Source organism: Hordeum vulgare, chromosome 3H (genome assembly GCF_904849725.1).
Source record: "Hordeum vulgare subsp. vulgare chromosome 3H, MorexV3_pseudomolecules_assembly, whole genome shotgun sequence".
NCBI classification, from domain to species: domain Eukaryota; kingdom Viridiplantae; phylum Streptophyta; class Magnoliopsida; order Poales; family Poaceae; genus Hordeum; species Hordeum vulgare.
In genome coordinates this window covers 554990447-555062535 of record NC_058520.1, presented here as the reverse complement: position 1 = coordinate 555062535, position 72089 = coordinate 554990447, and the positions used below count along the sequence as shown (strand labels likewise).

The following is a 72089-nucleotide window of genomic DNA, read 5'->3' as shown; positions in this document are numbered from 1 at the left end:
ACGGGATCACATCATTGGGAGAATGATGTGATGGACAAGACCCAATCCTAAGCATAGCACTAGATCGTATTGTTCGTATGCTAAAGCTTTTCTAATGTCAAGTATATTTTCCTTCGACCGTGAGATTGTGCAACTCCCGGATACCGTAGGAGTGCTTTGGGTGTATCAAACGTCACAACGTAACTGGGTGACTATAAAGGTGCACTACGGGTACCTCCGAAAATGTCTGTTGGGTTGGTACGAATCGAGATCGGGATTTGTCACTCCGTGTGACGGAGAGGTATCTCTGGGCCCACTCGGTAGAACATCATCATGAGCTCAATGTGACTAAGGAGTTAGTCACACGATGAAGTGCTACGGAATGAGTAAAGAGACTTACAGGTAACGAGATTGAACAAGGTATAGGTATACCGACGATCGAATCTCGGGCAAGTTCTATACCGACAGACAAAGGAAATCGTATACGGGATTGATTGAATCCTTGACATCGTGGCTCATCCGATGAGATCATCGTTGAGCAAGTGGGATCCACCATGGGTATCCAGACCCCGCTGATGGTTATTGGCCAGAGAGGTGTCTCGGTCATGTATGCCTGTCTCCCGAACCCGTAGGGTCTACACACTTAAGGTTCGATGACGCTAGGGTTATAGGGAATTGTTATACGAGGTTACCGAAAGTTGTTCGGAGTCCCGGATGAGATCCCGGACGTCACGAGGAGCTCCAGAATGGTCCGGAGGTAAAGATTGATATATAGGACAGATGGTTTCGGACACCGGAAGTGTTTCGGGCATCACCGGTAACGTACCGGGACCACCGGGACCACCGGAGGTGGCCCCGGGGGTCCACCGAAGGGGGGCAACGACCCCGGGAGCTGTTGGGGAATGTCGCATGGGAAACAAAAAATTTCCTACGCGCACGAAGTCCTATCAGGGTGATGTCCATCTACGAGAGGGGATTTCCGATCTACGTACCCTTGTAGATCGCACAGCAGAAGCGTTAAGAAACACGGTTGATGTAGTGGAACGTCCTCACGTCCCTCGATTCGCCCCGCGAACCGTCCCACGAACCATCCCACGATCCGTCCCACGATCCGCTCCGATCTAGTGCCGAACGGACAGCACCTCCGCGTTCAGCACACGTACAGCTCGACGATGATCTCGGCCTTCTTGATCCAACAAGAGAGACGGAGAGGTAGATGAGTTCTCTGGTAGCGTGACGGCGCTCCGGAGGTTGGTGGTGATCTAATCTCAGCAGGGCTCCGCCCGAGCTCCGCAGAAACACGATCTATAGGTAAAACCGTGGAGATATGTGGTCGGGCTGCCGTGGCAAAGTTGTCTCAAATCAGACCTAAAACCTCCGTATATATAGGGGGAAGAGGGGGAGCCTTGCCTTGGGGTCCAAGGACCCCCAAGGACTTCGGCCGAGCCAAGGGGGGCAACCCTCCCCTTCCAAACCGAGTCCAACTAGGTTTGGAAGGAGGAGTCCTTCCCCCTTTTCCCACCTCCTCTTTTTTTTCTTTTCTCTTTGATTTTCTTCCTATGGCGCATAGGGCCTTCTTGGGATGTCCCACCAGCCCACTAAGGGCTAGTGCGCCACCCCCAAGGCCTATGGGCTTCCCCGGGGTGGGTTGCCCCCCCCCCCCCCGGTGAACACCCGGAACCCATTCGTCATTCCCGGTACATTCCCGGTAACTCTGAAAACCTTCCGGTAATCAAATGAGGTCATCCTATATATCAATCTTTGTTTCCGGACAATTCCGGAAACCCTCGTGACGTCTATGATCTCATCCGGGACTCCGAACATCATTCGGTAACCAACCATATAACTCAAATACGCATAAAACAGCGTCGAACCTTAAGTGTGCAAACCCTGCGGGTTCGAGAACTATGTAGACATGACCCGAGAGACTCCTCGGTCAATATCCAATAGCGGGACCTGGATGCCCATATTGGATCCTACATATTCTACGAAGATCTTATCGTTTGAACCTCAGTGCCAAGGATTCATATAATCCCGTATGTCATTCCCTTTGTCGTTCGGTACGTTACTTGCCCGAGATTCGATCGTGAGTATCCGCATACCTATTTCAATCTCGTTTACCGGCAAGTCTCTTTACTCGTCCCGTAATACAAGATCCCGCAACTTACACTAAGTCACATTGCTTGCAAGGCTTGTGTGTGATGTTGTATTACCGAGTGGGCCCCGAGATACCTCTCCGTCATACGGAGTGACAAATCCCAGTCTCGATCCATACTAACTCAACGAACACCTTCGGAGATACCTGTAGAGCATCTTTATAGTCACCCAGTTACGTTGCGATGTTTGATACACACAAAGTATACCTCCCGTGTCAGTGAGTTATATGATCTCATGGTCATAGGAACAAATACTTGACACGCAGAAAACAGTAGAAACAAAATGACACGATCAACATGGTACGTCTATTAGTTTGGGTCTAGTCCATCACATGATTCTCCTAATGATGTGATCCCGTTATCAAGTGACAACACTTGCCTATGGTCAGGAAACCTTGACCATCTTTGATCAACGAGCTAGTCAACTAGAGGCTTACTAGGGACAGTGTTTTGTTTATGTATCCACACAAGTATTGTGTTTCCAATCAATACAATTATAGCATGGATAATAAAATATTATCATGAACAAAGAAATATAATAATAACTAATTTATTATTGCCTCTAGGGCATATTTCCAACAGTCTCCCACTTGCACTAGAGTCAATAATCTAGCTCACATCACCATGTGATTCCAACGAATCCAACACCCATATAGTTATGGGGTCTGATCACGTCTTGCTCGTGAGAGAGGTTTTAGTCAACAGTTCTGAAACTTTCAGATTCGTGCATTCTTTACAAATCTTTATGTCATCTTATAGATGCTGCTACTACGTGTTATTCGGAAATACTCCAAATATCTACTCTACTATACGAATCTGTTTCACTACTCATAGTTATTCGGATTAGTGTCAAAGCTTGCATCGACGTAACCCTTTACGACAAACTCTTCAACCAGCTCCATAATCGAGAAAATTTCCTTAGTCCATGAGTTACTAAGGATAAATTTTGACCGCTGCTAGTGATTCAATCATGCATCACTTTCTGTACCTCTCAACACACTTGCTGCAAGGCACACATCAGGTGCGGTACTCAGCATGGCATATTTAGAGTCTACGGCTAAGGCATAGAAGACGACCTTCGTCTATTCTCTTTATTCTGTCGTGGTCGGGTTTTGAGTCTTACTCAAATTCACACCTTACAACGCAACCAAGAACTCCTTCTTTGCTGATCTATTTTGAACTCCTTCAAAACTTGTCAAGGCATGCATCTTGTTGAAACTTCCATTAAGCGCTTTCGATCTATCTCCATAGATCTTTGATGCTCAACGTTCAAGTAGCTCAATCCAGGTATTCCTTTGAAAACTCTTTTCAAACAACCTTGTATGCTTTACAGAAATTCTACATTACTTCTGATCCACAATATGTCAACCACATATACTTATCAGAAATTCTATAGTGCTCCCACTCACTTCTTTGGAAATACAAGTTTCTCATAAACCTTGTACAAACCCAAAATCCTTGATCATCTCATCAAAGTGTATATTCCAACTCCGAGATGCTTGCACCAGTCCATTTAAGGATCGCTGGAGCTTGCATACTTGCTAGTATCTTTAGGATCGACAAAACCTCATGGTTGTATCTCATACAATGTTTGCTCAAGGAAACCGTCGAGGAAACAATGTTTTGACATCCTACGTGCAATATTTCATAAATAATGCAGCAACTACTAGCATAATTCTAACAGACTTTTAGCATCGCTACAAGTGAGAAAGTCTCATCATAGTCAACTGTTTGATCTTGTCGGAAATATCTTTGCGACAAGTCGAGCTTTTCTTAATAGTGACTTATCACTATCATCGTCTATCTTCCTTTTAAAGATCCATCTTTACTCAATAGTCCTATGACCATCAAGTAGTTCTTCCAAAGTCTACACTTTGTTTTCATACATGGATCCTCTCTCGGATTTCATGGCTTCCATCCATTTGTCAGAATCTGGGCCCACCATTGCTTTATCCATAACTCGTAGGTTCACTGTTGCTTAACAACATGACCTCCAAGACAGGGTTACCGTACCACTCTGTAGTAGTACGCGACCTTGTCAACCTACGAGGCTTGTAGTAACTTGATCCGATGCTCAATGATCACCATCATCAGCTTCAACTTCAATTGGTGTAGGCGCCACAGGAACAACTTCTTGTGCCCTGCTACACACTAGTCGAAGTGATGGTTCAATAACCTCATCACGTTCTATCACCCTCCCACTCAATTCTTTCGAGAGAAACCTTTCCTCGAGAAAGGATCCGTTTCTAGAAACAAACACTTTGCTTTCGGATCTGAGATAGGAGATGTACCCAACTATTTTGGATATCCTATGAAGATGCATTTATCCGCTCTGGGTTCGAGCTTATCAGACTGAACCTTTTTCACATAAGTGTCGAAGCCCCAAACTTTCAAGAAACGACAGTTTAGATTTCTCTAAACCTGAGTCTATACTGTGTCATCTCAACGGAAATACGCGGTGCCCTATTTAAAGTGAATGCAGTTGTCTCTAATGCATAACCCATAACCGATAGTGGTAATTCGATAAGAGACATCATAGCACGCACCATACCAAATAGTGCGTGGCTATGATGTTCAGACACATCATCACACTATGATGTTCCAGGTGGCATGAACTGCGAAACAATTTCCACATTGTCTTAACTGCGTACCAAAACTCGTAACTCAGATATTCATTTCTATGATCATATCGTAGACAGTTTATCCTCTTGTCACGACGAACTTCACTCTGAAACAGAATTGAACTTTTCAATATTTCAGACTTGTGATTCATTAAGTAAATACTCTTGTATCTACTTAAATCGTCATTGAAGTAAGAACATAATGATATCCACTGCGTGCCTCAGCACCCATTGGACTGCATACATCAAAATGTATCACTTCCAACAAGTTACTATCTTGTTTCATCTCAATGAAAACAAGGCCTTGCTCATCTGGTATGATTAGCATGTCACTAGTGATTCAAAATCAAGTGAATATAAAGATCCATCAACATGGAGCCTCTTCATGCAATTTATACCAACATGACTCAAGCGGCAGTGCCACAAGTAAGTGGTACTATCATCATTACCTCGTATCTTTTGGCACCAATATCATGAACATGTGTAACACTACGATCGAGATTCAATAAACCATTGAAGGTGATTATTCAAGAAAATATAGTAACCATTATTCTCTTTAAATGAATAATCGTATTGCAATAAACACGATCCAATCATGTTCATGCTTAACGCAAGCACCAAATAACAATTATTTAGGTTTAACACCAATCCCGATGGTAGAGGGAGCGTGCGACGTTTGATCATATCAACCTTGGAAACACTTCCAACACGTATCGTCACCTCGCCTTTAGCTAGTCTCCGTTTATGTCGTAGCTTTCATTTCGTGTTACTAATCACTTAGCAACCGAACCGGTATCCAATACCCTCATGCTACTAGGAGTACTAGTAAAGTATACATCAACATCATGTATATCAAATATACTTCTTTCGACTTTTGCCAGCCTTCTTATCTACCAAGTATCTAGAGTTGCTCCGCCTCAGTGACTGTTCCCCTCATTACAGAAGCACTTAGTCTTGGGTTTGGGTTTAATCTTGGGTCTCTTCATTAGTGCAGCAACTGTTTTGCCGTTTCACGAAGTATCCCTTCTAGCCCTTGCCTTTGTTGAAACTTAGTGGTTTTACAAACCATCAACTATTGATGCTCCTTCTTGATTTCTACTTTCGCAGGGTCAAACACCGCGAATCGCTCAAGGATCATTGTATCTATCCTTGATATGTTATAGTTCATCACGAAGCTCTCACAGCTTGGTGGCAGTGACTTTGGAGAACCATCACTATCTCATCTGGAAGATTAACTCCCACTTGATTCAAGTGATTGTCGTACTCAGACAATCTGAGCACACGCTCAACGATTGAGCTTTTCTCCTTTACTTTGTGGACAAAGAATCTTGTCGGAGGTCTCGTTCCTCTCAACAAGGGCACGAGCATGAAATCACAATTTCATCTCTTTAGAACATCACTTATGTTCCGTGACGTTTCAAAACGTCTTCGGTGCCTTGCTTCTAAGCCATTAAGTATTTTGCACTGAACTATCGTGTAGTCATCAGAAACGTGTATGTCGGATGTTCACAGCATCCACAGACGATGCTCGAGGTGCAGCACACCGAGTGGTGCATTAAGGACATAAGCCTTCTGCGCAGCAACGAGGACAATCCTCTTCAAAGTTTGCTACTATCAACTTTCAACTAAATTTTCTCTAGGAACATATAAAAACAGTAGAGCTACAGCGCAAGCTACATCGTAATTCGCAAAGACCATTAGACTATGTTCATGACAATTAGTTCAATTAATCATATTACTTAAGAACTCCCACTCAAAAAGTACATCTCTCTAGTCATTTGAGTGGTACATGATCCAAATCCACTATCTCACGTCCGATCATCACGTGAGTCGAGAATAGTTTCAGTGGTAAGCATCTCTATGCTAATCATATCAACTATACGATTCATGCTCGACCTTTCGATCTCATGTGTCCCGAGGCCATGTCTGCAAATGCTAGGCTCGTCAGGCTTAACCCGAGTGTTCTGCGTGTGCAACTGTTTTGCACCCGTTGTATGTGAACGTTGAGTCTATCACACCCGATCATTACGTGGTGTCTCGAAACGAAGAACTGTCGCAACGGTGCACAGTCGGGGAGAACACAATTTCGTCTTGAAATTTTAGTGAGAGATCACCTCATAATGCTATCGTCGTTCTAAGCAAGATAAGGTGCAAAAAGGATTAACATCACATGCAATTCATAAGTGACATGATATGGCCATCATCATGCGCTTCTTGATCTCCATCACCAAAGCACCGGCACGATCTTCTTGTCACCGGCGTCACACCATGATCTCCATCAACGTGTCGCCATCGGGGTTGTCGTGCTACTCATGCTATTACTACTAAAGCTACGTCCTAGCAATATAGTAAACGCATCTGCAAGCACAAACGTTAGTTTAAAGACAACCCTATGGCTCCTGCCGGTTGCCGTACCATCGACGTGCAAGTCGATATTAACTATTACAACATGATCATCTCATACATCCAATATATCACATCACATCGTTGGCCATATCACATCACAAGCATACCCTGCAAAAACAAGTTAGACGTCCTCTAATTTTGTTGTTGCATGTTTTACATGGTGACCATGGGTATCTAGTAGGATCGCATCTTACTTACGCAAACACCACAACGGAGATATATGAATTGCTATTTAACCTTATACAAGGACCTCCTCAGTCAAATCCGATTCAACTAAAGTTGGAGAAACCGACACTTGCCAGTCATCTTTGAGCAACGGGGTTACTCGTAGCGATGAAACCAGTCTCTCGTAAGCGTACGAGTAATGTCGGTCCAAGCCGCTTCAATCCAACAATACCGCGGAATCAAGAAAAGACTAAGGAGGGCAGCAAAACGCACATCACCGCCCACAAAAACTTTTGTGTTCTACTCGAGAAGACATCTACGCATGAACCTAGCTCATGATGCCACTGTTGGGGAACGTCGCATGGGAAACAAAAATTTTCCTACGCGCACGAAGTCCTATCATGGTGATGTCCATCTACGAGAGGGGATTTCCGATCTACGTACCCTTGTAGATCGCACAGCAGAAGCGTTAAGAAACGCGGTTGATGTAGTGGAACGTCCTCACGTCCCTCGATCCGCCCCGCGAACCGTCCCACGAACCGTCCCGCGATCCGTCCAACATCCGCTCCGATCTAGTGCCGAACGAACGGCACCTCCGCGTTCAGCACACGTACATCTCGACGATGATCTCGGCCTTCTTGATCCAGCAAGAGAGACGGAGAGGTAGATGAGTTCTCCGGTAGCGTGACGGCGCTCCAGAGGTTGGTGGTGATCTAATCTCAGCAGGGCTCCGCCCGAGCTCCGTAGAAACGCGATCTAGAGGTAAAACCGTGGAGGTATGTGGTCGGGCTGCCGTGGAAAAAGTTGTCTCAAATCAGCCCTAAAACCTCCGTATATATAGGGGGAAGAGGGGGAGCCTTGCCTTGGGGTCCAAGGACCCCCAAGGACTTCGGCCGAGCCAAGGGGGGCAACCCTCCCCTTCCAAACCGAGTCCAACTAGGTTTGGAAGGAGGAGTCCTTCCCCCTTTTCCCACCTCCTCTTTTTTCTCTTTTCTCTTTGATTTTCTTCCTATGGCGCATAGGGCCTTCTTGGGCTGTCCCACCAGCCCACTAAGGGCTGGTGCGCCACCCCCAAGGCCTATGGGCTTCCCCGGGGTGGGTTGCCCCCCCCCCCCCCCCGGTGAACACCCGGAACCCATTCGTCATTCCTGGTAACTCCGAAAACCTTCCGGTAATCAAATGAGGTCATCCCATATATCAATCTTCGTTTCCGGACCATTCCGGAAACCCTCGTGACGTCCGTGATCTCATCCGGGACTCCGAACAACATTCGGTAACCAACCATATAACTCAAATACGCATAAAACAACGTCGAACCTTAAATGTGCAGACCCTGCGGGTTCGAGAACTATGTAGACATGACCCGAGAGACTCCTCGGTCAATATCCAATAGCAGGACCTGGATGCCCATATTGGATCCTACATATTCTACGAAGATCTTATCGTTTGAACCTCAGTGCCAAGGATTCATATAATCCCGTATGTCATTCCCTTTGTCCTTCGGTATGTTACTTGCCCGAGATTCGATCGTCAGTATCCGCATACCTATTTCAATCTCGTTTATCGGCAAGTCTCTTTACTCGTCCCGTAATACAAGATCCCGCAACTTACACTAAGTCACATTGCTTGCAAGGCTTGTGTGTGCTGTTGTATTACCGAGTGGGCCCCGAGATACCTCTCCGTCATACGGAGTGACAAATCCCAGTCTCGATCCATACTAACTCAACTAACACCTTCGGAGATACCTGTAGAGCATCTTTATAGTCACCCAGTTACGTTGCGACGTTTGATACACACAAAGCATTCCTCCGGTGTCAGTGAGTTATATGATCTCATGGTCATAGGAACAAATACTTGACACGCAGAAAACAGTAGCAACAAAATGACACGATCAACATGCTACGTCTATTAGTTTGGGTCTAGTCCATCACATGATTCTCCTAATGATGTGATCCCGTTATCAAGTAACAACACTTGCCTATGGCCAGGAAACCTTGGCCATCTTTGATCAACGAGGTAGTCAACTAGAGGCTTACTAGGGACAGTGTTTTGTTTATGTATCCACACAAGTATTGTGTTTCCAATCAATACAATTATAGCATGGATAATAAACGATTATCATGAACAAACAAATATAATAATAACTAATTTATTATTGCCTCTAGGGCATATTTCCAACAGTCTCCCACTTGCACTAGAGTCAATAATCTAGTTCACATCACCATGTGATTTCAACGAATCCAACACCCATATAGTTCTGGGGTCTGATCACGTTTTGCTCGTGAGAGAGGTTTTAGTCAACGGTTCTGAAACTTTCAGATCCATGTGTTCTTTACAAATCTTTATGTCATCTTATAGATGCTGCTACTATGTGCTATTCGGAAATACTCCAAATATCTAATCTACTATACGAATCCGTTTCACTATTCATAGTTATTCGGATTAGTGTCAAAGCTTGCATCGACGTAACCCTTTACGACGAAATCTTTAACCACCTCCATAATCGAGAAAAATTCCTTAGTCCATCAGTTACTAAGGATAAATTTTGACCGCTGCTAGTGATTCAATCATGGATCTCTCTCTGTACCTCTCAACAGACTTTGAGTGAAGGCACACATCAGGTGCGGTACTCAGCATGGCATACTTTAGAGTCTACGGCTAAGGCATAGAAGACGACCTTCGTCTATTCTCTTTATTATGCCGTGGTCGGGTTTTGAGTCTTACTCAAATTCACACCTTACAACGCAACCAAGAACTCCTTCTTTGCTGATCTATTTTGAACTCCTTCAAAACTTGTCAAGGCATGCATCTTGTTGAAACTTCCATTAAGCGCTTTCGATCTATCTCCATAGATCTTTGATGCTCAACGTTCAAGTAGCTCAATCCAGGTATTCCTTTGAAAACTCCTTTCAACCAACCTTGTATGCTTTACAGAAATTCTACATTACTTCTGATCCACAATATGTCAACCACATATACTTATCAGAAATTATATAGTGCTCCCACTCACTTCCTTGGAAATACAAGTTTCTCATAAACCTTGTACAAACCCAAAATCCTTGATCATCTCATCAAAGTGTATATTCCAACTCCGAGATGCTTGCACCAGTCCATTTAAGGATCGCTGGAGCTTGCATACTTGCTAGTATCTTTAGGATCGACAAAACCTCATGGTTGTATCTCATACAATATTTGCTCAAGGAAACCGTCGAGGAAACAATGTTTTGACATCCTACATGCAATATTTCATAAATAATGCAGCAACTACTAACATAATTCTAACAGACTTTTAGCATCGCTACGAGTGAGAAAGTCTCATCATAATCAACTGTTTGATCTTGTCGGAAACATATTTGCGACAAGTCGAGCTTTTCTTAATAGTGACTTATCACTATCATCATGTGTCTTCCTTTTAAAGATCCATCTTTACTCAATAATCCTATGACCATCAAGTAGTTCTTCCAAAGTCTACACTTTGTTTTCGTACATGGATCCTCCCTCGGATTTCATGGCTTCCAGCCATTTGTCGGAATCCGGGCCCACCATTGCTTTCTCCATAACTCGTAGGTTCACTGTTGCTCAACAACATGACCTCCAAGACAAGGTTACCGTACCACTATGCAGTAGTACGCGACCTTGTCAACCTACGAGGCTTGTAGTAACTTGATCCGATGCTCGATGATCACCATCATCAGCTTTCACTTCAATTGGTGTAGGCGCCACAGGAACAACTTCCTGCGCCCTGCTACACACTGGTCGAAGTGATGGTTCAATAACCTCATCAAGTTCTACCACCCTCCCACTCAATTCTTTCGAGAGAAACCTTTCCTCGAGAAAGGGTCCGTTTCTAGAAACAAACACTTTGCTTTCGGATCTGAGATAGGAGATGTACCCAACTGTTTTGGATATCCTATGAAGATGCATTTATCCGCTTTGGGTTCGAGCTTATCAGACTGAAACTTTTTCACATAAGTGTCGAAGCCCCAAACTTTCAAGAAACGATAGTTTAGATTTCTCTAAACCTCAATCTATACTGTGTCATCTCAACGGAAACACACGGTGCCCTATTTAAAGTGAATACGGTTGTCTCTAATGCATAACCCATAAACGATAGTGGTAATTTGATAAGAGACATCATAGCATGCACCATACCAAATAGTGCGTGGCTATGACGTTCAGACACATCATCACACTATGATGTTCCAGGTGGCATGAAGTGCGAAACAATTTCCACATTGTCTTAACTGCGTACCAAAACTCGTAACTCAGATATTGATTTCTATGATCATATCGTAGACATTTTATCCTCTTGTTACGACGAAGTTCACTCCGAAACAGAAATGAACTTTTCAATATTTCAGACTTTTGATTCATTAAGTAAATACTCTTGTATCTACTCAAATCGTCATTGAAGTAAGAACATAATGATATCCACTACGTGCCTCAACACCCATTGGACTGCATACATCAAAATGTATCACTTCCAACAAGTTACTATCTTGTTTCATCTCAATGAAAACAAGGCCTTGCTCATGTGGTATGATTTGCATGTCACCAATGATTCAAAATCAAGTGAGTATAAAGATCCATAAGCATGGAGCCTCTTCATGCAATTTATACCAACATGACTCAAGCGGCAGTGCCACAAGTAAGTGGTACTATCATCATTACCTCGTATCTTTTGGCACCAATATCATGAACATGTGTGACACTACGATCGAGATTCAATAAACCATTGAAGGTGATTATTCAAGCAAATAGAGTAACCATTATTCTATTTAAATGAATAATCGTATTGCAATAAACACGATCCAATCATGTTCATGCTTAACGCAAGCACCAAATAACAATTATTTAGGTTTAACACCAATCCCGATGGTAGAGGGAGCGTGCGAGGTTTGATCATATCAACCTTGGAAACACTTCCAACACGTATTGTCGCCTCGCCTTTAGCTAGTCTCCGCTTATGTCGTAGCTTTCATTTCGTGTTACTAATCACTTAGCAACCGAACCGGTATCCAATACCCTCATGCTACTAGGAGTACTAGTAAAGTACACATCAACATCATGTATATCAAATATACTTCTTTCGACTTTTGCCAGCCTTCTTATCTACCAAGTATCTAGAGTTGCTCCGCCTCAGTGACCGTTCCCCTCATAGCAGAAGCACTAAGTCCCGGGATTGGGTTTAATCTAGGGTCTCTTCATTAGTGCAGCAACTGCTTTACCGTTTCACGAAGTACCCCTTCTAGCCCTTGCCTTTCTCGAAACTTAGTGGTTTTACTAACCATCAACTATTGATGCTCCTTCTTGATTTCTACTCTCGCAGTTTCAAACATCGTGAATCGCTCAAGGATCATTGTATCTATCCTTGACATGTTATAGTTCATCACGAAGCTCTCACAGCTTGGTGGGAGTGACTTTGGAGAACCATCACTATCTTATCTAGAAGATCAACTCCCACTTGATTCAAGCGATTGCCGTACTCGGATAATCTGAGCACACGCTCATTGATTGAGCTTTTCTCCTTTACTTCATGGACAAAGAATCTTGTCGAAGGTCTCATACCTCTTAACAAGGGCACAAGCATGAAATCACAATTTCATCTCTTTAGAACATCTCCCATGTTCAGTGACGTTTCAAAATGTCTTCGGCGCCTTGCTTATAAGCCATTAAGTATTTTGTACTTGAACTATCGTGTAGCCATCAAAAACGTGTATGTTGGATGTTCACAACATCTACAGACGACGCTCGAGGTGCAGCACACCGAGTGGTGCATTAAGGACATAAGCCTTCTGCGCAGCAACGAGGACAATCCTCGGTTTTACAGACTCAGTCTGCAAAGTTTGCTACTATCAACTTTCAACTAAATTTTCTCTAGGAACATATAAAAAACAGTAGAGCTATAGCGCAAGCTACATCGTAATTCGCAAAGACCATTAGACTATGTTCATGACAAATAGTTCAATTAATCATATTACTTAAGAACTCCCACTCAAAAAGTACATCTCTCTAGTCATTTGAGTGGTACATGATCCACATCCACTATCTCAAGTCCGATCATCACGTGAGTCGAGAATAGTTTCAGTGGTAAGCATCTCTATGCAAATCTTATCAACTATACGATTCATGCTCGACCTTTCGGTCTCATGTGTTCCGAGGCCATGTCTGCACGTGCTAGGCTCGTCAAGTTTAACCCGAGTGTTCCGCGTGTGCAACTGTTTTGCACCCGTTGTATGTGAACGTTGAGTCTATCACACCTGATCATCACGTGGTGTCTCGAAACGAAGAACTGTCGCAACGGTGCACAGTCGGGGAGAACACAATTTCGTCTTGAAATTTAGTGAGAGATCACCTCATAATGCTACCGTCGTTCTAAGCAAGATAAGGTGCATAAAGGATTAACATCACATGCAATTCATAAGTGACATGATATGGCCATCATCATGTGCTTCTTGATCTCCATCACCAAAGCACCGGCACGATATTCTTGTCACCGGCGTCACACCATGATCTCCATCATCATGATCTCCATCAATGTGTCGCCATCGGGGTTGTCGTGCTACTCATGCTATTACTACTAAAGCTACATCCTAGCAATATAGTAAACGGATCTGCAAGCACAAACGTTAGTTTAAAGACAACCCTATGGCTCCTGTCGGTTGTCGTACCATCGACGTGCAAGTCGATATTAACTATTACAACATGATCAGCTCATACATCCAATATATCACATCACATCGTTGGCCATATCACATCACAAGCATACCCTGCAAAAACAAGTTAGACGTCCTCTAATTGTTGTTGCATGTTTTATGTGGTGACCATGGGTATCTAACAGGATCGCATCTTACTTACGCAAACACCACAACAGAGATATATGAATTGCTATTTAACCTCATCCAAGGACCTCCTCGGTCAAATCCGATTCAACTAAAGTTGGAGAAACCGACACTCGTCGGTCATCTTTGAGCAACGGAGTTACTCGTAGCGATGAAACCAATCTCTCGTAAGCGTACGAGTAATGTCGGTTCGAGCCGCTTCGATCCAACAATACCGCGGAATCAAGAAAAGACTAAGGAGGGCAGCAAAACGCACATCACCGCCCACAAAAACTTTTGTGTTCTACTCGATAAGACATCTACGCATGAACCTAGCTCATGATGCCACTGTTGGGGAACGTCGCATGGGAAACAAAAAATTTCCTACGCGCACGAAGTCCTATCATGGTGATGTCCATCTACGAGAGGGGATTTCCGATCTACGTACCCTTGTAGATCGCACAGCAGAAGCGTTAAGAAACGCGGTTGATGTAGTGGAACGTCCTCACATCCCTCGATCCGCCCCGCGAACCGTCCCACGAACCGTCCCGCGGTCCGTCCCACGATCCGCTCCGATCTAGTGCCGAACGGACGACACCTCCGCGTTCAGCACAGGTACAGCTCGACGATGATCTCGGCCTGATTGATCCAGCAAGAGAGACGGAGAGGTAGATGAGTTCTCCGGCAGCGTGACGGCGCTCCGGAGGTTGGTGGTGATCTAATCTCAGCAGGGCTCCGCCCGAGCTCCGCAGAAACGCGATCTAGAGGTAAAACCGTGGAGGTATGTGGTCGGGCTGCCGTGGCAAAAGTTGTCCCAAATCAGCCCTAAAACCTCCGTATATACAGGGGGAAGAGGGGGAACCTTGGCTTTGGGTCCAAGGACCCCCAAGGACTTCGGCCGAGCCAAGGGGGGCAACCCTCCCCTTCCAAACCGAGTCCAACTAGGTTTGGAAGGAGGAGTCCTTCCCCCTTTTCCCACCTCCTCTTTTTTTTCTCTTTGATTTTCTTCCTATGGCGCATAGGGCCTTCTTGGGTTGTCCCACCAGTCCACTAAGGGCTGGTGCGTGACCCCCAAGGCCTATGGGCTTCCCCGGGGTCGGTTGCCCCCCCCCCCCCGGGGTGAACACCCGGAACCCATTCGTCATTCCCGGTACATTCTCGGTAACTCCGAAAACCTTCCGGTAATCAAATGAGGTCATCCTATATATCAATCTTCGTTTCCGGACCATTCCGGAAACCCTCGTGACGTCCGTGATCTCATCCGGGACTCCGAACAACATTCGGTAACCAACCATATAACTCAAATACGCATAAAACAACGTCGAACCTTAAGTGTGCAGACCCTGCGGGTTCGAGAACTATGTAGACATGACCCGAGAGACTCCTCGGTCAATATCCAATAGCAGGACCTGGATGCCCATATTGGATCCTACATATTCTACGAAGATCTTATCGTTTGAACCTCAGTGCCAAGGATTCATATAATCTCGTATGTCATTCCCTTTGTCCTTCGGTATGTTACTTGCCCGAGATTCGATCGTTATTATCCCCATACCTATTTCAATCTCGTTTACCGGCAAGTCTCTTTACTCGTCCCTTAATACAAGATCCCGCAACTTACACTAAGTCACATTGCTTGCAAGGCTTGTGTGTGATGTTGTATTACCGAGTGGGCCCCGAGATACCTCTCCGTCATACGGAGTGACAAATCCGAGTCTCGATCCATACTAACTCAACTAACACCTTCGGAGATACCTGTAGAGCATCTTTATAGTCACCCAGTTACGTTGCGATGTTTGATACACACAAAGCATTCCTCCGGCGTCAGTGAGTTATATGATCTCATGGTCATAGGAACAAATACTTGACACGCAGAAAACAGTAGCAACCAAATGACACGATCAACATGCTACGTCTATTAGTTTGGGTCTAGTCCATCACATGATTCTCCTAATGATGTGATCCCGTTATCAAGTAACAACACTTGCCTATGGCCAGGAAACCTTGGCCATCTTTGATCAACGAGCTAGTCAACTAGAGGCTTACTAGGGACAGTGTTTTGTTTATGTATCCACACAAGTATTGTGTTTCCAATCAATACAATTATAGCATGGATAATAAACGATTATCATGAACAAAGAAATATAATAATAACTAATTTATTATTGCCTCTAGGGCATATTTCCAACAGTAAGGTCGGCCAAGTGGGGAAGGGAACCAGCCCCTAGGTGGGTTGGTGTGCCTCCCCACTCAGCCCAATGCGTGGGGGAGAGAAAAGGGGGGCAAACCCTAAGCCAGGTGGGCCTAAGGCCCACGAGGGGTGCGCCACACCCCTCCTCCCCCCCCCCCCTTGGCCGCCGCACCAGCCCCCATCTAGGGCTGCCGCTCCCCCAGGAGAGGGAAACCCTCAAGGGGGCGCAGCCCCTCCCTTCCCCTATATATAGTGGGCACTTTTGGCCATTGGAGAACAGACTTTTGCCTCTCTCTCGGCGCAGCCCTGCCCTTCTTCCTCCTCCTCTCTGCCGGTGCTTGGCGAAGCCCTGCCGGGAGACCTCGTCTCTCCATGGACACCACGCCGTCGTGCTGCTGGAGTTCTTCCCCAACCTCTCCCTCCTCCTTGCTGGATCAAGGTGCGGGAACGTCACCGGGCTGCACATGTGTTGAACGCGGAGGTGCCGTAGTTTGGCACTAGATCGGAATCGCTGCAAGTACGAATCCATCAACCGCGTTCTAGCAATGCTTCCGCTTAGCGATCTTCAAAGGTATGAATATGCTCTTACCCCTCTCTTATTGCTGGTCTCTCCATAGGAAGATCTAAATATGCGTATGAAAATTTTGAATTGATGCTACGTTACCCAACAGTGGTATCCGAGCCAGGTTTTCTATGCGTAGATTCTATGCACGAGTAGAACACAAAAGTTGTGGGCGATGATTTTTCAATTTGCTTGCCGCTACTAGTCTTATTCTTTTCTGGCGGTATTGTGTGATGAAGCGGCCCGGACCGACTTTACACGTACGCTTACGTGAGATTGGTTCCACCGACAGACATGCACACCGTGCATAAAGGTGGCTAGCGGGTGTCTGTCTCTCCTACTCTAGTCGGATTGGATTTGATGAAAAGGGTCCTTATGAAGGGTAAATAGCTTTGGCATATCATCGTTGTGGCTGTCACGTAGGTAAGAAGGCGTTCTTGCTAGAAACCCAAATCAGCCACGTAAAACTTGCAACAATAATTAGAGGACGTCTAACTTGTTTTTGCAGGGTTTGACATGTGATGTGATATGGCCAAAGTTGTGATGTTGCATGTATGATGTATGAGATGATCATGTTATTGTAATAGGTTTCACGACTTGCATGTCGATGAGTATGACAACCGGCAGGAGCCATAGGAGTTGTCTTAATTTATTGTATGAGATGCAACGCCATGTGCTTACTACTTTTACTTCATTGCTAACGGTTAGCTATAGTAGTAGTGATAGTAGTAGTTGGCGTGACGACTTCACGGAGACACGATGATGGAGATCATGATGATGGAGATCATGGTGTCACGCCGGTGACGATGATGATCGTGTGATGCCCGAAGATGGAGATCGAAAGGGCGAAGATGATAATGGCCATATCATGTCACTATATGATTGCATTGTGATGTTTATCATGTTTTACATCTTATTGCTTAGAACAACGGTAGCATAATAAGATGATCCCTCTTAAAAATTTCGAGAACGTATTCCCCTAAGTGTGCACCATTGCGAAGGTTCGTTGTCTCGAAGCACCACATGATGATCGGGTGTGATAGATTCTAACGTTCGCATACAACGGGTGTAAGCCAGATTTACACACGCGAAACACCTAGGTTGACTCGACGAGCTTAGCATGTACAGACATGACCTCGAATACAAGAGCCCGAAAGGTCGAACATGAGTCGTATGGTTGAATACGATCAGCATGAAGTTGCTCACCATGGTGACTAGTCCGTCTCACGTGTTGATCGGACACGGGTTAGTCAACATGGATCATGTATCACTTAGATGACTAGAGGGGTGTCGATTTAAGTGGGAGTTCATACTTAATTTGATTAAATGAACTTAATTGTCATGCACTTAGTCTAAAAGTTGTCTTTATAAATATTGTAGATGGCCAACGTCAACCTCAATTTCAACGCATTCCTAGAGAAAAACAAGCTGGAAGATGATGGTAGCAACTATGCAGACTGGGTTCGCAACTTGAAGCTCATCCTTGAAGCAGCTAAAAAGGCTTATGTCCTTGATGCGCCGCTAGGTGACCCTCCCGCTCCCGCAGCAGCCCAGGACATTCTGAACGTCTGGCAAATGCGGAGTGATGACTACTCTCTGGTTAGGTGTGGCATGTTATACAGTTTAGAAACGGGGCTCCAAAGGCGTTTTGAGCAACACGGAGCATATGAGATGTTCCAAGAGCTGAAGCTAGTTTTTAAAGCTCATGCCCGTGTCGATAGATATGAAGTCTCTGACAAGTTCTTTAGCTGTAAGATGGAGGAGAACAGTTCTGTCAGTGAGGACATACTCAAAATGTCTGGGTTACACGGTCGTATGAATTCACTTGGAGTCGAACTTCCGGATGATGCTATAATTGACAGAATCCTCCAGTCTCTCCCACCAAGCTACAAAGGCTTTGTGCTTAACTACAACATGCAAGGGATGGAGAAGACCATTCCCGACTTATACTCGATGCTCAAGTCTACAGAAGTAGAAATCAAGAAAGAGCATGAAGTGTTGATGGTCAACAAGACCACTAGTTTCAAGAAAGGCAAGGGTAAGAAGAACTTCAAGAAAGACGGCAAAGCTGTTGCCGCGCCCGGTAAGCCAGATGCTGGGAAGAAGAAAAAGAATGGAACCAAGCCTGAGACTGAGTGCTTCTATTGCAAGGGAAAAGGTCACTCGAAGCGGAACTGCCCCAAATACTTAGCGGACAAGAAGGCCGGTAACGTTAAAGGTATATGTGATATACATGTTATTGATGTGTACCTTACCAGCGCTCGTAGTAGCTCCTGGGTATTTGATACCGGTGTTGTTGCTCACATTTGCAAATCAAAGCAGGAACTGCGGAATAAGTGGAGACTGGCCAAGGACGAGGTGACGATGCGCGTGGGGAATGGTTCCAAAGTCGATGTGATCGCCGTCGGCACGCTACCTCTACATTTACCGTCAGGATTAGTTTTAAACCTTAATAATTGTTATTTAGTACCAGCTTTGAGCATGAATATTGTATTAGGGTCTTGCTTAATGCGAGACGGCTACTCATTTAAGTCAGAGAATAATGGTTGTTCTATTTATATGAGTGATATGTTTTATGGTCATGCTCCGCTGGTGAATGGTTTATTCTTGATGAATCGCGATCGTGATGTTACACATATTCATAGTGTGAGTACCAAAAGATATAAAGTTGATAATGATAGTCCCACATACTTGTGGCACTGCTGCCTTGGTCATATCGGCGTTAAGCGCATGAAGAAGCTCCATACTGATGGACTATTAGAGTCTCTTGATTTTGAATCATTTGACACATGCGAACCGTGCCTCATGGGCAAGATGACTAAGACTCCATTCTCGGGTATAATCGGGAGAGCAACCGACTTATTGGAAATAATACATACTGATGTGTGTGGTCCAATGAACGTTGAAGCTCGCGGTGGTATCGTTATGTTCTCACTCTCACCAATGATTTGAGTAGGTATGGGTATATCTACTTAATGAAGCACAAATCTGAGACATTTGAAAAGTTCAAGGAATTTCAGAGTGAGGTTGAGAATCAACGTGACAGAAAAATTAAATGTCTGCGATCTGATCGTGGAGGAGAATATTTGAGTCACGAGTTTGGCACACACCTAAGGAAGTGTGGAATCGTTTCACAACTGACGCCGCCTGGCACACCGCAACGCAACGGAGTGTCTGAACGTCGTAATCGCACTTTATTAGATATGGTACGATCTATGATGTCTCTTACCGACTTACCGCTATCATTTTGGGGATACGCATTAGAAACTGCAGCATTCACTTTAAATAGGGCACCGTCAAAATCCGTTGAGACGACACCGTATGAACTATGGTTTGGCAAGAAACCTAAGTTGCCGTTTCTTAAAGTTTGGGGCTGCGATGCTTATGTGAAGAAACTTCAACCAGAAAAGCTCGAACCCAAAGCGGAGAAATGCGTATTCATAGGATACCCAAAGGAAACTATTGGGTATACCTTCTATCTTAGATCCGAAGGTAAGACCTTTCTTGCCAAGAACGGATCCTTTCTAGAGAAAGAGTTTCTCTCGAAAGAAGTAAGTGGGAGGAAGGTAGAACTTAATGAGGTAATTACACCCCCTCTCGAACAGGATAGTAGCGCAGCACGGGAAGTTGTCCCTGTGGCGCCTACACCAACTGAAGAGGAAGTTAGTGATGATGATCATGAAGCTTCGGATCAAGTTACTACTGAACCGCGAAGGTCCACAAGGGCACGCTCCGCACCAGAGTGGTACGGCAACCCTGTGATGGAAATCATGTTGTTAGACAACGGTGAACCTTCGAACTATGAAGAAGCAATGGCGGGCCCGGATTTCAACAAATGGCTTGAGGCTATGAAATCCGAGATAGGATCCATGTATGAGAACAAAGTATGGACTTTGGTGGACTTGCCCGATGACCGGCGAGCCATAGAAAATAAATGGATCTTCAAGAAGAAGATTGATGCAAACGGTAATGTAACCGTTTACAAAGCTCGACTTGTCGCAAAGGGTTTTCGACAAATTCAAGGAGTTGACTACGAAGAGACTTTATCTCCCGTAGCGAAGCTAAAATCAGTCTGAATCATGTTAGCAATTGCCGCCTTTTATGATTATGAAATTTGGCAAATGGACGTCAAAACAGCGTTCCTTAACGGGAACCTTAAGGAAGAGTTGTATATGATGCAACCAGAAGGTTTTGTTGACCCTAAGGGTGCTAACAAAGTGTGCAAGCTCCAGCGCTCCATCTATGGGCTGGTGCAAGCATCTCGGAGTTGGAACATTCGCTTTAATGAGGTGATTAAAGCGTTTGGGTTCATACAGGTTTACGGAGAAGCCTGTCTGTACAAGAAAGTGAGTGGGAGCTCTGTAGCTTTCCTCATACTGTATGTGGATGACATATTATTGATGGGGAATAATATAGAGATGTTGGAGAGCATAAAGGCCTATTTGAACAAAAGTTTTTCAATGAAGGACCTTGGAAAGCTGCATACATATTAGGCATCAAGATCTATAGAGATAGATCAAGACGCCTCATAGGTCTTTCGCAAAGTACATACCTTGACAAGATATTGAAGAAGTTCAATATGGAAAACTCAAAGAAAGGGTTCTTGCCAGTTTTGCAAGGTGTGAGATTGAGTAAGACTCAGTCGCCGACCACGGCAGCTGATAGAGAGAAGATGAGTTCTGTCCCCTACGCATCAGCCGTGGGCTCTCTAATGTATGCCATGATGTGTACTAGACCTAATATAAACCTTGCCATAAGCTTGGTAGGGAGGTACCATAGTGATCCCGGTATGGAACACTGGACAGCGGTCAAGAATATCGTTAAGTACCTGAAAAGGACTAAGGAAATGTTTCTCGTTTATGGAGGTGACGAAGAGCTCGTCGTAAAGGGTTACGTCGACGCTAGCTTCGACACAGATCCGGATGACTCTAAGTCACAGACCGGATACGTATATGTGTTGAATGGTGGGGCAGTGAGCTAGTGCAGCAGCAAGCAAGAAGTCGTGGCAGCATCTAGATGTGAAGCGGAGTACATAGCTGCTTCAGAAGCAGCTCATGAAGGAATTTGGATGAAGGAGCTCATCACCGACCTTGGAGTGGTTCCAAGCGCGTCGGGTCCAATGACACTCTTCTGTGATAACATTGGGGCCATTGCCATAGCCAAGGAGCCCAGGTTTCACCGGAAGACGAAGCACATCAAACGCCGCTACAACTCCATCCAGGACCATGTCCAGAGTGGAGTGATAGATATTTGTAAAGTACACACGGATCTGAATATTGTAGACCCGTTGACTAAACCTCTTTAACACCATAATGCTATGGGTGTTCGATACATCACAATGTAACTAGATTATTGACTCTAGTGCAAGTGGGAGACTATTGGAAATATGCCCTAGAGGCAATAATAAAATGGTTATTGTCATATTTCCTTGTTCATGATAATCGTCTATTGTTCATGCTATAATTGTATTAACAGGAAACAGTAATACATGTGTGAATAAATAGATCACAATGTGTCCCTAGCAAGCCTCTAGTTGGCTAGCTCGTTAGTCAATAGATGATCATGGTTTCCTGATCATGGGCATTAGATGTCATTGATAACGAGATCACATCATTGGGAGAATGATGTGATGGACAAGACCCAATACTAAGCATAGCACTAGATCGTATTGTTCGTATGCTAAAGCTTTTCTAATGTCAAGTATCTTTTCCTTCGACCGTGAGATTGTGCAACTCCCGGATACCGTAGGAGTGCTTTGGGTGTATCAAATGTCACAACGTAACTGGGTGACTATAAAGGTGCACTACAGGTACCTCCGAAAGTGTCTGTTGGGTTGGTACGAATCGAGATCGGGATTTGTCACTCTGTGTGACGGAGAGGTATCTCTGGGCCCACTCGGTAGAACATCATCATGAGCTCAATGTGACTAAGGAGTTAGTCACACGATGACGTGCTACGGAACTAGTAAAGAGACTTACCGGTAACGAGATTGAACAAGGTATAGGTATACCGACGATCGAATCTCGGGCAAGTTCTATACCGACAGACAAAGGGAATCGTATACGGGATTGATTGAATCCTTGACATCGTGGTTCATCCGATGAGATCATCGTGGAGCAAGTGGGAGCCACCATGGGTATCCAGACCCTGCTGATGGTTATTGGCCAGAGAGTTGTCTCGGTCATGTCTGCCTGTCTCCCGAACCCGTAGGGTCTACACACTTAAGGTTCGATGACACTAGGGTTATAGGGAATTGTTATACGAGGTTACCGAAAGTTGTTCGGAGTCCCGGATGAGATCCTGGACATCACGAGGAGCTCCGAAATGGTCCGGAGGTAAAGATTGATATATAGGGCGGATGGTTTCGGACACCGGAAGTGTTTCGGGCATCACCGGTAACGTACCGGGACTACCGGGACCACCGGAGGTGGCCCTGGGGGTCCACCGAAGGGGGGCAACGACCCCGGGAGGTAAGGTGGGCCAAGTGGGGAAGGGAACCAGCCCCTAGGTGGGCTGGTGTGCCTCCCCACTCAGCCCAATGCGTGGGGGAGAGAAAAGGGGGGCAAACCCTAAGCCAGGTGGGCCCAAGGCCCACCAGGGGTGCACCACACCCCTCCTCCCCCCCTTGGCCGCCGCACCAGCCCCCATCTAGGGCTCCCCCCCCCCAGGAGAGGGAAACCCTCAAGGGGGCGCAGCCCCTCCCTTCCCCTATATATAGTGCGCACTTTTGGCCATTGGACAACAGACTTTTGCCTCTCTCTCGGCGCAGCCCTGCCCTTCTTCCTCCTCCTCTCTGTCGGTGCTTGGCGAAGCCCTGCCGGGAGACCTCGTCTCTCCATCGACACCACGTCGTCATGTTGCTGGAGTTCTTCCCCAACCTCTCCCTCCTCCTTGCTGGATCAAGGTGCGGGAGACGTCACCGGGCCGCACGTGTGTTGAACGCGGAGGTGCCGTAGTTCGGCACTAGATCGGAATCGCTGCGAGTACGACTCCATCAACCGCGTTCTAGCAACGCTTCCGCTTAGCGATCTTCAAAGGTATGAAGATGCTCTTACCCCTCTCTCATTGCTGGTCTCTCCATAGGAAGATCTGAATATGCGTAGAAATTTTTTGAATTTATGCTACGTTACCCAACAGATAGTTCCTTCAGCAGGTCCTCCCCAAAAGAATTGCCTTCCTCTTCAGGACGCCCAGTTAAGAGACCTAGTCAAAAAGAGGCGCACATTTTCACGATCAACGCAATAAAACAGTGATCCTTTACAAGATGGAGTTTTACTTACAGAATATGTCGCCCTTCAATCTCTGATTTTCTTTGCAATTTTGTGCCAATTGAGCTTCAAACTCTCAATCTCCTCAGCTTGTTTTTTATTCTCTTCTTTCATATGGTTATTTTCCACGCAGCATCGCTTCAATGCGCGATGACCAGCTTCAAGCTGAGATTCGGCGTACCTCTGAGAATCTCGAGATGCATCTAAATCCTTTTGCTTTTGGCCTATTGATTTGCCTGCTATAACAAAATTCTTGGTTATTAAGGAAATCCAACTGAAATTTAGCATATCACAAGTAATTTCCCTTACCATGTGCTTCTCTGGTGAATTTTTCACACCCTCCAGTTCGGCCCTGATTGCTTGTAGATCATCTTGGCTTAGCTGGAAATCTATGGATAATTTTTCATTTTCCTCCTTTAAAGCCTGCAGATTGGCAGGATGTCATGTCGACCCTTAGTTCAACCGTCCCGCCCAAATTATGGCTCCGGGGGAACTGGGTCCAAACTTTTGTTCGGGTATAAAGACATTGATGACTCACCTGCAGATTGGCACACATCTGCCTTGCCACTTCTTTAAGATCGGCTCGTGCAGCTCCAAGGTATGCATCAGCCGAGTTGAGAGCGTTGAACTCTTGCTCGGAAAACACAGGGTGGCGCAGTGACTCCTTCTGTTGCTGATGATTCATCGCACTTTCGAATTCGGAGTTAGTCGTCGACAACCCTTCAGAACCTTTAGGGAGCGGGCCCGTGTTCGGGACTCCTGCGTCAGTCGAAGGTCTTGGGTTTTGTTGACTACCCAATACCTCGACACTGTCTGTGTTCGGGAGGGTTGTGCACGTCTCCTGAATTTGTCGTCTAGGGGTCATGAACATTTAAGAAGGGAGCCAGTGTGGTAAGGGATAAGGATTGATCTATGTACCTCTTGGCCGAAGGGACAGTTGATGTACTTTCTGCCACTGCCTCTTATTCGGGGCTTCTGTTCTCATTTGACTGGACCCCATTAGATGACACTAACCTTGACATCCTGGGATGCGCCACCACTGTCGTCATCTTTGTGTTGTCCCATTGGTAGGAATTCTTCTAGTGGAGAGGGAGGCGGGTGGGAGGATTCAAGAAAATGGGCTTAGTGGAGATGGTCGAGGCCGATTCGAGCAGCCTCTCATGGTCGCTCCAGGGGTTGACTTGGGATGGCTCTTGTACATAGAGGGGCGTAGGTGAAGAGAGGTAGGAAGATAAGCCCGTTGGAAATTGTCGGAGAAAGGGGCATGGTGTCGGGTCTTGACCGCAAACGATGATCATCGACGACTTTGCCTGCTTTGTCGGGAGGGAGAGAGACGAGAGATGCGGGCGATGGCGATGGGGGGTTGAGAGAGAGAGAGAGAGAGCGGGGGGGGGGGGGGAAGAGAAAGATAGGTATCATGGTGACGATTTTTTGTTCCTGAGATTGCGGTGTGGGGATATCACGTTGTTTATTCCTTTTTAACAAAGGGGTGTGAGTAGTTTCTTTTTTGTTCAATGGAGGATGGTTAGAAAAAACAATGTACCAACTCCCCCTTCAATAATACAGATAAAGGGATATGCGTTCTCATTTTTGAATATTATTTAAATAATGTATCATCAGTTGGGGCACTTTCCTAGTGGACATATAGATAGAGCCATAGAGGCATGGATTATACACATGCGAATTACTCCCTCCGTTCCTAAATATAAGTCTTTTTAGAGGTTCTACTAGGGAACTACATACGGATGTATATAGACATACTTTAAAGTGTAGATCAACTCATTTTGCTTCGTATGTAGTCACTTAGTGAAATCTCTTAAAAAACTTATATTTAAAAACGGAGGGAGTATTTCTATTTATAAATGTTGCCTTGCGAGTGATGAAACTAGATAAAAGTCACTAGGAAGGCGAAACACAAATCTTCAGTGTTTGGCGGGCAAATGCTAAAAAAATCCAATCTAACTCTCCCTCAAAAAAATTCTTCAGAAATTGCTCCAAGGCTTGGGGGCAGCAGTCCCTCTCCCTCCTGACCCCAAACATAGCTCCGTCGTTGTGCCTTGCGTTACCAAGTATATTTGCGTACCTTTAGTCTTTAGAGATTGATCGTGATTGATTCCTTTCCGTAAATATATTACTAAATATACTGCAAACTGATTTGTATGATTTGTGCTGGTTTGACACATAAAAGCCGGATTTAGTAGATCGGTGGACAAAAGACTGGTTCAAATAAATTGATGGAATAGAAAAAATAAATTGATTGGATGCATCATTTGATGTAGAGGTCGGGAAAATCCCTTTTTCAAAGCAAAAAATTTGGTGGGACAGAAAAATTCGATGGAGAATTAACCGGAGTGGAGGCCACGCTACCAAGTTTTATGAATAGAGATGAAAGCGACCATATGGGGATAGGTTGGAAAGGCCTAACTGCTGTCGGATCAAATAACCAGCATCCGCCTCAGTCTCTCATGTCCCTCGTTCAGCTGCTGCAGTGCTGCACGCGCAGGCGCATGCACTTCGCCGGTGGAGAAGGGGACATCGCGCAGATGCTTCGTGTGTGATCGAGCGAAGTGGGGGCGAGGCGGGACAGGAGCGTCAAGGCAGCAGCAGCGGGAGCAGAGCTTTTTTGACCCGGTGCCGGCCGACGCTGGCCCGGCTTGACTGACCGCCGCCTCGGCGAGCCCAGGTGCACTGGTCTGCCACCGCCCGTGTTCATCGACAACGGCCATCCGTTCGCACGGACGAGGCCAATGATTTGAAAAGAGACGGAGGGAGAAGTGAGCATCAGATCATATCCCTGCCCGGTCGTCCGGAGTCCAATCTTTCGCTTCTTGCTCCTCTTGGCTTCCTGTGTCTAGGCCCGGACGTCCTGCACAATGCACTTCATGTCTCTGTACGTGGACCCTGCAGAGCACTGCTATTGGAAATCTATGGTCTATCATTAGCCAAAATGATCACGCCTATAATTTCACGATGATGACAACAAAGCCAACGACCGACACACTTGTCAGCGCACAAAAAAAGTCACAATTCATGTCTTTCAGCCACCCTAGTTCATGTCGGCACACAAGCCGGCATAAAAAATGACGTTGTTCTTGGTCGTAGCCCAATCATCTTGATCGAGTATCTCTTTTTACTTTTTCTCGAACCAACTTCTTCTTTTCGGAGACATCTTGCTCAATTCCACGGTCATGAAAGCTAGTGCGACCTCTTTTCCTTTGGTGATTGGTGGCCTCGATCTCGACTTGCTTCGTTTGGACGGCCTCCTCAATCTCGAGATTCCTCCTTTTGACGGACTCCTACGTCTCGAGCTTCTTCGTTTGTAGCTTCATGTAGGCCTTCATTTGCTCTTCTTTTTCCTGATGTTTCCCCTTGTCCCTCACTTCCTTTTGGGTCATCATGCCTTGCAAAGTTTTTTGTAAGATGAAAGATGTGGCATCACGATTCTCGTCGACCTTCGAGTTGGTCTTGTCCCTCGATCGCTTCAATCCATCTTCATGCCCAATGATAGCCGCCAGCCCTCCATTCTTATTTTGAGCGGCATATTGATCTTTGAACTTAGGAAAATCTTTGATGAATGCCCACCATTGGGTGAGGATGAATGGCTTGTTCTCATGTTGGGCCTTAAAAGCTTACAAAGTTTGGAATGCCTACACAATACAAGTGAAGGCCACAATGTAATAGTGAAGAACACAAAATGCAGATGTAAAGTGAAGGCCACAATAAACATGAACCTCGCATAGGAACAAAGACAACAAGTTCATACCATGTCGCTCATGCCTAGACCACTCACAGGACGGTCTTCAATGCTCTCAAGAATGTCACAAAACTAATTGCATTTGTGTTGGATAAACCCCCACCTCTTTTGGATTGAGTTGATGTCACAGGTGCTCGCAAACTTGTAGGGTGAAAGCTGATGGGGAACGTCGCATGGGAAACAAAAAAAATTACTACGCTCACAAATATCAATCTATGGAGACTAACATCTACGAGAGGGGGAGTGCATCTACATACACTTGTAGATCGCTAAGCGGAAGCGTATATAACGCAGTTGATGTAGTCATACGTCTTCATGATCCAATCGTGATCCGTCACGATCTAGCGCCCAACGGACGGCACCTCCGCGTTCAGCACACCTATGGCCCGATGACGTCTTCGCCTTCTTGATCCAGCAAGACGGGCGAAGTAGTAGATGAGTTCCGGCAGCACGACGACGTGTTGTGAGAGCTGGTGAAACTATTTTTGCAGGGCTTCACCAATCACAATGGAATTAGAGCGGAGGATGAACTAGAGGAAGGAGATTAGAACCACACCGGGCTTCTAATTATGAGGATTAGAGGTAGCTAGGGCTACCTATAATTAGTCAACTGGGACCAACTAGAACTAAAACTAGATCAACTAGAGGAGGCTCTAAAACTTGTGTTCTAGGGGCTAGCCCTGATCCTCTATTTATATGTTGAGCCCTGGGGTCTTAACTTGGAGAGAGGGCCTCCCCAAAATCGGTTTGGAATGTAAGGAAGAGTCCTTCCCACACTCCCGTACCAGACGCCATGGTCTTCGGCGTCCAGGGCCAGACGCCAGGGTCCCTAGTGTCTGGTCACTGACCTCTGCAAAACTTCCTTTTGTATCGACCTAAATCCCTGTGGGCCTCACCCCTTGTCCCAACCAAAGTATCCTCGCACCACAACATTTCCGAAAACATACGAAACTCTTCCGATGAATTCCATAACCCTTCTGGAGACCATCCAATATATCAATCTTGACCTCTGAACCATTTCGGAGCTCCTTGTGATGTCCGGGATCTCATCCAAGAAACCGAACAACTTTCGGTTACCACTATACATAACTCATTAATACTAAGTCATCACTAAACCTTAAGTGCACAGACCCTGCGGGTTCGAGAACTATGCAGACATGACTGAGACACTCTCCGGTCAATAACCAATAGCGAGAATTGGATGCCCATATTGGTTCCTACATATTCTACGAAGATCTTTATCGGTCGAACCACGAGTCGAGGATTCAATCAATCATGTATACTTTTCCCTTTGTCCATCGGTATGTTACTTGCGCGAGATTCGATCGTCGGTATCTCTATACCTAGTTCAATCTCGCTATCGTCAAGTCTCTTTAATCATTATGTAATACAAGATCCTGTGGCAAACTCTTTAGTCACATTGCTTGCAAGCTTGTTGTGATGTTGTATTATCGAGTGGCCCTGAGATACCTCTCTGTCACATGGAGTGACAAATCCTAGTCTTGATCCATGCCAACTCAACATACACCCTCGAAGATACTTGCATAGCACCTTTATAGTCACCCGGTTACGTTGCGACGTTTGATACACACAAGGCACTCCTCTGTTGTCTGTGAGTTGCATGATCTCATGGTCATAGGAACAGATACTTGACATGCAGAAAACAATAGCAATAATCTGACATGATCATATGCTACGTTCATAGTTTGGGTCTTGTCCATCATATCATTCTCCTAATGATGTGATCCCGTTATCAAATGACAACTCATGTCTATGGTGAGGAAACCTTGACCATCTTTGATCAACGAGCTAGTCCTTTATTGGCTCACTAGGTACAATGTGTTGTCTATGTATCAGCACATGTATTAGAGTTTCCAATCGATAAAATTATAGCATGGATAATAAATGATTATCATGAAAAAGGAAATATAATAATAACCAATTTATTATTGCCTCTAGGGCATATTTCCAACAGTCTCCCACTTGCACTAGAGTCAATAATCTAGTTCACATCACCATGTGATTCACACCTAATAAGTTCTGGGGTTTGATCGTGTTTTGCTTGTGAGAGAGGTTTTTAGTCAACGGGACTAAAACATTCAGGTCCGTGTGTACTTTGCAAATCTCTATGTCATACTGTATATACTGCTATCACGCTCCACTTGGAGCCACTCCAAATGACTGCTCCACTATACGAATCCCGTTTGCTACTCAGAGTCATTCGGATTGGTGTCAAAGCTTGCATCAACGTAACCTTTTACGACAAACTCTTTTATCACCTCCATAATCGATAAGCACTTCCTTAATCCTCAAGTTACTAAGGATAATTTTGACCGTTGTACAATGATCCACTCCGGGATCACTCTTGTACCCCTTGACAAACTCATGGCAAGGCACACATCACGTACGGTACACAGCATGGCATACTATAGAGCCTACGTCTAAGGCATAGGAGACGACCTTCGTCCTTTCTCTTTCTTCTACCGTGGTCAAGCTTTGAGTCTTACTCAAATTCACACCTTACAACATAGCCAAGAAGTCCTTGTTTGACCAATCTATTTTGAGCTCCTTCAAAATCTTTTCAAGCTATGTATTCATTGAAAGTTTTATCAAGCATCTTGATCTATTTCTATAGATCTTGATGCCCAATGTTCAAGTAGCTTAATCCAGGTTTTCCTTGAAAAACTCCTTTCAAACAATCCTATATGCTTTTCAGAAATACTACATCATTTTTGATCAACAATATGTCAACCACATATAATTATCAAAAATTCTATAGTGCTCCCACCCACTTTCTTGTAAATACAAGTTTCTCATAAAGCTTGTACACACCCAAAAGCTTTGATCATCTCATCAAAGCGTATATTCCAACTCCGAGATGCTTGCTCCAGTCCATAAATGGATCGTTGAAACTCGCATGCCTTTTAGCATCCTTAGGATCGACAAAACCTTCTGGTTGTATCACATACAACCTTTCCTCAAGGAAACCGTTACGGAAACAATGTTTTGACATCCATCTGCCATATTTCATAACTGAAAAATACAGCAACTACTAACATAATTCCAACAAACTTTAGCATCGCTATGAGTGGGTAAGTCCCATCATAGTCAACTCCTTGAACTTGTCAAAAACCTAGTTGAGACAAGTCAAGCTTTGTGAATGGTGAAACTTACCATCATTGTCTGTCTTACTTTTAAAGATTCATTTGTACTTAATTGCCTTACAACCATCAAGTAGTTCTTCCAAAGTCCACACTTTGGTTTCATACATGGATCCTATCTCGGATTTCATGGCCTCTAGCCATTTGTCGGAATTCGGGCCCACCATTGCTTCTTCATAGCTCGTAGGTTCATTGTTGTCCAACAATATGACCTCCGAGACAGGATTACCGTACCACTCTGAAGCAGTACGTGTCATTGTCGACCTATGAGGTTTGGTAGTAACTTGATCCAAAGCTTCATGATCACCATCATCAGCTTCCACTTCAACTGGTGTAGGCGCCAGAGGAACAACTTCGTGCTCCCTTCTATTCTCTGTTTGAAGTGACGGTTCAAAAACCTCATCAAGTTCCACCATCCTCCCACTCAATTCTTTCGAAAGAAACTCTTTCTCGAGAAAGGACCCATTTTCGACAACAAACACTTTACTTTCGAATCTGAGATAGGAGGTATACCCAACTGTTTTGGGTATCCTATGAAGATGCATTTATATGCTTTGTGTTCGAGCTTATCACGCTGAAGCCTTTTGACATAATCATCGTATCCCCAAACTTATAAGAAACGACAACTTAGGTTTCTTGCCAAACCATAGTTTATACGGTGTCATCTCAATGGAAATATATGGTGCCCTATTTAAAGTGAATGTGGTTATCTCTAATGCAAAACCCCAAAACGATAGTGGTGATTTGATGATAGTGGTGATTTGATAAGAGATATCATAGTATGGATCATATCCAATAGAACCCGGCTACGACGTTTGTACACACCATCGATCACACTATGGTGTTCTAGGTGGCATGAGTTGTGAAACAATTTCCACATTGTCTTAAATGTATTCCAAACTCGCAACTCACATATTCACCTCGATGATCACATCATAGACATTTCATCCTGTTGTCACGACGATCTTCAACTTCACTCTGAAATTGCTTGAACTTTTCAATTTTTAGACTCATGATTCATCAAGTAAATACACATGTATCTACTTAAATCATCTGTGAAATAAGAACATAACGATATCCACTGCATGCTTCAGGCTTCAGCACTCATTGGACTGCATACATCAAATGTATTATTTCCAATAAGTCACTTGCTCGTTCCATCTCACTGGAAAACGAGGCCTTCAGTCATCTTGTCCATGTAGCATGGTGTGCATGTCTCAAGTGATTCAAAATCAAGTGAGTCCAAAGTACCCATTAGCCTGGAGTTTCTTCATGCATTTTATACCAATATGACTTAAGCGACAGTGCCACAAGTAAGTGGTACTATCATTACTAACTTTGTATCTTTTGGCATCAATATTATGAACATGTGTATTGCTACGATCGAGATTCGATAAACCATTCATATTGGGTGCATGACCATTGAAGGTATTATTCATGTAAACAGGTAACCATTATTCTCTGACTTAAATGAATAACCGCATTGCAATAAACACGATCTAATCATGTTCATGCTCAACACAAACACCAAATAACATTTATTTAGGTTCAACACTAATCCCGAAGGTAGAGGGAGTGTGCGATGGTGATCACATCAACCTTGGAAATACTTCCAACACACATCGTCACCTCGTCTTTAGCTAGTCTTCGTTTATTTTGTAGCTTTTATTTCGAGTTACCAACATTTAGCAACTGAACCAGTATCTAATACCCAGGTGCTACTAGGAGTACTAGTAATGTACACATTAATAACACGTATATCTAAATATACTTCTGTTGACGTTGACAGTCTTATTATCTACCAAGTATCTAGGGCAGTCCCGCTTGAGTGACCGTTCCCCTCATAATAGAAGCACTTAGTCTCGGGTTTAGGTTCAACCTTGGGTTTCTTCATTGGAGCGACAACCGACTTGTCATTCTAGAAGTTTCCCTTCTTTCCCCTTCGCTTCTTGAAACTAGTGGTTTTACTAACCATCAACACTTGATGCTCCTTCTTGATTTCTACCTTCGCGGTGTCAAACATCGCGAATAGCTCAGGCACCATCTTCTCCATCCCTGGTATGCTATAGTTCATCATGAAGTTCAGTAGCTTGGTGGCGGTGAATTAGAGAACTATGTCAATCACTTTCTCATCTGGAAGATCAACTCCCACTTGATTCAAGCGATTGTAGAACCCACAAAATCGGAGCACATGCTCACCATTTGAGCTTTTCACCTTCATTTTGCACGCAAAGAATATTGTTGGAGGTCTCATACCTCTCAACACGGGCACGAGCCTGAAATCCTAATTTCAGCTCTTGGAACATCTCATATGTTCCGTGACGTTCAAAGCGTTTTGGAGCCTCAATTCTAAGTCATAGAGCATGACACACTGAACTATCATGTAGCCATCAAAACGTGTCTGTCAGATGTTCGCAACATCCATAGCCGACGCTTAGGGGGGTAGCACACTGAGCGGGCATTAAGGGCACAAACCTTGTGCGTAGCAATGAGGACAATCCTCAGTTTACGGACCCTGACCACATAATTGCTACTATCATCTTTCAACTTAGTTTTCTCTAGGAACGCATCAAAAATACAAGGGAGCTACAGCGTGAGCTATTGTTCTACAACATACTTTGTAAAGACAACTTAGACTATGTTCGTGATAATGAGTTCAATTAATCATATTACTTAAGAACTCCCACTCAACTCAACATCCCTCTGGTTGTTTGAGTGTGACATGATCCAAATCCACCAACCCAAGTCCGGTCATCACGTGAGATTAGGTGGTGTCAATGGTGAACATCTCAATGTTGATCATATCTACTATATGACTCATGTTCGATCTTTCAGTCTCTTCTGTTCCGAGGCCATGTCTGTACATGCTAGGCTAAGTTTAACCCGAGTGTTCTGTATGTGCAAAACTGTCTTGCACCCGTTGTAGTGAACATAGAGTCTATCACAACCGATCATCATGTGGTGCTTCCAAACAATGAACTTTTGCAACGGTGCACACTCGGGGTGAACACAATTCTATCTTCAAATTTTAGTGAGGGATCACCTTATAATTCCACCGCCGTCCTAAGCAAAACAAGGTGCATAAAAGGATTAACATCACATGCAAATCATAAGTGACATGATATGGCCATGATCTTGTGCTTTTGATCTCCATCTCCAAAGCACCAGCATGATCTCCATGGTCACCGGCACAACGTCATGATCTCCATCATCATGTTGCCATCAAGGTTGTCATGCCAACCATGCTTCTACTACTATTGCTACAGTTTAGCGATAAAGTAAAGCATTACATAGCGCTTAACGATTGACACACAAGTCATACAATAACTAAATAAAACCCTATGGCTCCTACCGGTTGCCGTAGCATCGACATGCAAGTCGATATTAACTATTACGACATGATCATCTCATACATCAAATATATATTATCATGTCATTTGGCCATATCATATCACAACATACCGTGCAAGAACAAGTTAGACATCCTCTAATTTGTTGTTGCATGTTTTACGTGGCTCCTATGGGTATCTAGCAACAACGGTTCTTACCTACGCAAAACCACAATGATGATACGCAAGTTGATATTTAACTTCTACAAGGACCGCCTTTGTCGAATCCAATTCAACTAAGGCGGGAGAGACAGACACCCGCCAGCCATCTTATGCAACAAAGTTACATGTAAGTTGATGGAACCGGTCTCCCGCATGTGGACGAGTAAAGTTGGTCCAGGCCACTTCATCCCACAATACCGATGAATCAAGAAAAGACTAAGGAGGAAAGCAAGCTGAATATCAACGCCCACAAACTCCTTTGTGTTCTACTCGTGATGTCATCTACGCATAAACTTGGCTCTTATACCACTCATGGGGAACATCGCATAGAAACAAAAAATTCCTATGCTCTCCAAGATAAATCTATGGAGACTAACATCTATGAGAGGGGGAGTGCATCTACATACCCTTACAGATCGCTAAGCAGAAGCGTATATAACGCAGTTGATGTAGCCGTACGTGCTCACGATTCAATCATGATCGATCCCAATCTAGTGTCGAACAGACGGCAGCACCGCGTTCAGCACACGTACGGCTAGATGACGTATTCACCTTCTTGATCCATCAAGATGCGCGAAGTAGTAGACGAGTTCTGGCAGCACGACGGTGTGGTATCGGTGGTAGTGAAACTATTTCCGCAAGGCTTCACCAAGCACAACGGAATTAGAGCGGAGGATGAACTAGAGGAACGATATTAGAACCACACTGGACTTCTAATTATGAGGATTAGAGGTAGCTAGGGCTAGCTCAAATTAGTCAACTAGGACCAACTACAACTAGAACTAGATCAACTAGAGGAGGCTCTAAAACTTGTGTTCTAAGGGCTAGCCCTGCTCCTCTATTTATATGTTGATCCCTGGGGTAATAACTTTGGGAGAGGGCCACCCCTAAGTCGTTTTGGAATGTAAGGAATGGTCCTTCCTAGATTCCCACACCACACGCCACGGCCTTCGGTGTCCAGGCCCAGATGCGAGGGTCCCTAGCGTCTCGTCCCTGACCTCTACAAAACTTCCTTTTGCATCAACCTAAAGCCCCATGGGCCTTACCCCTTGGCCCGACCAAAGTATCCTAGCACCAAAAAATTTCCGGAAACGTCGAAAACTCCTTCGGTGAATTCTAGAACCCTTTTGGAGACCATCCAATATATCAATCTTTACCTTTGAACCATTTCGGAGCTCCTCGTGATGTCCGGTATCTCATCCGGGACTCCAAACAACTTTAGGTTACCACTATACATAAGTCATTAATACTAAATCGTCACCGAACGTTAAGTGTGCACACCGTGCGGGTTCGAGAACTATGCAGACACGACCGAGACACTCTCTGGTCAATAAACAATAGTGGGACCTGGATGCCCATATTTTCTCCTACATATTCTACGAAGATATTTATCGGTCGAACCACGATGTCAAGGATTCAATCAATCCTGTATATTGTTCCCTTTGTTCATTAGTATGTTACTTGCCCGGGATTCGATCATCGGTATCTCTATACCTTGTTCAATCTCGTTACCGGCAAGTCTCTTACTCGTTACGTAATATAAGATCCCGTGGCTAACTCTTTAGTCACACTGCTTGCAATCTTGTTGTGATGTTGTATTACAGACTAGGCCCTAAGATACCTCTCCGTCACATGGAGTGAAAAATCCCAGTCTTGATCCATGCCAACGCAACAGACACCCTCGGAGATACCTGTAGAGCACCTTTATAGTCACCGAGTTACGTTGCGACATTTGATACACATAAGGCACTCCTCCGGTGTCAGTGAGTTGCATGATCTCATGGTCATAGGAACAGATACTTGACATGCAGAAAACAGTAGCGATAAACTGACACGATCATATGCTACATTCATAGTTTCGGTCTTGTCCATCACATCATTCTTCTGATGATGTGATCCCCTTATCAAATGACAACCCATGTCTATGGCTAGGAAACCTTGACCATCTTTGATCAACGAGCTAGTCCTTTAGAGGCTCACTAAGGGACAGTGTGTTGTCTATGTATCTACACATGTATTTGAGGTTCCAATCAATACAATTCTAGCATGGATAATATATGATTTTCATGAACAAGGAATTATAATAATAACTCATTTATTATTGCCTCTAGGGCATATTTACAACTTCCTAGTTTCATGAAAGCTTGCATGAACTCTCCCCCAAAATACGGATCCTTTTTGTGCCGGTCTTGGGATCCTTTTTTTACAATTAAAACACCAGGAGAGGCTCCTATTGTTGTTTCATTAAAAAAGGTTTGGAGCTTAGAAAGTATTTACATAGAATTCAAAAAAAGAAAGATTTAGAAGAAAATCAAAGGAGTGAACAGATAGGTAAAAAAGCTAATGTACAAATAGAGAGGTTATAAACCCATCAAAGTATGGGGAGTTTTCAGAGTTGACTCTAAATTTAAGAATCTCGAGATCGGCTTTCAACATTCTCAACAAGTCCTTGTGTGAATCTTGTTCTCCTTCTAATAGTACCCTGTTTATTTGCTTCCAAATGTTCCAAGTGGTTATGATTGTTATTTCTTTGAACATCGGCCTTTGCCAATATGTTCTCGCATGATCAAACATGTCTTGCATATCTAGGGAGGAGTTCCATTGCATGCACATAATGTTCCAACAAATCACATTCAAAATATAGATGCTTACTTGTTTCAAGACCAGACGATGTGCACATCATGCATGCAAGATCGTCCCCATTGTGAAAATGTCTTCTCAAGAGCTTGGCTCTTGTGTTCACTTTATCCATCATCGTAAGCCACGCGAAAACCTTGCTCATGCCATATCCCAAGCCACAATATAAAGTACTTTTAAATCCAAAATTCCAAGTTCACCTTTTTGTTTAGGTTCGCAAGCCATATCCCAAGCCGCAAGAGAGTGAGTTTTAGCATCTTTGTCTACTATTTTATCTATAGACTGTGTCTTTGTGAACGATCAAATATTTCAATCGATATCAGGGTAGCTTGAGGACACACAGGGCAAATGATAATAGAGAAGATATGGCAGAGTTTATAAGTTGTATGTCTTCCTTCCAACTTTCGCAAAACAACTTGTCCTCATCTTTGGTGTATGACCCCATGTGAATGACTTGCCTTCTCTTTTGTGCATTGGCCCTTAGGTGAGCTCATTGATAAATAATGGCTCATCCTCAATGTGCATGCCCTCTTCTTCGTCTTTGCAATAGATGTCTTCATGCCATGACTTTCCTTGGTCCTCGGTCACTTCTTTATTGTCGCAGCCAACAATGTGATCGGGCGCCATCATCTTAGTCGTGACCGTATTTGCTTTGGGCCTCGTCGAGATGGAAGCCTTGACCATGGCCCTCGAGTGGAAGGCTTTGACATGGCCCTTGTAGATGGCAATCTTAATGAAATCATTCAAGTCAGAGTGGTCTTATGTAGGCGTCATGCACGACGTTGTGTTGAATAGGTTGCCTGTGTCGGGAAGGTTGGTTGTAGTAATTGCATGCGCGTGCTTCCTTTGCATCATGGTGGCTGAATGGTTGGTGCCACCAGACCCAGTTCTGGTGTTCAGGTTGATGACGTCCGCGAGGGTGGGGGTACCCGGTGCGATCACGCTATCGTCCAATGACGTGGAGAAGCGGGTCACGGAATGCTCGTGCGTCGGATGAAGACTTCCTGCTGAAAACAACAGCATTGAAAGGATCGACGATCATACATACACGAGGAATTGGATAGCAGATACGATCTAGTGAGGTGACAGCGGGTGGCTAACACTTCCAATATGTAGGGGATGTGGTCATAAGCTCACTATCCAAATGGATTAAACGCAATTGTTGTAACGCATTCGTTCATGACTCTTAATTAATTAGAAATTATTTATTCATTTCCAATGAGCAAAAATAAAGTTCAAACATGACATAGATTTAAGTTCGACTCGTTCACAAAATGCAAGATGCTTGTGTGAGGCGTGTGAGACGGTAATAGACGGGTGTGCGTGTAGTACTCATTTTCTCGTGCTCTAGTAGAGATGGGGAAGAGAATTCCTTATATGTTGGTCTCTCTCTCCTCCATGCATGGGATTTTTTCACAGAACCCCACGCATGGATAAGACTAATGTTTAACCATGTCACTAAAACCATATATGGGCTTGTGAGAATCTTAACGAATTATTTGACTCATGGACCTAAAGTCCATAAAAATCAACAATCATATCACCAGTAATGTTAGATCAAACCTCGCATATGTGGATCTTTAGTTAGCGGGGCTAATTATATGTGTGTTGCAGGGGGCATACAAATTTCAATGGTTCAACTTTAATCGTATCTAATACATTCTTTTAAAATCCACAATGGTTTTTTTTCATCCACCCCAACTACTTGGTTAGGATTCTACATTTTTTCTATGTGAAATCAAACATCAATGAAATTGTGTGGTATTAAAGATGATATGACATTTATATTCCTGTGTTTTTACTATTTCTAAGTGTTAGAAATCCTATAAGCCAAATAATGAAATCTACCACAATAAGATACAATATCAATCACCGGTTTTGGCATCTTGCATACAATTTTAAGCTGAAATTTTAATGATTGGACTGGTTGAAACAACTGTGTAAACAAGCATTCTTCTCAACCCAATGGGTGGAAATAAGCCTTCGACTAAACAAAAAGACTGGCCAGAGCTCACGATGCAACAGGACAAGTTAGTGAAAAACGTGAGAGCTTTCTTTTTTATGTCTCGTTTATTGCTAGAGTGATGCTTATCTCGCCTTCAACGATCGCTACGATGGGTTGATCCAATAATGTTGGTTACTTTGGTTTTGGGAAGCTTCTATGTACAATAATCACCAATTTTGAGAACCTTCCGTTAAGTTTTGAGAAGGTTTCGACAGGCTTTTTCTTCTGCATTTTTTGCAAGTTTTATTGTTCTTCTATTTTCCTTTTTTGTTTTTATTTATTATTTACGTTGTTTTCCTTTTCCATTTCCCAATTATATATTTTTTAATGTCTGACAAAAAAATTGAATACACGTAGGATATTTTTCATATACACACTAAATATTTTCTCGATACATTTTGAATATTTTAAAATACATATTAAATATTTCTCTGAATACTTGTTGAACATTTGTGAAATGTACATCGAGCATTTATTATGTACAGGTTGAACATTTTTCAGACACGCCTTGAACATATTTCAAATATGGATTGAATATTTTGTTGAATACATGTTAAGCATTTTACAAATGCACATTAATATGTTTTTAAACACATGTGAACACTTTCTTTAAATGTCATGAACATTTTTTAAATGTGCAAACATTTTTTTAATGTTATCAAATTTTGTTTGAATGGTACAGAACATTTTCCAAAAATTACTCGAACAATTATGAACATTGTATGAACATTTATTTGAAATATTACGAGCATATTTTTTGAAACAGGTGAACATTTTAAATGCAATAAATTACTTGTTAAATGATTAAACAATCAAATTACATGGATTTTATACATTACATGAATATTGATTTCCAAATCTCTAACATATTTTTATATGTGTGAACTTTTTTTGAGCAGTTTGAAGAAATCACTTTTTAACTGAACAAATTGTGGCATCTCATGATGTATTTTCCAGCATACTTTCAAAAACTATAGAAATGTTTTTATAAAGTACTAAAAAAATAAATAACAGAATTAGGGAACGATCTTACCAAAGAGACGAAAAGAACATAGAAAAGAACCAAATGGACGAACAAAATTCTCCCTGCACAAATGAATGACCAAACCAAAACAGCCGTTTTTCACTCTCGCAGGCGACTAAAGATGCGCCCAGTGGAAAGCCTATCGCGGCATATGGCATGCGCCGCAATGTCGACCATTCGCACAGAGACGAACCAACTGGCGATCGAAATGGGCCGGCCCAATTACAAGATTACAGCGTCCGGTTTTTGACTCGTCTAGAAGGTTCCTAACCAGTTTTGGGAACCTTCTAGAAGGATCATAAACTGGTATTTACAGGGTTTCTTCTGTTCCTTTTTGGTGTTTTACAAATTTAGTAATTTATTTAGTTTTTTAATTTTACTTATTTTTCTTTTTTCTGATTCTTTTTCTCCTTTTATTTTTCAGTTTTTATGCTATTTATTTTTTTTCTTATCTTTATTATTCTTCAGAATTTAAAAAAAAATCGAAATTTCGTAAAATGTTCAGAAGTTAAAAAAAATGTGCAGTTTTTGAAAAAAAAGAATTATTTTGAGAATGAAACATTTTTTAAAACATTTTCGACCATTCCTTGGAAAACGTTCATTTTTTCAAAAAATAAACCTTTTTGCCAACGCGAACATTTTTTGAAAAGTTGTGCAGTTTTCAATACAAGATTTTTTTTGGAAACAAGAACATTTCTGAAAAGTTGTGAATAATTATTCAACGGGAACTTTAATTGAACTTATATACACTTTTTGAAACGGGACATTTTTTGAACTTACATACATTTTTTGAAAAGGATAACCTTTTTTAGAAAATGAAGAACATTTTCTAAAATCACCGAATCTTTTTAAATCATGAATATTTTCAGATTTGGTGAACAAATATTGAACAACTTTTCCATTTGTGAACAATTTAGAAAAACAAAAGATTTTTCGTAAAACAGCATTTTTTATAAAAATGTGAAAACAATAACATTGCGGCCCAGCTTATTTTTATGTTTGAAAAAATATAATAATTGTTTTTCTATGTTTTTCAATTTCTGGAAAAAATTCCAAATTCCGGAATATTTTTAAATTCTGGAACATTTTAATTTTAGTTTTTTTTAAAAAATTCCGGAACATCTTTTCAAATTACGGACATCTTTTCAAAATACCAGAACAATCTTTCAAATTCCGGAACATTTTTGTTAATTCTTGAACATTTTTTCAAATTCCAGAACATTTATTTCAAATTCCGAGACAATTTTCAAAATACGGAAATATTTTACAAATTCTGGAACATTTTTTTAAATTCCGAAATACTTTGTTGAATTCGGGAACATTTTTTTCAAATTCTGGAATATTGTGACCAATTTATGAAAAAAGGAACGTTTTATGAAAATTTTAAAGAATTTATGAAGTGGGAACATTTATTTAACTTATGTTCACTTGTTGAAACAGTAACATTTTTCGAACTTACATACATTTTTTGGAAAGGCAAACATATTTAGAAAATGAAGAACATTTCTTATAATTCCCAAACATTTTTATAATTGGTGAACAAAATTTGAACAAGTTTTCAATTTGTGAACCAAAAGAAAAAATTAGAAACATTTTTGTAAAACAGGAACAAGAACATTTTCTGAAAAAGGTGACCAATTTATGAAAGTCCTGCAGTTTATTGAATACGTGAACAATTCATGAAACACAAACATTTTTTTTTAAAATAAACACATTTCGAAAGCAAGAATAATTTTTTTAATTCCTGATTATTTTTTGTAGCATGAACATTTAAATATAAATTGTGAACAAAATTTTGAACATGAGAACAATTTTTGAAATACAGAAAAAATAGAAAATGCCAACCAGAAAAAACAGAAAAAGGGAAAAACGAAAAAGAACGTTTTAAAAAAATATTATACAATTTTTGAAAATCTCAAACATTTTTTGAAGTTGTGATTTTTTTTTAATCTCAAACATTTTTTGAAATCTCAAATATTAAACAATTCTTTAAAATCTCAAACATTTTTTGCAGCAACTAGTTGTAATTTAGAACATTTATATAAAAACCAGAACATTTTCTGAATTTCAGAAACAATTTTCAACCATGAATTTATTTTAAAAATATCAATATAACCTTAAAAAAATAAAGAAACAAAAAACAGAAACAGAAAGAAAACACGAAAAAAACGAAAAAAAAATGTGCGGGTGCGGGAAACATTCCACAAGCGAAACTAGCCCGGCCCAAGTCTGCGCAGGAGGGTGTTCGGATCCCCGACTATTTGACGCAGAATGCGTTAAATAGGGTTTTCGGTGCGTTTGGATGAAAATTCGGGAGAGGGGAGGGACACCGGGCATAGGCAGTGGCAAACTTCGGATAGCATCCACCAAGGGCAGCCGGTAGCCACTGAAACCCAGCCGCCCTTTCCTCTCCGTCGGCTTCGGCCGTCCTCCCCGCGCGCAATGCTTCGTCTCCCCGCTCTCCTCCCTCCTAAACCCTCGGCCCCGACCACCGGCTTAAACCCCACCCGGCGCAGCCATGGCCACCGCGGCCCCAAACGCCTCCTCGCCTCCCCCACCACGCCGCCGCCACCGCCGCCGCGACGGACTCCCAGTCCAGCCACGGCCCCCAAACCCCTGAAGCACGAGCCCCGCGCCACCCCCCAGAATCCCGAAGGCGCCGCCGCGGAGTTCCCCACAACCAAGCCCCGCAAACCACGCCGCGGCCGCCGAAGCGAGGCGGCCGCCGTGGAGGACTTCGTCCGCGACCGCCTCGAGCAGGTCTTCGCCTCCATCCAGGAGCGCGACCCCGAAGTCCTCCAAGGCAAAGGCGACATCCTGAAGCCAAAGGAGGATGAAGAGCGGGTTCCAGATGCGGAGACCAGGGAGGAAGATGGGAAGCAGAAGACGGTGGTGGAGGAGGAGGACCCGAGCTGGCCGCTGGACGCCGACGTCGGGTGGGGGGTCCGGGCGTCGGACTACTTCGACAAGCATTCCATCAAGAACGTGACGGTGGACGGCGTGGAGATCGATTGGGAAGGAGAGGTCGACCAGGGCTGGGTCAAGGAGATCAACTGCTTGGAGTGGGAGAGTTTCGCCTTCCACCCCAGCCCCCTAATCGTCCTGGTCTTCGAGCGCTACAACCGGTAAAACCATTCCTCCGTGTCTACTATGCCTACCGTATAGCTGTAATTGTAAACCATTGGGGATTATGTTAGGGACAGTGCGTGAATCCAATGGCTCAAAAGAGGGTTAGCTGGCCTCTAAGTTGGCTTTGGTATCCAGATTCACTGATGTTTTGTGTTGCCTCAGAGAAATTAAGTCTTCACTAGCACCGTTTACAATTGTAGTGTGTCTTGTAGGGCGGCTGACAATTGGAGGTTTCTTCAAGAATTGGAAAAGGCTACTAAGGTATACTGGGATACGAAAGATCGGCTGCCTCCACGGGTGTGTGAATCGTATCATGGTTACTGTCCGATTAACTCTCTCATGGTTGCTCTGCTAATTTGACAAATGCTAAATATAACTATGTATTTCAGACTGTCAAGATTGATCTGAACATCGAGAGAGACCTGGCATATGCACTCCAAGCAAAAGAATGCCCGCAACTGCTGTTCTTGAGAGGAAACAAGATCCTTTACAGAGAAAAAGGTTAGTCAAATTTGTCTTAAGAAAAACTGTATCTGCGCACACATGAAGTTTTTTGTTTGAGACGCTAATGGTGACAATTAGTAGGTTGCTCATCTTTTACCCGTACTTTTTGAAGGGTTGGAATACTCACTCTGACTGTATCTGATTATTGTCTCCGTGGATTGTATTAACAGAGATAAGAACAGCTGACGAACTAGTTCAAATGATTGCCTTTTTCTACTACAATGCAAAGAGGCCATCATTCGTCAATCCGGAAATCCTTGCTCCTGCGTTCTAAGTTCCTGGTATACAAGCGCTGAGATTCTCAACTTTTGTGCTATTGTAATACTGATATTACCTTCTGCTGGTAAGACTTGTCTATCCAATTCTTATTCGGTTGCCCGTTGAAACCAGAGTACTGGTGTGCTGGTTATTGTTCTCTGACATTTGATCCTCTGAAATTACCTGATGCAGGAAAGTATTATTAAGTCAATGTTCTGGGAGAAGACGTTGAGTCTCCTAGTTTGGTAATTTACCTGGCTAAGATGCAAAAGAGGGCATTTTAGATGCCTATAGTGGAAAAAGAACTGAGAAAAATCGTCTCGACGGGTTGTGTCAAGCAAGGAAGGTGTGACAACAAACACGTATTTTGATATTCTGGCAGTCTTTTGTAGTGTAATTTAGTACTTCCTCTGTCCCAAAATAACTGTCTCAAGCTTAGTACAAATTTGTACTAAAGCTAGTATAAAGTTGAGACACTTATTTTGGGACAGAGGGAGTATCTAAGAGTATATTCTCGGTCCCTAGTAGTGATGTTCTAGATAGGACCAGTGGGGAAGCTACAAGATGTAATTTCCACTAGTGGGGAAGCTAGGAGATGTTCTAGATAGGATTTGGGGCTAACTACGTTTTTTTAAGGTGTAATTTCCACTAGTGAGCAATGAGAAAGACTAGATCACTGAAGGATGTATGGATTCGATTGGGACCGAATAGATGTATACTAGATTCGCCCTGGATAGGAAAGTATTGAGTGACAGCATCATTTTCTAAATACATACTCCTATTAGATCACCTAATAATAGTATACACACTCATATAGTATCACATTATTACATACTCTGTTTCATTATTACAGTGTTACAGTATTACATTATTTAAGTATTACAGTACTTTCCAACAACAATTATTTAAAAACAGAGGGAGTACATGATAATTCTCTATTTTCTAATGACGGATTGCAGTATTACATTATTTGAGTAGTCTAGTCTTCAGATTAGCAAATTTATGAGTAATTGGTTCTTTCAGGAAACTAGAAAAAACATTGAGCGGCTAGAGAATATGAAAAAAAAGAGTAATCACATTAAAAACGGACTGGTCCCGACGGGGCTTGAACCCGTGACCTTTGGCATATCAGACCAACACTCTAACCAACTGAGCTACAGGACCTAATTTATTAATGAATAAATATTTACTTTAATAAAAAAATTAAAACGACAGTTACGCTCCTGAATAACTCGGAGAGGTGCTTTGAGTTCAAGAGAAACGATTCGAGTCAACCCTGCGACAAATTGGAGGGTCTGGTCGTTGGCATTTTATTCTGAGAGTGCGTGTCTCGTACACATACATCACCGATAGATGGGGACTCCTTACTGGAAAAATAATTACACAGTAATATATAGGCCTGATTTTGTCTTCAGTAATGTTCGGTAGTAAGCAGCACTGAATTTGTCGGATGGTTTTGAGAAACTCATGATGCTTTCCTTCTAGAGCATACGATAATTCATCGCTACTGTAATCCTGTCCACTGGGCTCATCTATCTTCATACCCTGTCTTTCTCAGGGCATTGCACACCCTTACGTATTTTGTCATCCAACGCAATACTGTATTAGAGTGTCGACCGGTCTAGACGCGCTTTCTCATGCAAACTGACCCAGTAGTGTATTAGGGTGTCGACTGGTCTAGACGCGCTTTCTCATGCAAACTGATGCAATATTGTACTGTATTAGTGTGTGGACTGGTCCGGACACGCTTTCTCATGCAAGCTGGAAGCAATTTGTGGGGGTAGGGAGGCTTTGTGGGAGTCTGGACAACATCCACATAGGACCCCAACATCCCTGGCCCGCTTAAATTCCCCTACCGCTCTCATTCTCTTCTACGCCCATGCCCCCTGCGTTGCATTTGCACTCTTCTCCAGTCATCACACATGCATTGTGGTACATCTGCAACCACCACACATGTGTTCGCTCGCCTTGTACTAAGGTGTTGTCCACCCAAGATCCGTCTGCAGCCATGTACCCTCCGTCCCCCTGTCGATGGCGTCCATGGCGGTTACCACATTCGGCATGTGTTCGGTCAAATGACGATGAGCTTATTTTTGAACTTCATGTTGTTTTTTAGAGTATGAAGGATGGAGGGGGTACTCGAGCATGGAGGATGGTTTGTTGTGTGATACATTGTTGCTTGTATCCGTGGATTTTGTAGGTAGGAGCAGAAGAGGGCTTTGTACGTAGGAGCAGAAGAGGGCTCTTCCTGCAGTGTGTGCATGATACGTTTTCACTCGTGAAAACACATTGCGCACTACGGCATGCACATCATCCATGAACGCAACATGAAGTACTTAGCTTCTCGGTGGTACGCCATCTGGATCACTGTCGCCAAGTTTTGTGGCGCGGTTGATCGGCTCGAGGCAATGTGCCCATTGCACGTGACAATAGTGAAGATCATAAGTTTTGCTTTTCCTTGCTTAACTTGTTAATTAATTCATTCATCCACTCAATGTTGCTTTATATATTGTGTAGCATGTACGCGTCGCCATGATGCACCACATGCTAGAGCGTAGACTATTTACACACATACACTATCAGATGAAGCTCAAGGGGCAGCACGTATTGGACGACATAATTCATGAAAAACTTGTTGAACATCTCGTTAATTTTGTTGAATTTGAACTATTTCTCGTTGAATTTGAACTATCGTTGTACTAGACTTATTTTCATGGTTTGTATGAGTGATTTGTGATATTTTCTATTCAAATTTTGATGAATTTCGTCATGTTTGTTGAATTTCGTCTGGTTAGTTGAAAAGCGATTTGAAATGTAGGCGGATAGCGTTGAATGGCCGACTCATGCATCCATGTCCGTGCATTGGTCCGCATCTGTCTGGGGATAGATGCAGTGTTCGGTTTGCAGGTCAACGTTCGAGATGCCCTTACACTCATCAATCTATACACATTGCTTGAGGATAGTTGTAGGTGACACCGGCATGGTTGATGAGGAGGTGTCATGGGCCTGGAGGCGATGAGGTGTGGGAGGGATGCGGTTGAGAGAGAGAGGGAGGGAGGGAGAAGATGGCCCGCGATAAAAAAACGACCCAGCCAGGCGCCTCAAACCGGCCTCTAACGTCTGGGCTGACTGACACCCCTCATATCCAACCCAAATTGTGGTGGATATAGGGAGAACCGGGCGCCCCCGTTGTCGGGCGCGAGACCATTGAGTCTGCGCATTGATCGTTTGGATCCTTGAGAGGTCTTCCAATCTCCTTGTTACCATCACCAGTTTGCCGAAGCATGAACCTATTGGGACCGGTGTACCCGTCGTGGGAAGGAGATGGTGCGGGTGGCCAAGCCTCGTCTCGCTATCGGCATGGCGGTGGCGAAGGCGGCGGTTTGTGATGCCGTCGAGGAGGAAGCCATCCACGCATGCATCTTAAAGAAGTGATAGCGGATGAACATGTGAGCCCTTGCCCGATAGTAGAATCGGGTTATCGGTGCCACGTTAGTCCTGCACGCCAAGGAAGAGAAGGAGTTGACCGCACGATGTATCGGACAACTTCGATGAATAGCAGATTTGGCTTGATCCATATTGTGTCTTTCACCGCTACTTTTGTGAGAGGGACAACAAGGGCGACGTAAAGGGAACGTGCAATGGTGGATGGTCCTCTCCATAGCTAGTATGTAGATAGAACAAGTCAAATTTTCATAGTCCGATAAAATGTATTGATGTATTAGTCACGCGGTATGTGTTGCAACCTTTACGTAGTTGTAACACGGGTGTTTAATGGACTGACTGTCAAGTTCAACCTTTACATTGTTATGCCTCATCTAGATGAGGCCTAAGAACACCTAAAGCAAGGATGTGTCTAGGTCTCATCTAGATGAGACTTAACCAAATCACATCTAATTCATATGCCATTTGGTTTTCACGAAAATTCGTGCAGGTCTTATTTTTTATACTTCATTTGATTATTTGCTAGTAAAAGTGCCCGTGCGTTGCACCGGGTTAGATTGTTGACTTTTCGATCATGAATTTTGTATTTGAAAAGCCGGCGCATCCCCCTCCCTCATGTCCTTACAGTCAACTCACTTGTATGTTAGTGAAAGATTAAACACCTTGAAGGATTTATTGACTGAGCATCATACTGCTCCTTGAGGATGGGAGCAAAAAAAGGACTCTGTCCAACTTCTAGAAGAGAAGCAATGTTACTAAAAGTATCCATATGCTTTGTCAGGCCATCGGTCTCGTGAAGGAAGACGACAATTTCATGAATTTGGTCGTTTGGTATCGATTGTCAGGATTCAAACACAACTCCTCAATTTGAGCAATTGCAAATTGTTGCCCTGGAATGATGAAAATAATGTAGATGTCAACGAACAACTGAAAATAGAAGAAGCAACCCTGACACACTCAACTCAGAGTTTAACTTCACCACCTAGTGTTTACCTTTCAGCTTCATGCCTGAATTATCAGAATCTGACAGTGCAAGACCAATACCGACTTTCTTGGCTGCTGAGAGTTCCAGTACACTCGACAGAGTCTCAAGGAGGCCATCTGTAGCAATTTTTATCCGCATTAGTGCCTCACAGAAACAAGTGCCGAAGTAAGTTTTATCCAGACAATATCTGAAAGTGGAGGATAAAAGATCATGCTTTAACTGCAAGTTTTTGGCCTCCCTGTCATTCAACAACACTTCATCCAAACAGACTTGGAGCATCAAAAGACATCCATCATGACCATAATCAACTAACTGAAAAGGTGGAAAGATAAACATATCAGAAAACCTGCACCGAACTCAGATTTAATTGGAACTTTGCTTGTATGCGGAAATGGTTGAAGCAATAAATTTCTCTCATAAACTGCTGGGTTGTGGACAAAGGTTGCGAGTTGCTTGTGGGCATGCCCATACCACCCTCCCATTTCGCAATTGGAATGGAAAAATGAGGCAACTACCATCCTATTGCTATACAACTGCCACGGAAGATCCAATCAATCCCCAACCCTCAAAACACCCCACACAAAATAGGTGCGGAGACTTACATTGGGCTCGCCGTCGAGGAAGATGGTGGAGTCGGCGGCGTAGGGGAGGAGGGAGCGGCCGTTGTGGGGGGTTGAATGAATGGCGACACCGCGCGTGCGGGAGGCGGCGTCGAAGGCGAAGACGGACTTGAGGCCGTGCTTCTCCAGGATGTCCCCCACCTCCAGCTGGTCCTTCGTGTACCCGCACAGGGGCGACCGGAACACGGCCCCCGGCCCCCGGCCGCGGCGGAAGAGTTGTACCTCCACCTCAGGCGCGGTGACGGCTCGAATCCGGGCCTCCCGTTCTGGGCGGAGGCCGCCACCTCCTCGTGGATGCTGTCGTCGGCCGGCGGCGCTGCCTTGTCGGCATGCTGTGGTGGTCTCGCGGCCGTCGTCGGCCTCGTGTGCTCCTCTTGTCGCCGGATTAGACGGGCCGCCGCCGCCGACCTCATGTGCTCCTCCTAAATCTAGAGAGCCGGCAAGACATGAACAACCATTCCATGAGCATCATAATAATGCAAAATTCAACCAGGTTCCATAATCATTGTAAACGAACAATCCGACCACACACAAATAAAATTGTGCAGATGAATCACCTGCTTCTCGACGACCGTGTTGTTGAAGCTGTCGGGGTCCGTCTATGCAAAATCATAGCAGCAAAGGTCAGCACAGGCCAACTCAATGCAAAGACCCATAAACAGGCAGGATTCGCCAATTCCCAGCAAAGCGCGGCAGCCGGGGCCGAGATCTAGGCAGCCGGCCGCCGACACACGCCAGCGCACGCCGAAACCACATCCCCGAGCCACGGAGCCCGCGAGCCGGATCGCGGGGAGACAGCGGGACTCAGATCCACGCACCTCCGCCGCCCTGGTCGCCCTCCGAGTCGGGGAACTCCTTCTCCAGCGCGCGGTTGATCATGTCGGCGAGGCTGTTCTCCTTGTTCGTGCCATTGCTCTGCGCTGCCTCCCCGTCGGCCTGGGCCGCCCCTAGGGCCGCGGCCGTGGCGTCCGCGCGCTCCACCGCCGCGACTGCCTCGCCCACGCGGCCCTCGTCGGCCGCGTCGCTGGCCGCGCCGAGGCAATGCGGCGGCGGATGCGAGGAGGAGGGCGACGAGGAGGCGGGGGAGGACCGGGCCCAGCAGGCGGCGGCAACGCATCAGCATCGCCGTAGGGGAGCGGTCGGATTAAATACAGGGGGGTTTTCATAAAAAGTGAAAAACGGTTCGACCCGACTTACAGAAGGACTGCGGGTTAATTACCTGAAACGATAGGGACCTTTTCGTAAAAATGCCACGACGGACGACCAGAAACCCTATTTGCTTTATTATTAGGGAGAGATTTGCCTGATGTTTATAACATGTACAGTAAGATTCATGGAGACTGATCACTCATTCCTGAGCATAGAAATTACAGTTGCATACATATTCACCGTGTACACACCAAGTAACTTGAAGACCATCAAATTGCATCTCATTCTCATTTATTCATAATTTACAAGAGAAAAATTGTGCATTTGGAACTCACCTGGTTGACAAGTCTGAAAGGGATAGAGAGAGGAGCAGGAGGAAAAAAAAGATTCAATGTGATCAAGACCTATGTTTCTTTTAGCGTTCGTATGTAGTCCGTACGGTTCAGATCCCAGATATCTACATATAGATACCCTAGATACGGCCTATGTCACGGCCGAATATCATCGTGGTCAGCCAGTTGATAGCCATATAGAGCCTATTTCTCCAGCTGACAACACGAGTCAGGTATGCCGAGCGCCAGATGAACCAGCTTGCAAATCCTGCGATGGATATGCCCTTCGAGCCCTGTGAATAGGGAAAAATCGCTCAGTTCGACTCCTGGGCGTCTAGTGAACTGCAAAGATTCACAAAGAACGGAGGAGCAACCAACCTTGCTTTGCCTCAGATTCACCAGAGCTTTGTACCTTCCAACGGTTGCCATACTCCCTAGATGCTTATACACAAACTTTGAACCTAGATCAACTTCAACCTGGGAGTTTGCATGCCCTCCTCCAGCTTTCATTACACTGTTGAGCAGGCGAGCAAGGTACAAGCCTTGTCGCTCGACAACCTGTTCAGGAGTACAAGCGGCACATTATATGTACATAGCAAAATGACAGGCCTTTCGTCTGAAAGAGAAGGAACAAAATCCTAGAATGCATGACTGATATGCAGCATTGCAAAGAGATAGTCTTATGTCATGCCCAACAGCCCAAGTGTCTGCAATTTGATAGGATGTATAATCATCTGTTCAATTTTATCTTATGCTATGTTTCTATTCCACCCAGTTCGGCTGCACTTCAGGAAAGAGGAAACAATACATAAGACCATTTTTTCTTTCTGAGATAGTAACTTTGACAAAATGCTTTCATACTCTTGACCTGTGTCAAGATAGTTCGTGAAATTACCTGAACTAAGGCTAGGAGAACTTCCTTGCCAGTGCTTTCAAGGAATCCACAGCAATCACCAACAGCGAATACATCTGGCACTCAAGGAACACGTAACCACTCATCTACACCGATCCTGCAAACAGTAATTAATTATAAGGTCATACCAATTAATTATACCTTCCTCCAGCTGGCTTAGGAAATGGCAATGACTTGACGAATGATGAAGCACCAACTCCAGTAGAACATACAAGCAAACCATAAGGAACCTCCTCTCCGTTGTCCAGGATTAATTTGTCGGATTGCACATCCTTTGCGATTCCTTGTACAAGCCTAACACCTGACTGGTGAATGACCATGCAAGGGCAGGTTATATTCATAGTCCAAATGACATGGGAGAGAATGATACACAGTTATCACAACTACCAAATATGTATATCATGGCTAGGCAGCCGGCCGTCGACACACGCCAGGGCGCACCGAAACCAGATCCCCGAGCCACGGAGCCCGCGAGGCGGATCGCGGGGAGACGGCGGGACTCAGATCCACGCACCTCCGCCGCCCTGGTCGCCCTCTGAGTCGGGGAACTCCTTCTCCAGCGCGCGGTCGATCATATTGGCGAGGTTGTTCTCCTTGTTCGTGCCATTGCCCTGCGTTGCCTCCCCGTCGGTCTGGGCCGCCCCCAGGGTCGCGGCCGTGGCGTCCGCGCGCTCCACCGTCGCGACCGCCTCGCCCACGCGGCCCTCGTCGGCCGCCTCGGCCGCGCCGGGGAGCAATGCGGCGGCGGACGCGAGGAGCAGGGCGACGAGGAGGCGGGGGAGGACCGGGCCCAGCAGGCGGCGGCGACGCATCAGCATCGCCGTAGGGGAGCGGTCGGATTAAATAAGGGGGGGTTTCATAAAAATTAAAAAACGGTTTGATCCGATTTACAGAAGGACTACAGGTTAATTACCTGAAACGACATGGACCTTTTTACAAAAATGTCACGACGAATGACCAGAAACCCTATTTGCTTTATTATTAATATATATAAAGAGAGAAATGACATGTGGGAGTTGGATGAAACTTTGTTAATTCTCATCTAGATGAGAATTAGCAATTCCGTTCAAAAAAGAACTGCCACAGAAAAGAGAAAAATACAGTAATCACTTGATATCACCTATACAGTGCAGTATTAACATGGTCTTTACAATCAAATACTCTGAATCGAAGACGCAAACAAGGTCTTATGCGCAGGATATCGACGAGGAAGACGACGATGCAATGCACAGCTGCGCGTCAGCTGCCGCCGCCGCCTCGTCGGCGCCCCGGCCGCGCAGCAGCTGCGAGATGTCGTCGTACCCCATGGTGTCGGCCATGTGGAGCGGCGTGGCGCCCCGCTTGGTCCGGGCGTGGACGTCGGCGCCCATGTCGAGCAGCAGGTCCACGGCGTCGGCGCAGCCGCCCTCGACGGCGAGGTGCAGCGGCCGGTGCCCTTCCACGTCCTCGCACTCCACGTCCATGCACCCCGACCCCGCCAGCAGGGCGATGGCGTCGCAGTGGCCCTTGATCGCGGCCACGTGGAGCGCCGTCAGCCCGTACTGGTCGCGGCCGCGGAGGCCCGTGCGCTTGGCGAGGAGGAGCTCGAGGCTCCGGAGGTCACCTCGCCGCGCCGCCGTCATCACCAGCTCCCACCGCTGCAGCACGTCCACCACTTCCTTCTGTGTACGTAATCGGCAAAACGCAAAGCACCGTCGATCGTTAGTCACGTTAATTCTTGATGCGGATTTTCTTTGGGGTGAAAGCTTTGAGTAAAGATCCGAAGAACATTGGATGCTGTGTGTCGTTCACGAGCGCAACGACGCAAACCGCATAAGCCAAGCTACGTACTCTACAGCACCCAGCTGGAACAACAGTTGATTCTGCCAACTCCCACTCTGTTCTGTCCGTGACAAAACCAGCCAAGATCTCGAAATTCACAAGTAACTTTCTTGCGACCTTCCAGTCCAAGTAATACAACAGAAGGTTGTTTACTGCATGCGACCATGGTTGTCAGTTTGTGACTAGACTGCCGGGAGCGTAATTTTTGTTCAATCTTAATTAAACTCTCAAGTTACTGCATGGCATGGCAGTACAAAAGGACAGGGGATTGCCTACGTCGTGGACTGAGACTTGACGAAGTCTCAGTCAAGTAATACAGCACGCAAAAAAAGAACTGAGAATTTTTTTTATTTGCATAAATCTTGATGCAAAATCAACGGACTACAATATCGACTGAGACTTGACTGATTTTTAGCAAAGCCGAAAGGACAGAGGTATACTTACGTAGCCCTTCTCTCGCGCCACGTCCAGCGGAGTCCTCCCGCGCGCGTCGGCCGCCGCGGAGTCGGCACCCATGTCCACCAGCTCTGCCACGGCCTCTGCTTCGCCGGCCGCGGCCGCGACGTGCAGAGCCGTCCTGCCGTCCTTGTCGCGCACCGCGAGCGCCTCCTGCCCCAGTCTCCTCACCTCTCCGCAGTCGCCCCGCGCCGCAGCCGCGTGCAGCGGCGCCCACTGCTCGGCCTCCGGTACAGCCGCCTCGGGGTCGAGGACCGGTAGGAGGTGCGGCTGCCGGCGCAGGATGAGGCGCACGGCCGCGGAGTCCCCGGCGTCGGCGGCGAGGCGGAGCAGGTAGGGCCCGCCGAAGAACACGCGGAGGCGGATGGCGCCGCCGGGCACGGAGGCCGCTGAGTCGAGGTGCGCGGCGGAGAGGGAGGAGAGGACGAGGAATCGGTCGGCGCGAGAGCGCGGGAAGGACGGCGGCGCGTGCGGCTGCGGGCGGAGCACGACGCGGATGGTGGCCGAGGAGAGGGGCTGCAGGGCGCCGCGCGGCGGGCTGACGAGGAACTTGAGCGGGGAGGAGGTCTGCACCTTGAAGGCGACGGGGAGCGTCGGGTGCAGCGAGCGGAGGCGGAGGTCCACGCGGCACTTGGAGCTGGGCTTGAAGTCGACGACCACCTCCTCCTCCGCCACCTCCAGGAGCTGCTGCTGCTGCTCGGGCGCCGCCGGCGGTTTGGCTGCGTCGGCGGAACTGGCGGGAACGGAGCAGGCTGGCTTAGCAGCGGCCATCTATCTCCGTTGGAAGCGCGCGGGGTGGTATGTGCAGGCAGCGGAGCTGGAAGCGCGGAATGGTGTCTGTACCCGAGCATCTGGTGGCTGTACCTAGGAAGAAAGGATGGCGCTTGCTCTTTTGCTGGCACGCTGGCTGGATCGAGCAATGAGAGGATGCTGGCTTCTGTGACAGTGTGCCATGGTAGATTCCGGTGTGATGTACAGAGCCATGATTAATGACAGAGAGAGAACGTTGATATTCCAGTGGACCACGCTCTGCAATACGTAAAACCGTTTGTTTCACACACTGCTCTGAACGTGTCCACACCGTGTCAACGTGTCAACGTAGTTTCCAATCCGACGGCTTCAGTTGATATGCTGCCAGAAGAGGCCACACCGTGTCCGGCAAGGCGTGCCGGCTCGCCGGATCCCGCATGCATGCATGCATGCATGATAACCTACCTACGGGACCAGCAGAGAATGATGGATCCAGGTCCAGCACGAGCAAGCAAAGCGCCGAGGAGTGGCATCGCTACCGCACGTCCCATCAGACCGGGTGGCAAGCGAACGATCACGCCATGCAATGATGCAAAGCGCTACAATCCACGGTACCCCCCGTGAGGCCGTGAACCGAAGGCATCCGCCCGCCCGCGCGTCGTGCCTCCGTCACGCGACGAGACGAGAGGATCGTTGGATTCGTCTAGGCGCCATGTGCCCTCCCGGCTCCGTCACGCGAATCGGCGCAGAAACGAGGGCGCGATCGCGGCCGCTTCCGCTGCTACGTGAGCGGCCCCGGGCACCGCATCCCACGTCTCCGTGCAGCTCGGCGTCCAGATGCTCGGGCAACAGGACAGGAGTGCTTGCTGCCGCTACCAAACGAAACGGTTCTGCTTCACCGGCTTTATACTACAGTACTGTATTACGCGACGCGCCGTACCTCCGTCGTCCGGTACTCATGCTCATGCGTCTACAGTACATATCAGTTCTGTGAGACTGTGACTGAGACGCTCGCGCACCGTACCGATTCAGCTACACACCACGCTTGCAATATATACTAAATATAAGTCTTTTTAAAGATTTTTTTATTAAAAACTATATATAAAATAAAATAAATAAATTTATACTTTAAAGTATGTCTATACATATTCGTATATAGTCCATAATGAAAACCTCTAAAAAGACTTGTAAGAATGGAGGAAGTCAAACATCTCTTTATATAAGTCTTTCTAAAAATTTCATTAAAGACTACATACGAAGTGAAATGAGTAAATTTACTTTCTAAAATACGTCTATATACATTCGTATGTACTCCGTAGTATGTAATGAAACCTCTGAAAAAACTTATATTTAGCTATGGGGGAGTAAAACATTTCTTTTGCAGATTGAATGCAAAAGGTCTCCTCTCCTGCTCTATAATTCTATATGGTGAATGCACTAGCTAGTGATATCTTATGGTGACCGAATAGTTTGCATACGCCTTGTTTTAAATTTTGTCATGTAAGCGTCTGTAGTCCAACGGTCAGGATAATTGCCTTCCAAGCAATAGACCCGGGTTCGACTCCCGGCAGACGCATCTTCTTTTTTACAAGCCTGCCGGGCCACTTTTTATCTGCAGGGGCAGTCACTTGCTTCTGCAGTTCAGTAACTCAAAACATTTTGTGGACAACGAATGCAAAAGGTTTCCTGCTTGCAGGATCAATCAGATTGATGCATTGATGGTCACTGCACTAAACACTGGCTAGTGGCATCTTTGCACATTTCGTTGAGATACTATGCCATCTTCGTTTACTGGTATGTTTAAATTCAAACAACATAGCGTCTGTAGTCCAACGGTTAGGATAATTGCCTTCCAAGCAATAGACCCGGGTTCGACTCCCGGCAGACGCATTTTTTGTGCAACTATTTTTGTCATGATCTGGAATTAGGCTCAAATGTTACTTTCTCCCTTATGACTTCACATTTGCATTAATCCGAAATTAGATTATTATAAGGTGATGGTATCCTTTTGTAGAGGCGTTTGATTCTCATTAATTTATGTTTTAATTACAAGTAATAGTGGGCACTGTAAATCCGAACCAAACCGTATTAACCGATTTTAAGGATGGGAAATTTTAAGGTTTTTTGGTGTTTTGTTATTGTTCAGTTTTCAGTGCCTCGAATGTTTACTAGTTTGCTAGACCGAATAAACCATAGAATGATATTAATGTTGCTAGATCTTGTGATTATTTTTGGCATATTATACAATCCAAACCAATGCTCTTCAGTCAAATACTTATATTAACACAATCCAAATCAATGCTCTTCAGTCATTATACTTATATTGACAAGTGCATGAATTTTATTTTTTTCAGTTAACCGAACAAACAGAACCAATATATTATGATTAATATGATTCAGTTTTAAATTTTGAGTGGTTATTTCGGTTTCTATTTCTTCAAAACCAAAATTATAAAGAACCGAATAAATCAAGCTGTATTAACCTTATAAACCGAACGACCAGCCCTAATTACAAGTCTCATGTTGTGAGAGCATTTTTAACGCAAGTTCACCTATCCAACGAATCATCATCGAACTACTGCACATTACATTTGTGCTCCACATACGATGGACAATACAATCCAACATATAGTGCTTCTTCCATAGTGCATAGTGGACACGGTTGTTCTGACCTAGGGATCATGTGAGCTCAGGTGAACTGTAAATAAAAAAATAAAAATAAATTAATAAAATTCTGTTTTTTTTGTACCAAACACTGAGAAATATTTTCAATTGCTAGCAGAGTTCCGTCATTCGTCCGTCATCGAATGACGTTAATGAAAACGTGGTAAAATATACAAAACCAATGCTCCAAAATGCTTTTGAAAGTAACATTTTTTATGATCGGTTACATGTTCTAGTTGAATTTTAATCATTTCACCAAGTTAAAAGCATGGATGCATTAATAATTACAGTTAGCACTAAAATATAAACTAATGTATAACATTTTTTCTTCTAGACAACATTTAGCATTGCATAAGAAACACCGCCTTATGCACCACTCCACATAGTACATATTGTCATAAATGCAAAATGTCCTTTCACGAAAATACAACTGAATACTTCATGGCGCTCAAATCATGAGGTTCCTTGTTGATTGTGGCTCAGATTCGAATCACATGTGCAAGGAGACATTTCTCTTTTTTTAGATCAACAATTGAACGATATAGTTTTATTTAAATGATATTTGTGGGGATACGGGCTATAGGTGGGGGAAGGCAAGCCAAACATGGCGCCCACTCTTGAGAGGAGTAGCAACCTTAGCAAGGGTTAGTACACTCTCATCACTTGATGTCATCCTCCATGGATTGTATGAGATCTTTCTTTTGACGCAATCCCATGGAAACATATCTAACCCCACACAAAACTCTCACATAGACCATGGGTTAGTATACAAAGCGCAATGGACAATGCTTACCATACCATGGATCACTTGATCCCTCTCGGTACATGCTTTGTGTGTTGGTTTCAAGGAGTTAATATGCTTTGTGTGTCGATCTACTTGATTCAATCTTTGACTTAGTCTTGATCGACCTTGTATCGTATCTTCTCTCTTCATAAAAATGATGTCTTGAAGGTAAACATGAATGCTCACACAATCTTCTTCAAGACATGCTTGCAATAAGCTCAACTCTCTCATGACCAATCTTTAGATAAAACCTTGGATACCACCTTGGTCACCATATTAACTCCTTGAAACCAACACATGGACTTTAAAAGTGCATATGGACAAATCCTTTGAATATAACTCAAGGCAACCATTAGTTCATAGGGGCTGTCATCAATTACCAAAACCATACATGTAGAAATATGCTCTTACAAGTGTTGTTAGATCATATTTCTCCATATGTGGTTTTGGTAATTGATGATAATCCCTATGGACTAATGGTTGCCTTAAGTTATATTCGAAGGATTTGTCCATAAGCACTTCTTGAAGTCCATCTGTTGGTTTCAAGGAGTTTATATGATGACCAAGGTGGTATTCAAGGTATTACCCAAATAATGGCCATAAAGACACACGATTGATCAATACTAAGACAAAGAGTGAATCAAGTTGATCAACACACAAAGCGTACAAGATGTACCGAGAGGGATCAAGTGATTTCATGGTATGGTAAGCATTGTCCATTACGCCTTGTGTACTAACTCATGGTCTTCGTGAGAGTTCTATGTGGGGTTAGGTGTGTTTCCATGGTATTGTGATAAGAGGAAGATATCATAAGACCCATGAAAGATAACATCAAGTGGTAATCGTCATCAAGATTGCGGTGTGCAATTTCAAGTGGAGCATCACGAATATATCATGCTTGAAGCTTGCCGTCCATTCAGGGCCGGCCCTAGCATCTAGGAGGCCCTAGTGCGAACATGGTACAAAGGGCCCTACGGTTACTACTCATGTATTGCTGGTCGCTGCTAAATATTGTAGCCACAAGTCCACTCAAATAATACATATGACTTGTTCTTTTCGACAAAGTAGTAATGTCAAATAATTTTTTTATCGTCAATCAAGAAATAGCAGTTTGAACAAAAACACAAACACCTTCCATACAAGAACGATAGAGAAATTCCACAAGATGAAACCTGATCAATAACTAACTGCCATGTGGTAATATGGTGGTGGTCGATCATCGTTAACATGAAGCAACCACTTGTGTAACAATTTTGTGCAAGAGAATCGACATATAATTCACAATTAACATGAAAAGGAATTCAATCCATACTATGGACAATTTACATGTGCACTGGCGCTGGTGTCAACGCCTTAGCGGCCAGCCTAATATGGCGCATCATCAGCTCATCGCTTCTGCTTAGGGGTTCGCCGTCCGCTCGGGCCTTGTCGGCTTGGGTACCTAAGAAAGAACCTGTACAAAAATCATGGCTCCTTTGATACAAAGGAGTTTTATTAGATTTTTGGAGGATTTGGATCCTTAGGATCTTTTTCTGTGATGATCGTTTGATTCGTAGGATTAAAATACTTTGGAATTTTTTCATAGGATTCATTTGTACTACATTTTGGAGAAACTTTTCCATCCACTCAAATCTCTTTATAGATTTTTTTTGTCTTTCTTGTGCATTTTGAGAATGACACTTTATTCGTACGGTTTTTTCTATTCATGCGTTTTGAGAATCATGTGAATCAAAGAGGACTTCATTGGGTGACGAAGAGATTAATGAGGTGGTACAACTGAAAATCCAAACATGAGCATCCCTTGGGGCCCTACTGGGGACTTGGTGCAACTGAAAATCCAACCAGAATTAGCCGACAGTACTGTTGAGGAAAACGAAGCAATTAGGAGTTCATCTCGTGACCGGCTCCTGTGTCCTTAATGGGCTGGGATTGCCACATTCTTTGGTTATTTTCTCTTTAATTGTATCAAGACATAATTACATATGCACAAGAGTGTGGGCCCCTGCACATGATGGGCCCTAGGCAGCCGCACTCCTTGCCATGGCTTAGGGTCGGCCCTGCGTCCATTGTGGTGGCAATGGACTTGTGAAGATATGTTGAATAGCGCCTCACCCATAGTGGAGTATCGGGGAGCAATTTACAAGTCTTTATCGAGCCAGCGTAATCAAGAAAGGAGGTCCATCTTGAGGAAGTCAAGATCGTCATCATCTAGCTCAAGCGGACTATGTGCAAGGTATAGGTTTGTCTTTGATAGGCTTTCTATTTTAGGATAGATTGTCGTAGTGTCAAGGGGGGCTCTCAAGTGAGTTGCTTGATCGTATCGTTCGTTGAGAGCTCAATCCGTTTGCATCCTTGCATCATCATTATTGGTTCTTGTTGGTGGTTCTCTCTGTGAGTTTTAGAGATTATGGTCATCTTTATGTCAAGCTCGAGTTCATCGAAAACGGAGTTCATATGCACCTTCTATGATGTTTTCGATGTTAGAGTTTTTGTCGATTCTTCATTCATAGAGGTTTCACGTATCTATATCATTGGCATTCTCATAACTCCATGTTCTTAAGATTGCCGTTGTTGGATAACACTTGTCGTCTTGAATCCAACAAGCTTGAATTTGCTCAATTCGGAGCTAGTATGCGAAAGATATGGCAGTTCTGGTTTTCTTCTATTGCTTGTGGTCTACCTGGAATGATTCAAGCGGCAGTACCGCTCCCTAGAGCGGTACTACCGGTAGTAGTACCGCTCCTGAGCGGTAGTGGCCTAGCTTGTACCCTGGCCATAAGTTCAACACCTTTTTTGGTCGGACTTTGCAGTAGTGTTGGGCGGTAGGACCACCCGTAGGGTGGTGCTACCGCCTGTTACTACTGCTCCTCGCGGTACTATCGGCCCTGCCCCCTGTCAGTTTGGCCTCCCTCTTCCTCAGCGGTAGTACCGCTCCCAAGAACGTTAGTACCGCTCTGGCTCGGGCTGAGGGGGTAATAGTTGGATTTTCCCTTTCTATTTAAGGGGGCCTTCTTCCCCAAAGGTCCCTATCCTTTGAGCTCGTGTTCTTCCTACATTGTTGACCTTCTTCGAGCTTTGTGTTAAACTAGTTTTATCTGTATGTAATATTATCTATATTATCTATGTTTTTTATCTATATGTAAAATATGTTATCTATATTATCTATGTTTTTTAATGCGTGTTTTCGGTGTTGGAGCGCCGCACGCATGCTAAATTTGTAGCGTCTACTGAAACACCGCACGTGCGCTAAATATGCTGCGACCGCCGGAGCCGACGCTCGTCGACGTCCTAAAAAACTAACCGCGTGTTGTATATAAGTTTTTTGGACGCCGTTCGAAACGCGTCTGTTGAAGATGCTTTTAAAGACTGCAGGTTGATTAGCATTCTCCAAGCCTGACACACGAACAATGCAAAATTGAAGAGTGCGATATCGCAAAAGTAAATACCACCATCATGCTTCGGTCTCGTCATCGCCTCCCAAGATATCTCTGATTTTCTGTGCTCACCATCTCTGATGCCCCACCAAAAAAAATCGTAGTAGGGAGTTAATATTCTTACAAAGTCCCCGAGTAAACTTGAAACAAGCCATGGAATATGTAGGGATAACATGAGCAACAAACTGGATCAGGATTTCTTTTCCCCCGCAAGATAGTGCATTTTTCATCCACCCTCTTACTCTAGCGCAAACTATGTCTTTGAGGTACTTGAACACAACGTTTTTAATGTCACCAACAGAACAAGGTAATCCAATGTACTTCTCAGCAAATGATTCGTTTTGGACCCCAAAAAGCCCCTTAACCTGTCCACAAACCGTTTCAAAGCAGCCTTTACCAAAGAAAACCGAGGACTTGTCTATTATGTAAAAAAGTTAGAGCATCTATACAAGGACTCCTCAAACGCTTCCTATATGTCCAACGGACGACCAATCAGTGACTAGCCACAAAGGCGTGACCCCTATATGTCCGACGGACGACCAATCAGTGACTAGCCACAAAGGCGTGACCTAGTTGGGCGCTTCAAACCCTTCATATATGTCCAGGCTCTCTAGCATCCCTCATATCCAATCCAAATGTGTGGCGGTTATGAGGAGACACACGCATTTGAGCGCATCCGTCACGTCACATCCACTTCATGCTGCATACCCTGACCCACATATATTTGTCCCCATTCATACCCCGGATCAAACCCTATCTACTCCACTCCAATACGTCCCCAAGCTCTGTTCCTGCGATCTTTGGCCTTCTTCGGCATGTCGAGCAGCGGATCTACTCCGAGATCCCGAGATCCGTCCACTAGGGCATCGTGCCATGCGGGGACGAGGAGGCTATGGTTGTCCGCATGGTTGTCTCTCTCGATCGATAGAAATCCCAAAACATGCTTTCGATTTCCCTCCGAAATGGATCGAGATCTCGCTTGGTAGTAGAACGGGGGAGCTCCTACTCTACACTTTAAGCGTTGCATAGCGAAACAACGCTCATGCGCTTGCTCTTGTGGGTCGGCACATCCACGCTAGCGTGCAGGGATCGACGGTCATTGTTCCCACCTGCTTCCTTCATCCAGTCAACTGGTAACCGTTGACCATTGGTTTTCGCGAAGAGAAAAAACAAATATTTTGGAGAAAATCACGGAACTGAAAAAATGTACCGGATTTGAAATATGTTTACAAAGTTGAAAAAGGTAACAAATTTGAAAAAAGGTTCATGTATTTTAAAATGGTTCACAAATTTGAAGTAATTTGTGTATTTGTAAGTGGTTTGAAAAACCATCATGGGTGTGAAAAAAGTTGAGTTTCTAAAATTTGAAAAATCAGTAAGTTACAAAAACATGATTTAAAAAAATCACGCAAAATTGTTTACGAATTTGAGATAAAAGTGTATGCAATTGGAAAAGATTCCTGAATATTAAAGTGTAAAAAAATTTTAAAATGATAAGGAAAAGGAAAAAAAATAGAAGAAGGAGCAAAAACCGGCATAAAAATGCAAAGAAATAAAAACAGAAAAAGGGCCAAAAAAGGCAGAAAAAACAGACTATCACTACAGTGCTAAAATGGAGGTGTGCCGCGTACCAACTGCACTCTATTTTTCTTTTTCTTTTTGAATTCTCAAACAAAAAATGCACTCTATTTTTGTCTTAATTTTTTTTATTTAGTGGGTCAGATTTACTATTATGTTCTTATGTCTATGTGAGAAAAGGAAGTAAGAGGGACGATGTCAAAAATTGTCCTAAAAAACTTGCATTTTATTTGGCACGTTAGGATTCAAGAACGGCCGCGGCTCAAACACAGCGACTCTAGCTAGCTTCAGTTTCCTTTCAGTGAAGCGACGGTCTAGCCCGATAAACCATAGCAGCTCCCGGTTCCAGTGAGGCCGTTATTTTCTTTTATCAAAATACTATTTGCATACATTGAAAAAATCTGAAAAAAGTATATACATAAATATGTATTCGTAATACACACGTATAAATTTACACTAGCATTTATGCTCTCATGTAGCGTATACAAAAAAAGAGAAATTTACAGATTAAAATGGGCTTTAATAATGTTGTGTTTGGGCCAGATATTTATCTTTTTTTATGTAGCACGCAAACAGCCAAATTAAAAGTTTTTACACACTTCATTACCATGTATATATATTTGTACAAAAAATCGTATTTTTAAAAACTTTTATGTATATACCCTATTTGTGGTATATCGGGCTCACTCGAGTCCGGTCTCTGCAACGCCGTTCTTCGGTCTAGCCTGACATCTCGAGCATTTGCAATTTACAGTAAAATTCATTGTTTTGACTTTTTCAAAAAGTTAAATCAGATCTGACCCCGGTTTGAAAAATTTTTAACCCTTTTGCTACCGCAGAGCCCTTGGTTATACGGTATAACAACCTACCGCCGAGGCCCCTGGCGGTAGAAAAATGGCCTACCGCCAGAGAGGCTGGCGGTAGGACCCTACCGCCAAGGGGTCCGACGATAGACACTCGCGCGCACTATGTCCGCAACTTACAATTTTTTTTACAGTAGTCGTGTAACCCTACCGCCACGGGCCTCGGTGGTAGGTTGTTATACTTTACCGACAAAAGCTCTGGCGATAGCAAAAAAGTCAGATTCGAAATATTTTTTCCAACTAGAATTAGATCCGACTTAACTTTTCGAACAAGATCAAAACAGTAAATTCTACCGCAATTTACACCTCACACGAAAAGGACACCATGCTCTGTACCCATCACCGTCCCATTCCCATGTACGACTAACACAGCAAAGTTCGGTGAGAGCGACACGCGTGCATGATGCATCTTGCCATCTTCTTCCGTTCTCAAGAAGAAAAGAACATCATGGCACTAGCGCCATGCCACCATACAATGTTAGAGCAAGTTGTTCATGCGAGTTTATTTAGGTCGCCGTGAACCGGAAACACGATCCAACGTACCAATTCAAACATATACGCATCTTTTTTGTTCGTCCGTGATCCATTTCGGATTTATATTTGGACCGTATCTACGTCGGTGCTCACACGAAGTAGACACGCGTCTGGTCCGCGTGCTTCTTTCCCGGTCCCGTCCGTCGGCGGCACAATCTCTCGCTCTTTATCCCTTCCCCACCCGTCGCCGACAAGTGCACAAACCCTAGGCCGACACTCATTTTCCCGGCAACCTTGCTCTCTAGGCCCCTTCCTCCTCCACCCAGCAGCACATCCATCGGTGGGGTGCCTCCTTCGTGCCGGTGCGGAAGGCCCAGTGATAGATCTGTGACGGTGAGATTTGGCACATCCTACCGATGGGATTTGGCGCATCCTGTCGACGGTGGACTGCCCTTGCCATGGATTGGCCGGGTATTGGTCCATCCAGTCTAGACAATGCCTCGGGGCCGCATGCAGGCGCTCAATCCGCCTCTAGCCGCTCGGATCTGTGCCGTCGGCGGTCCGCCGATAAAGCCATGATCGGTCGTCGCCCTGGTTCTGCGTTGGCCCAGAAGCTTGCCGGCGCATCATTGTCGTTTATAAAGTGCGACGACTGCGCATTGCAGGTCGTTCGACGCGTTTCTTGAACGCGGGAACATCCCAGTTGGGTGTCCGTCAAGTGCAAAAATGAAGGCGTGTGATTTTTGTGTGGCCTTTTGTTCTAAGATTCGATGCAATTTTGGTAGCTTATACTTGCTCATTTTTGTGTGTAGGTCGGATACAACTTTTTGTTTTGAAAAGAAAGATATATTGATCTATTGATCTCACGAAATTTGCTAGATGTTCGTGTATTTCTAGCTAGAATTGAAGGTGTAGATGACAGTAAGTAAGAGACTAACTCAGAAGCAACATCTACTTCTTTAGAGTCGAAGAAGAAAGACATTGTTCAGCTAAAGAATCTGCAAATCAACAATGAAGACATGGAAAATATATTAGTCGAATTAGTAAGAGACGTCTTTTAAAATATCGAACTCTGCTTATTGTTTTTTTGTCTTGTACTTGTAGCAAATAATTGTTAAAAAGATGTATGTATTGTAATGCATTCGATGAAACAAAAATAACGTGTAAATCTCAAACAAAAATAATGTGTGATAAAAAAATGAATGACCCCAATCATGAGGACATGATTTGGGTCCGCTTATTGAACACACCATCAATCCATTTATAAGAAAGTGGATACATTGAGGCAAACAAACAAAAGGGAGATAAAATGGACCCTCTGTTTGGGTCACAAGATTGAAGTTGCTCTTAGAGTAACTTCAACGGGCCGACCCATTTCGTCCGTCGTCGTCCGTTTGGGTCCGCGCGGAAAACGGTTGGCCAAACGCGTCGACCCAAGCGGACGCGCGTCCGCTTTTTGTCCGCCTGTCGACCCATTCTCGACCTAATTTTGAGCCTGATTTGTGTCGGCGCGGGCATGAAGCGGACGCGCGCACTCCCCTTTGTGGCCCGCAAGTTGGCGTCAAAACGGCCACTTTTCCCTCCATTTTCCCCCAAACCCTCCCGCTCGCTCCCGCGCCCGCTACCACCATGGACGACGACCTCGAGGCTGTCGCCGCCATCGCCTCCCTTGCCTCATCCAGCGCCGCCGCCAAAGCCATAGGAAAGCCGCGCGCCCCCTGCAAGGCTGCCACGCCGCCCGAAAAAGAAGGAGGAGTTTGACGCCCGAGGAACGGTCGTGGAGTTGACCAAGAGGATGGGCCGGAGGCACGCGCAGGATGCAAGGGGCGAGGCAGCTTCCGCCGCCGCCATCATCTCCGACGCACAACAGGAAGACACCAATGTCTGGGCGAAGGCGGCAACGAGGAAGGCCTTGTTGTACCTAGGGGTAAACCCTAGCCAGCACGGGCTTGTCGCCGTCGTTGCCGCGGCCGTGGCCAACAAGGGCTCGTCGGCATATCCTCGGATGATGCTGCCAGAGTCGCCGCACGCGTCTTCCACGCAGCCGATTCCCGGCTTCCATGTCTACCCGCAAGGCAACCGCTTCTCCAGGGAATGCTCGCCGGAGGTGAGCATTGTGGCCCCTTCCACGCCCGTGCCGGTTATCATCGACGTCAACGCCGCGCCGGTGGTAGGCGGATCCTCGTCCAGAGGCATGAGGAAATGCCAGCGCGAGATGCCAACCGACATGCTCACCGGCGCCTGTAATCTATTCGACGGAATTTGGGTGGCCATCGACGATGACTCAACCAACCGTTTCCTCGAGAACATGATCTTGGAAGGCGATGCGCCGACGGCTCGTGCTTACTCCGCGGCTGCGTACGATCTCGATGAGACTGAAAGCCAGGACGGCCTAGCGCCATTCATGCAAGCCATTAATGATCCACATGACGCCTTCATGCAAGATCAGGTTGGCCTAGACGGCTTCCCGCTCGACCATGAGTTCCCGGAGGACTACGACCTTGAGGAGGAGGATGATGACTTGGACATCGAGGGGAAGCCTTTGTTCGAGGAGGAGCTCGCCAACTAAACTGTTGTCGAGGCGAAGCCGAAGCGCAAGAGCAAGCGGAAGAAGGCATACACGCCGGACGAGGACAAGCTGCTTTGTGAGTGTTGGAGGGACATTGGGCAATATCCGAAGGTCGGCGCCGAAAAAAAGTGGTCAGCCTTATGGGCTCATGTTCATCGCGAGTTCCATGAGCGCAAGAAGTCCTCCCATACCAAATGCAAATCAAGCGTGGATGGGTGTCACTTTTGAAGCTTTGGAGGGTGATTAAACAATAGTGCAACAAGTTTTGTGCCACCTATGAGAGCATCAAGGCATGCCCTGTGAGTGGCCTCGACATGCAATACATGGCATGCATGCCCTCTCATTCCCTTTTGGTGCCACGCATTTTCCCGTGGATTGCATGTCCATTTGCCCACATATGCTTGCTTGGTTGGAATTCTAGGTATTCCAAGCTTTGGATGCATTCAAGGTTCAACACGACGACAAGGCCTTCCATATATCCCATTGTTGGACTATCGTCGGGGAGGAGAAGTTCAAGGCGCAATATGTCGCCCTCTTGGTGCGTGGGGGGAAAGAAGTTGTGGAGTACCATGGTGACGGCGAGAAGGCCTGGCCGCGGGGGAAGACCAACTCGAAAGAGGACAAGCGGGATGAGACATCGAAAGCCTTGCTTGAAAGGTGGAGGGCATGATAAGCAAGAAGGACATGAGGGAGGAGAAGCGCCGGCAAGAAAAGGAAGAGCAAATGAACGCCTTCATGGAATCCAAAGGAAGAGGCTCGAGATGGATGTGGGGAGGCAAGCCAAGATGCTTGAGTTGGAGGAGGCGAAGCAAGCCAAGATGCTCGAGATCGAGGCCACGAATGCCAATACCAAGGCGAAAGAAGTGGCCCTGCAAGCATGAAGACAGGCGTGAAGATCATGAAGGTTGATCTGAACATCGTGTCGTCGAGGAAGAGACTATGGTTCGAGAAGATGCAGGCTGAAATGCTCAAGTTCGACCCGCTGTGATCTGCGACGGAGATCACAGTGTTGGAATTATGCCCTAGAGGCAATAATAAATATAGTTATTATTATAATTCATGTATCAAGATAATCGTTTATTATCCATGCTATAATTGTATTGAATGAAGACTCATTTACATGTGTGGATACATAGACAAAACACTGTCCCTAGCAAGCCTCTAGTTGGCTAGCCAATTGATCAAAGATAGTCAGTGTCTTCTGATTATGAACAAGGTGTTGTTGCTTGATAACTGGATCACGTCATTAGGAGAATCACGTGATGGACTAGACCCAAACTAATAGACGTAGCATGTTGATCGTGTCATTTTGTTGCTACTGTTTTTATGCGTGTCAAGTATTTGTTCCTATGACCATGAGATCATATAACTCACTAACACCGGAGGAATACTTTGTGTGTATCAAACGTCGCAACGTAACTGGGTGACTATAAAGATGCTCTACAGGTATCTCCGAAGGTGTTCGTTGAGTTAGTATGGATCAAGACTGGGATTTGTCACTCCGTGTGACGGAGAGGTATCTCGGGGCCCACTCGGTAATACAACATCACACACAAGCCTTGCAAGCAATGTGACTTAGTGTAAGTTGTGGGATCTTATATTACAGAACGAGTAAAGAGACTTGCCGGTAAACGAGATTGAAATAGGTATGCGGATACTGACGATCGAATCTCGGGCAAGTAACATACCGAAGGACAAAGGGAATGACATACGGGATTATATGAATCCTTGGCACTGAGGTTCAAACGATAAGATCTTCGTGGAATATGTAGGATCCAATATGGGCATCCAGGTCCCGCTATTGGATATTGACCGAGGAGTCTCTCGGGTCATGTCTACATAGTTCTCGAACCCGCAGGGTCTGCATACTTAATGTTCGACGTTGTTTTATGCGTATTTGAGTTATATGGTTGGTTACCGAATGTTGTTCGGAGTCCCGGATGAGATCACGGACGTCACGAGGGTTTCCGAAATGGTCCGGAAACGAAGATTGATATATAGGATGACCTCATTTGATTACCGGAAGGTTTTCGGAGTTACCGGGAATGTACCGGGAATGACGAATGGGTTCCGGGAGTTCACCGGGGGGGGGGGGGGGCAACCCACCCCGGGGAAGCCCATAGGCCTTGGGGGTGGCACACCAGCCCTTAGTGGGCTGGTGGGACAGCCCAAGAAGGCCCTATGCGCCATAAGAAGAAAATGAAAGAGAAAAAAAAGGAGGAGGTGGGAAAGGGAAGAAGGACTCCACCCACCAAACCAAGTTGGACTCGGTTTGGGGGGGGAGACCTTCCCCCCTTGGCTCGGCCGACCCCCTTGGGGCTCCTTGAGCCCCAAGGCAAGGCTCCCCCTCTTCCCCCTATATATACAGAGGTTTTAGGGCTGATTTGAGACGACTTTTCCACGGCAGCCCGACCACATACCTCCACGGTTTTTCCTCTAGATCGTGTTTCTGCGGAGCTCGGGCGGAGCCCTGCTGAGACAAGATCATCACCAACCTCCGAAGCGCCGTCACGCTGTCGGAGAACTCTTATACCTCTCCATCTCTCTTGCTGGATCAAGAAGGCCGAGATCATCGTCGAGCTGTACGTGTGCTGAACGCGGAGGTGCCGTCCGTTCGGCACTAGATCGTGGGACTGATCGCAGGACGGTTCGCGGGGCGGATCAAGGGACGTGAGGACGTTCCACTACATCAACCGCGTTCACTAACGCTTCTGTTGTACGGTCTACAAGGGTACGTAGATCACACATCCCCTCTCGTAGATGGACATCACCATGATAGGTCTTCGTGCGCGTAGGAAATTTTTTGTTTCCCATGCGACGTTACCTAACACACAGTTCCTTTTTTGTATGTCGGCAAGTGTGGTGGCATGACCATGGGCCGTAGGGGCGGATCTACGTGCCAGGCAGCCCGGGCTACAGCCCCGGTCGTAGCACTCCTAGTATACGTATATGTTTTGTATATTTTTGTGAAATTCCTGCCTATATAGATAAAAGCCCGTGTCCTTGGGCCAGATTAACCGGGGCTAATCCTAAAGCCCACCAGAGCTAGCGACCTAGCGTTGCAATCAGGAAAACGGGATTACGGGACTGACTCCTAGAACGTAGCCACGTACGATCGATGATCCGTTTCGCCAGGGAGTCAGCTCGCTGCTTGCCTTTTATCGGCAGCGATCTACCCGCCGCCACCGATCTAAATCTCGTCACCGCCCAGCGGCCGTCGCCCTGCCGCTCTCTCGAGTTGATCGCGCCGCCACCGCCGACGGAGACTCGCATGCGCTGCTCGCCCCGTCTTGAACTCGCCTGGTTCCAGACCTGAACGTTGTCGCCTGCCAGTATGTAGATGCATCCAGGGGGTCAGCACAACTGAACTGAACAAGGTATGAACTGTAAAGAACGGAATTTCAATTCTGCTATATATTTGATTGCCTGATTAGGTAGGCTGGTAGAGAACTAATTTTAGCCGTCCGATTACAGAAAAATGAAGGGGACAAAGAGGGCAAATCCTTTTTCATCAAGACCTGTATCATCTTATTTCCGGTCTGTTTCACAAGTTGCCAATTCGAGTCAATCTTCTCGTGCTCAAGAATCCGGTATGGATGTAGGTGGTAGTGGGACAGTTCCTGAACCTACAGTCCCTCCCCAACAGCAGCAACTTAGTCCTCACATCGTTGCTAATCCAGAACCAGAAGATGATAACACTAGCACTAGCAGCCAAGAGGAGAGCGATGAGCTTAATCCAGATGACATTATTGCGGATCCTGGACTTCGGAAACCAATTGAGGAGCTAGATGTAAATGTCAGAGGTGCTGCTAGGAGAGAGTATTTGGTAATGGGTCCATGTCAACCAGTTGGTCATAAATATCCTGCAAAATTAATTGGAAGCCAGATGCGGAGATTTCAGGATAAATGGTTCAAAAGGTATGATTGGTTGGAATATAGTGTAGCTAAATACGCTGCATTTTGTTTCTATTGTTTTCTCTTTAAGCAACCACGGGCAGAAAATTTTGGTACAGAATCATTTACAAGGGTTGGTTTTAATTTTTGGAAGAATGGGATTGAAGCTTGTGATCTTCATGTTGGTAAGGATATTAATAGTGCTCATAATAAAGCTAGGAAATATTGTGAGGCTTTCAGAAATCAGCGGCAAGGTGTGGATTATGTGTTGGCAGCAGCCACCAAGAAGGAGGAGGAAGAATATAAAGCTCGCATGACAATTATGATAGGCATTGCAAAGTTTTTGCTATTGCAAGCTCTTGCTTTTCGTGGGCATGACGAGTCTTCTCGCTCAAACAATAGAGGGAATTTTCTTGAAATGTTGAAATGGTATAAAGGGAAAGATGATAAGGCTGCAAAATTGCTTGACAATGCTCCTCGGAACCATCAAATGACCGCACCAAAAATTCAAAAACAGATTTGCAAAGCTTGTGCTAATGTTACAACCAAAGCTATTATTGATGACATTGGGGATAAAAAGTTTGCTGTACTTGTTGATGAGGCACGAGATGCATCTATCAAAGAACAAATGGCCTTGGTTTTGAGGTTAGCTACTATGAAATTTATCTTTCTACTCTTTGAGTGATTCAAATTTATGCTAATCATGTTCCTATTTCCCTATGTAGGTATGTCAACAATCAGGGACAGGTGATAGAGAGGTTTGTTGGTGTGAAGCATGTTCGAGACACGACATCCGCTTCCCTAAAGATAGCTTTGGATGGTATGTTAAAATCTCTTGGTTTATCCATCGCTAATGTGAGAGGTCAAGGTTATGATGGGGCATCAAATATGAGGGGACAATTCCATGGTTTGCAAAGACGCATATTAGATGAAAACCCATATGCCTTTTATATCCATTGTTTTGCCCATCAGTTGCAGCTAGTGGTTGTTTCTGTTGCTAAGTGTTCTTCCTCTGTCTTGGACTTCTTTAACTATGCTAGCATGATTGTCAACACGGTTAATGCTTCTTGTCATAGAAAAGATAAACTATTGCAAAGTCAGCATGATGAACTTCTGAACAAACTTGAGACCGGTGATATCTTCACTGGAAGAGGAAAGAACCAAGAA

General features: G+C 44.8%; 3 protein-coding genes, 3 non-coding genes and 1 pseudogene across 6 annotated transcripts; 3 read left to right on the top strand and 4 right to left on the bottom strand.

The window, feature by feature from the left end:
* The first annotated feature begins 42634 nt into the window (after positions 1 to 42634).
* LOC123444993 (thioredoxin-like fold domain-containing protein MRL7 homolog, chloroplastic) lies at positions 42635 to 44873 on the top strand. Its single transcript, XM_045121903.1, has 5 exons — positions 42635 to 43426; positions 43643 to 43727; positions 43820 to 43931; positions 44105 to 44277; positions 44385 to 44873. The coding sequence occupies exons 1-4, from the start codon at positions 42744 to 42746 to the stop codon at positions 44206 to 44208; spliced, it is 984 nt and encodes a 327-aa protein (XP_044977838.1). The 5' UTR covers positions 42635 to 42743; the 3' UTR covers positions 44209 to 44277; positions 44385 to 44873.
* Positions 44874 to 45282: 409 nt separating this feature from the next.
* TRNAI-GAU lies at positions 45283 to 45356 on the bottom strand. The gene has a single exon. It is a non-coding gene; the product is annotated as a tRNA-Ile (tRNA).
* A 3816-nt stretch (positions 45357 to 49172) lies between these two features.
* LOC123442017 lies at positions 49173 to 49654 on the bottom strand (annotated as a pseudogene).
* Positions 49655 to 50604: 950 nt separating this feature from the next.
* LOC123442016 (internal alternative NAD(P)H-ubiquinone oxidoreductase A1, mitochondrial-like) lies at positions 50605 to 52453 on the bottom strand. Its single transcript, XM_045118146.1, has 4 exons — positions 52150 to 52453; positions 51618 to 51691; positions 51101 to 51280; positions 50605 to 51015 (listed from the first exon to the last, which is right to left on the bottom strand). The coding sequence occupies exons 1-4, from the start codon at positions 52451 to 52453 to the stop codon at positions 50863 to 50865; spliced, it is 711 nt and encodes a 236-aa protein (XP_044974081.1). The 3' UTR covers positions 50605 to 50862.
* Positions 52454 to 52589: 136 nt separating this feature from the next.
* Positions 52590 to 54962, bottom strand: LOC123440574 (protein VAPYRIN-like). The gene is made up of 2 exons (XM_045117138.1): positions 53901 to 54962; positions 52590 to 53296 (listed from the first exon to the last, which is right to left on the bottom strand). The coding sequence occupies exons 1-2, from the start codon at positions 54681 to 54683 to the stop codon at positions 52823 to 52825; spliced, it is 1257 nt and encodes a 418-aa protein (XP_044973073.1). The 5' UTR covers positions 54684 to 54962; the 3' UTR covers positions 52590 to 52822.
* A 1204-nt stretch (positions 54963 to 56166) lies between these two features.
* TRNAG-UCC lies at positions 56167 to 56238 on the top strand. The gene has a single exon. It is a non-coding gene; the product is annotated as a tRNA-Gly (tRNA).
* Positions 56239 to 56480: 242 nt separating this feature from the next.
* Positions 56481 to 56552, top strand: TRNAG-UCC. Its single transcript has one exon. It is a non-coding gene; the product is annotated as a tRNA-Gly (tRNA).
* The last annotated feature ends 15537 nt before the right edge of the window (positions 56553 to 72089 follow it).

What these genes read in the sequence shown, in the direction of transcription:
- LOC123444993 (XM_045121903.1), top strand. Translation starts at nt 42,744, where the DNA reads ATGCTTCGTCTCCCCGCTCTCCTCCCTCCTAAACCCTCGGCCCCGACC. An exon ending in GTCTTCGAGCGCTACAACCG is followed by an intron (nt 43,427 to 43,642) that starts GTAAAACCATTC and finishes TGTGTCTTGTAG; the next exon opens with GGCGGCTGACAATTGGAGGT. An exon ending in GATCCTTTACAGAGAAAAAG is followed by an intron (nt 43,932 to 44,104) that starts GTTAGTCAAATT and finishes TTGTATTAACAG; the next exon opens with AGATAAGAACAGCTGACGAA.
- LOC123442016 (XM_045118146.1), bottom strand. Translation starts at nt 52,453, where the DNA reads ATGCTGATGCGTCGCCGCCGCCTGCTGGGCCCGGTCCTCCCCCGCCTC. An exon ending in GGGCGACCAGGGCGGCGGAG is followed by an intron (nt 51,692 to 52,149) that starts GTGCGTGGATCT and finishes CTTGAGTGCCAG; the next exon opens with ATGTATTCGCTGTTGGTGAT. An exon ending in TTCTCCTAGCCTTAGTTCAG is followed by an intron (nt 51,281 to 51,617) that starts GTAATTTCACGA and finishes ACTCCTGAACAG; the next exon opens with GTTGTCGAGCGACAAGGCTT.
- LOC123440574 (XM_045117138.1), bottom strand. Translation starts at nt 54,683, where the DNA reads ATGGCCGCTGCTAAGCCAGCCTGCTCCGTTCCCGCCAGTTCCGCCGAC. An exon ending in TGGCGCGAGAGAAGGGCTAC is followed by an intron (nt 53,297 to 53,900) that starts GTAAGTATACCT and finishes TTACGTACACAG; the next exon opens with AAGGAAGTGGTGGACGTGCT.